At 34.5% G+C, this 69,967-nt stretch overlaps 10 protein-coding genes and 1 long non-coding RNA gene across 18 annotated transcripts; 7 read left to right on the forward strand and 4 right to left on the reverse strand.

The window, feature by feature from the left end:
* Nucleotides 1–1,921: 1,921 nt before the first annotated feature.
* LOC110628838 (VQ motif-containing protein 9) lies at nt 1,922–2,849 on the forward strand. The gene has a single exon (XM_021775654.2). It carries the CDS (start codon nt 2,192–2,194, stop codon nt 2,759–2,761), a length of 570 nt encoding a protein of 189 aa, XP_021631346.1. The 5' UTR covers nt 1,922–2,191; the 3' UTR covers nt 2,762–2,849.
* Nucleotides 2,850–3,807: 958 nt separating this feature from the next.
* Nucleotides 3,808–6,503, reverse strand: LOC110627471 (GTP-binding protein At2g22870). Of its 4 annotated transcripts, XR_002489902.2 has the most exons (6): nt 5,973–6,503; nt 5,817–5,886; nt 4,862–5,024; nt 4,466–4,739; nt 4,308–4,347; nt 3,808–4,122 (listed from the first exon to the last, which is right to left on the reverse strand). XR_002489902.2 is itself a non-coding variant. In XM_021773799.2 (4 exons), the coding sequence occupies exons 1-4, from the start codon at nt 6,430–6,432 to the stop codon at nt 4,530–4,532; spliced, it is 903 nt and encodes a 300-aa protein (XP_021629491.1). In that variant the 5' UTR covers nt 6,433–6,502; the 3' UTR covers nt 4,280–4,529. The 4 variants fall into 4 exon arrangements, 1 of the variants encoding a protein (XP_021629491.1); XR_002489901.2 differs by lacking the exon at nt 4,308–4,347 and having other exon boundaries at nt 5,973–6,502; XR_002489900.2 differs by having other exon boundaries at nt 4,308–4,739; nt 5,973–6,502.
* A 5,249-nt stretch (nt 6,504–11,752) lies between these two features.
* LOC110627628 lies at nt 11,753–12,343 on the forward strand. Its single transcript, XM_021773977.1, has one exon. It carries the CDS (start codon nt 11,753–11,755, stop codon nt 12,341–12,343), a length of 591 nt encoding a protein of 196 aa, XP_021629669.1.
* A 499-nt stretch (nt 12,344–12,842) lies between these two features.
* On the forward strand, nt 12,843–16,590 carry LOC110628547. The gene is made up of 3 exons (XM_021775268.2): nt 12,843–13,570; nt 14,644–14,831; nt 15,669–16,590. The coding sequence occupies exons 1-3, from the start codon at nt 12,919–12,921 to the stop codon at nt 16,272–16,274; spliced, it is 1,446 nt and encodes a 481-aa protein (XP_021630960.1). The 5' UTR covers nt 12,843–12,918; the 3' UTR covers nt 16,275–16,590.
* An 860-nt stretch (nt 16,591–17,450) lies between these two features.
* On the reverse strand, nt 17,451–21,225 carry LOC110627941 (ACT domain-containing protein ACR1). 4 transcript variants are annotated; one of them, XM_021774355.2, is made up of 8 exons: nt 20,961–21,218; nt 20,399–20,532; nt 20,232–20,277; nt 19,270–19,384; nt 18,951–19,018; nt 18,231–18,875; nt 18,048–18,152; nt 17,451–17,965 (listed from the first exon to the last, which is right to left on the reverse strand). In XM_021774355.2, the coding sequence occupies exons 2-8, from the start codon at nt 20,467–20,469 to the stop codon at nt 17,582–17,584; spliced, it is 1,434 nt and encodes a 477-aa protein (XP_021630047.1). In that variant the 5' UTR covers nt 20,470–20,532; nt 20,961–21,218; the 3' UTR covers nt 17,451–17,581. The 4 variants fall into 4 exon arrangements, with proteins under 4 accessions (XP_021630047.1, XP_043804857.1, XP_043804858.1 ...); XM_043948922.1 differs by having other exon boundaries at nt 18,048–18,875; nt 20,961–21,222; XM_043948923.1 differs by having other exon boundaries at nt 18,231–19,018; nt 20,961–21,222.
* A 5,819-nt stretch (nt 21,226–27,044) lies between these two features.
* On the forward strand, nt 27,045–29,263 carry LOC110628671 (protein PHLOEM PROTEIN 2-LIKE A10). Its single transcript, XM_021775461.2, has 2 exons — nt 27,045–27,238; nt 27,432–29,263. The coding sequence occupies exon 2, from the start codon at nt 27,517–27,519 to the stop codon at nt 28,813–28,815; it is 1,299 nt and encodes a 432-aa protein (XP_021631153.1). The 5' UTR covers nt 27,045–27,238; nt 27,432–27,516; the 3' UTR covers nt 28,816–29,263.
* On the reverse strand, nt 29,180–32,292 carry LOC110628672. The gene is made up of 2 exons (XR_002490095.2): nt 31,737–32,292; nt 29,180–29,552 (listed from the first exon to the last, which is right to left on the reverse strand). It is a non-coding gene; the product is annotated as an uncharacterized LOC110628672 (long non-coding RNA).
* A 1,578-nt stretch (nt 32,293–33,870) lies between these two features.
* LOC110627973 (phytosulfokines 3) lies at nt 33,871–34,710 on the reverse strand. Its single transcript, XM_021774397.2, has 2 exons — nt 34,425–34,710; nt 33,871–34,337 (listed from the first exon to the last, which is right to left on the reverse strand). Exons 1-2 carry the CDS (start codon nt 34,551–34,553, stop codon nt 34,215–34,217), a joined length of 252 nt encoding a protein of 83 aa, XP_021630089.1. The 5' UTR covers nt 34,554–34,710; the 3' UTR covers nt 33,871–34,214.
* Nucleotides 34,711–46,477: 11,767 nt separating this feature from the next.
* On the forward strand, nt 46,478–47,511 carry LOC110628821 (basic leucine zipper 4). The gene has a single exon (XM_021775633.2). It carries the CDS (start codon nt 46,541–46,543, stop codon nt 47,084–47,086), a length of 546 nt encoding a protein of 181 aa, XP_021631325.1. The 5' UTR covers nt 46,478–46,540; the 3' UTR covers nt 47,087–47,511.
* A 2,700-nt stretch (nt 47,512–50,211) lies between these two features.
* On the forward strand, nt 50,212–52,684 carry LOC110628796. Of its 2 annotated transcripts, XM_043949122.1 has the most exons (4): nt 50,212–50,641; nt 51,638–51,987; nt 52,027–52,035; nt 52,067–52,684. In XM_043949122.1, the coding sequence occupies exons 1-4, from the start codon at nt 50,380–50,382 to the stop codon at nt 52,154–52,156; spliced, it is 711 nt and encodes a 236-aa protein (XP_043805057.1). In that variant the 5' UTR covers nt 50,212–50,379; the 3' UTR covers nt 52,157–52,684. The 2 variants fall into 2 exon arrangements, with proteins under 2 accessions (XP_043805057.1, XP_021631293.2); XM_021775601.2 differs by having other exon boundaries at nt 51,638–52,679.
* A 13,267-nt stretch (nt 52,685–65,951) lies between these two features.
* Nucleotides 65,952–66,941, forward strand: LOC110627629 (eukaryotic translation initiation factor 3 subunit C-like). The gene is made up of 2 exons (XM_021773978.1): nt 65,952–66,375; nt 66,487–66,941. The coding sequence occupies exons 1-2, from the start codon at nt 65,952–65,954 to the stop codon at nt 66,939–66,941; spliced, it is 879 nt and encodes a 292-aa protein (XP_021629670.1).
* The last annotated feature ends 3,026 nt before the right edge of the window (nt 66,942–69,967 follow it).

Raw genomic sequence — 69,967 nt, forward strand, 5'->3', positions numbered from 1 at the left:
TAATATTATTAATACGTCAGTCCCTATATTTTTAAAAATTTATTAAAACGACTTTATCTTTTCTTTCTATCAATCAAATAGTCATCCGTCTTTTTTTTTATTAAAAGTAGATAAAAGTTGTGTGAGAATATTTTTAAAATTTAATTTTACTGTCAAATAAAATCATTTATTTAGTCATTGAATATTGCTATTATTAACGAGTCAGTTTTTATATTTTCAAAAATCTATTAAAACGCTTTTATCTTTTTTCATATTTATTAAAATATTATTATTTTTTTTATATTTATTAAAATATCCTTATCGTTTATTTTCCTTAATAAAATAGTCCCATCTCCTCGTGAAGAAAGAAGAAAAAGATGATGATAATGAAAAAGAAGAAGACGAAGACGATGATGGTGAAGAAGAAAAAGAAAAAGAAAAAGAAAAAGAAAAAAAAGAAGAATAATATTATTTTCTTCTAAAGAACCTTAAAGAAAAAGAATAAAAATAAATCGAAAAAAAAAATCAAAGAAAAAGAAAAGGAGGAAGAATCCGTAAAGAATAAGAAGAAGAAGAAAAAAAAGGAGGAGGAAAAAAGAAGAGTAATTTAGTATTTTACTATATTTTTTATGGTAAAAATAGACGGAATGATTATTTTGTTAATGTAGAAAAAAGATAAACACGTTACAATAAACTTTTGAAAATATAAAAATTAATTTATTAATAATATAATACTCAAAAATTAAATTATAAATCTCCCTACAATGAATATACCAAACTAAAACAACTCACCAAGTCTTAAATCTTTAGATTCATTTTCTTGGACGAGTTGAGTGGAATGTAAACTATTACATGCTGAAATCACTCTTTGTTGAGTTAAAATAATAATATTAAAATTTACTCTTCATGTTAATTTATTTTAATTTTATTAATAAATTATTAGTAAATTCAATTTTTGTTTATTATTATAAATTTATTGTGAATAATAATTATTTTATAATAGAAAATTTTATACATATATACATACAAATTTTACTGTTAAGAGTAATTTAAAAATTAAGAGTAAATAAATTTCAATGTTAAATTTAAATAAATTTCACAAGAAATATTATGTATATGTTTAATATTTATTACTTTTATATTAATAAATAAAATAAAATATTATTAGGATAAGGTTTATGCGAAGAGTTTGAATGGCTGCACCCCGTGCAACTTGCAGGCAGTACGCCCCATTTATTTATTTTTCCGATTTTCAAGGAGATAAAGAAAAAACTGCCGTCAAACTCGTTTCTCTCTCTTTTCGTCTACTTTTGAAGGTTTTATTTGAAAATAAATTTTTTGTTTAAAAAAAATTCACAATCGAAATATAATTACTGTTTACAATATCCTACTATAAAATAAAAAAAATAATATAAAATTGTATTTATTATTTTTAATTTTATAATTTATTTTTTTGAATTTCTGAAAATTTTAATTTACTCAAATGCGTGTACAAGTAAAAATTTTTTTTAATTTAATTGATATTATTGTTTTTCTTGAAATTAATTAATATTTATTGCTAGTACTATCATAATCATGAGAGATGTAATTGTGGGGTTAATTTGGTCAAAATTCAAAGCAAAGGCCACATGGGACGAGTAAGCAGGGAAGGCGGCCGGTCGACCTTTTCAATTGCCACCTTGCCTGGATCCGTTCTTCCATGGCTGGCTCTTTATTTATCACTTGCGTTATATAGTTACTCTTTAAATATATAAATAATTAATCGACAAAATAAATAAATAAATAAATTTTTTAAGTTTGGCTTAAAATTACTCTAAATATTTTGATTTTACGAAGAATAAAATAAATAACCAATAGAGAAAGATAATTATATTAATAATAAATTATTTATATAAATATATATTAAAAAATATAATTTTTCAAAAATTTCAGCACTGGACCAATAATTAAATTATTGTGTTGACGTAAGCAATCACCTCCCTCTCGAGTCTCACCGTCGGCCATTGACAAACGGTACATGCATAAATCAAACTAAAATTTGACTTTCTGTTGATTTTCCCACCCAACAAATTCATCAATGGCCGTTGCCTTCTTCTTGTCTTATTAAATCATTTCTGCTCCTGCAAATATTCTTCCTCGCGACTTCTCTATATCTATATATACACAAAGTATTCTTCTGATTATTTCACGTTCATTTCTCATTCATATAACAATGGAGGCCTACTCTTCTAGCTCTTCCTCTTCCTCTTCATCAACACTCTACTTTTCGCAATACCCACAAGAAGGAAAGGGCCTGAAAGTATCACAAATGATTCATTCTGTTCGTAAGCCCCAGCTGAAGCCATGGAAGAAACCAATTGCACCTTTGGCACCAACTCCGCCGAGAGTCTACAAAGTCGACCCTATAAACTTCAGGGATCTTGTTCAGAAGCTCACCGGTGCAGTACCTGAGTCCTCGCTGCCTCAGCAGCGGCTCCAACGTGTGGCGCCTCCTCCACTTAATCTTCAGAAAGAAAAACCTGCATTGTTTAGCAAAGAGTTCGCAGCAGCACCAACTCTGCAGCTTCTTCCTTCCCCTGTAGAAACCCCATTTTCTGATTTATATCAGGAGTTGATGTCTGAAACACCTGCTGATCCAAAACCTAGGAAGGTGTCGGAAAGTGTAATAGCATCGAATTCTCTCGAACTGAATCTGCTGTCCCCATCTACTCATGTTTGGTGTTCGTTTCCTCTTCTGAGTCCTGGAACGCTTTCCAGTTTGGAGCAAAGCACGGTCCTGTAATTTAGTGAAGCAGCTTAGTTTCTTGCTTCATTTCCCCTTTCTTTAAGCTTCAAAGAGATGAAGAAAATATAAAAATACTCTTTTTTTTATTATTTTTTATTTTCCTGCTGCTGCTTCTTCTTGAAAACTTGAAAACCATGACAGCCGCTGACCACGTAGTTAACTGCAATGTGAAGCAATGCACCTAAACTATTACCTTTTTAGCAATTCTTATATCAATATTTTCTTCTTCTTCTTCCTTCTTATTTGGATTTAGAAATTCTATAAAAGAAAATGAATGTATGATACACCAGCAATGCTTTTGAGCTCCTACGCTTAAATTCCAAGAAAATGGGGATAAAGATGCTCGTAAAGAAAATAAATTTCACATTCTCTGCAATGGATCACGGTTTCATATATGGATGTGAATTCTGTTTCTACTGTCAAAATAGTCTCACCAACTAGCTTTCTCTCTTTATCTTTACATTTGTGTGTCATGGCAACATATATTCTCGAAATGTTTGATAAACGGGACTATCTACTGAAAAAGTAAAATTTACCTTGTTATGAAGGAACATAATATTTTCAACTTCAATTTTAATTTATTTAAATTGAGAAGGCATAATTTATTTAAATTCGGAAAAAAAAGCTGAGAAATGGGGAATTGAAGATGATAGTTTGTGAAAAATATTTATTACATAATATATAATTATGTGAAATTTATATAAAAAATCAATAAAATTTAAAAATTTATATTTTGTAGTGGAGTGAATGAATCTAAATAAGAAATATACTTTATCCATTCATTAGAGTTACATTCATAGGTACGGGACCCATCAATTATCAATTAAATTATGATCTGGCTAATAATAATTGAGTCATATGTAAGTGTTTGATAAAATTTTCTAGAGCTATTATTAATTTTACTATATTTTTAAAATTATATTAAAATATATCTATGGTTTGATTCCGTTAATTAAAAAAACATCCATTAATTTTTGTTAATTTTAGGATTAAAATTGAGAAGACTAATTTTTATTCTCAAATTACCCTTCATATAGCTCAAATACAGAAACACCATAGTAATTATCTCTATTATTTTAATGGATGCATGAATTGTACAAACATTTCTTAGATCGAAAGAGCAGTTGCCTGATGTGCTGCGCAAGTTCTTCCAATGTTTGAACCCCATAACTATGACATCACCAGAAATACAAGCTTGACCAATAGTGGGACAAGGGATAAAAGACTCAACTGAAGGTTCAGTTCATTAGATGCGATGCTTCAGAAAATAGTCTTGGTCAAAGCTTCAAGAGTATGATGACGGTGCAGCAAGCAGCACAATTAACAAATACTTCTCTAGATGAGTGAAATTATTGAACCTGACCAAAGAAACGCATCATGGTTCATTGAACTTTCAGTTAAGTACCTTCTGCTACAAATCCAACAGTTTATTAAATGAGAAACTTTGAATTTTTAACCATTGCAAGAAGTTTATGCAAACAAAATAAATGTTCAAAGAAATTTAAGACATATATCTGAATATAAACTGCAAGACGTCATTCACCTATAATAAATGAAAAATGTTACATCCAGGCTCCAGCACACTGCAAGTTACAGACTCCATTTTTATATTTTAAAGCAACTTTCTGTAGAAGAAATCACATGTAACAGGAACAAAATAAGTTGGGGATAGGTGGAAACTGTAGATATTTCATATAATACCTGGATTATCATGCATCTATTTTAGGTGTAAGTTATATCGGACAGTAGATTTTGACTCCACGTTTTATTGATCCCAGTAGTTCCTTAGCTGTGACATATGAAGAAGAAGCTCATCTCTGCCCAAGCCAGTTACACTACTAGTCATTATCCATGGAGGATGTTCCTGGTAGTTTTGTCTGATCAGCTCTTGGAATTTCCTAATGTTCTCATCAGGCCTTGTTCCCTTTCCCCCTTTCATTTTGTCACATTTTGTGAAAACAAAAGTCAATGGTATCTGAAACATACAGTATAAAGGAAAGAGAATGAGAGAACATGGGATTTGTCTTTGTTCCACAAAACTGGTTACACAGATTAAACAGGTAAAAAGGAAGTTTTTCAAATTAGACTGAAACCTACATTATTGCGTCCAAGCCAATTAGCACAATCTAGGTCAATCTTTTGAGGGGGAACACTTGCATCAATAAGAAGTAGGACAGCAACTAGAGTTTCTCTGTTCAAAAAGTAGCCTTTAGTGAAGGCAGACCAATCTGTTCGAGCAGAATCTGGGGCCTTAGCAAACCTGCAAACAGCATATTTATTAACCCGTAAATAAACTACACACATACAGTCACATGTATTAATTTCAAATAGATAGAAGCTGGAGAAAACAAACACGATCACTTAATACTATCCATGAGAATATTAGTCGCTACAACCAACTAATTGACAGGACTTGGTTATCATTGACTGAAACATCCAACTCAAATCCTAAGAGAATGACGATGATTCTGAACTTCCCTATCACACGTGCCATTTGAGAGTGCCTAAGAGCATTAAATCCGCTTTTCAGCTTGACAGACTAACGACACAAGGATAACACTTCTGGAATTTGAGAAGGTCTAACCCCAATTTCTTTTAGCCACAAACATTTAACCAAATACTGGTGGTTCCATTCAGGCAACATAATGCAAGGAAGCAAATCCCAAATTTTAAATTAAATGTAAACAATTAAAATAATATAAAAGAGTTGTATACTTCTGTTTGAAATGGGAAAAAAAAAAAAGAAAAGTAAAAGTAGTATGCAGCCACTGCTGGAAAAATCTCAAAATCTCAATAAAAAAGACACCCCAATTGGGCACATTCATGAAGAAAGCTCAGAAAAATGTGTGACAAACTATTGACATTTCAAGCATATTAAGATTTCAAAATCACAGAGCTTCCAAACAAACTGCAACATCAATGTATGTTTGCAACTGTTAAATCATATAGACATTCAACCATAGCTCAAATAGCTAGAAAACATCAAGCAAAACTGAAGTATCACTTATATATTTAGTTGGTAATATGGTAAGAAGAACAATTTTTAGCTTACCCATAACCAGGCAAATCCACAATATACCAACTTCTATTCACCAGGAAATGATTAATGAACTGGGTCTTCCCTGCAAAAGATCAAAACCAATTACTAATTTACAAAAAAAAAAAAATAAAGACAAATGCACACTCAAAATTTCAATGGCCCCTATACCTGGTTTTTTTGAAGTTAGAGCAATTTCCTTCTTTCTAACAAGAGAATTAATAAGTGAAGACTTGCCCACATTGGAGCGACCCAGAATGGCAAACTCGGGCCGGTCATCTCTGGGACAGTCTCTAGCCCGACTGCTGCTCTTAACGAATTCCACTTCCTTAATCTGTGAATGACCCGCGTAGGGTCCTATAACGATGTTCGACCCCGGTAAAACCATGTCCTCCGTCACCTCGTCGGGGTCGACACCTGGTGGGACAAAGAGCACAGTGCGGGCGAATCGGGCGGCATCAGAGGTCGACGGTTTGGCAGTCTTTGAAGCAGAGACATGAGGTATCGAATTGGGCTTTGGAGATTTTAGGGTCGAGTAATTGAAAAAGAGGGTAGAGAAGAGAGGTTTTGTAGAAGGTAGATGAAAAGATGGAGGTGGTAAGAGAGTGAAGAGGCGGTTTCGGAGTAGCATTCTGCTCGGGAGTGTTAACTCTTGCAGAGCTCCATGTCATAGACTCGGACCACAGATTCAAAAAACGGCATCGTTTACTGCTTTCAACCCTGCAATGTGAGAACTTGAGAAAACTTGGGACCAAATGACGATTTTGGACTTGCCATCGGCCAAAGGCCAAAAACCGAACCGCAAGTATCATTTCACCAAATTAAAATTAATAATTTATTTTGTTAAAAATATTTATATTTTTTAAATATCATTTTCAATAAATAAGTAGAGTTTTAATGAAATAAATATAAAAATATTAATTTATTATATAATATATATAATTGATGTTAAATAAAACTCGATTAAAATAGATTGTGAAATGTGGTTATAAGAGGTAAGATCTAACAAATTAATATACTGTTTTTCTTATAAAAACAGAAGGTTTGGACAACCATAGTGTCCAAAAATAAAAGAAAAGAAAGATTTGGCTGTTTCAGGACGTGTCGACCTCAAGTTGGATAATATTCGCCCTATTAGGAGAGGGCAGGTCTTCTTGATGAACCGGATGTTAAAGTATTCATATCTTCGTCTTCTCAAGCTGGACCATGCTGCTCACCTATCAGATTCCTGCCATGTGACTCTGTTCTACGGTGACAACTCATAATTTTTTTTGGACGATTGTTATGTAGTATTAATATTAAAACGTCCTTATAATTTTAAAAAATTTATTAATTAGTCCTTCTAATAGTTTTCATTACTAAATATTTTTACTATTTAGCTCTTATAGTAAATAAACTCATTAGTTGATTTTTCAATTTTATAAAAATATCTATTAATTATTCGTTTCATATTAAGTGAATTTTCAACTTTTTTATAAGAAAAATTTATTGATATGAAAAAACTCATTAATTGATCTCTTAACTTTAAAAAATACATTAAAATATTTGTAAAGTGTTAAATAATATACTAATTAGTTATTCTATTAATTTAGAAATTAAATATTTTATTATTTAATTTTTATAATAAAAAATTATTATTGAGCTCTCAATTTTATAAAAATATCTATTAATTAATCTCTTTGTATCAAGAGAATTTTAATTTTTTTTTGCAACACTTAATAGTAAAAATTGATGAATGAATTAATTAGTATATTTTTTAAAATCTGTATTTTTTAAAATTAATTGACTAATTAAGGAGTTTTTAATATAGAGATTAAATAATATATATATATTTTTATTTTTATAACACTTAACGGCTAAAATTAATGGAATGACTATCTAGTGAATTTTTATAATTTTAGAGACATTATAATATATTTTTTAAAATTAAATAACTAATTAATAAATTTTTCTGTATTTTTTTATTATAATATTATATATTTTATAAAAATAATTTATTATTTATTTTTATGTGTATCTATTTATAAAATTATTTGTATTATTATTTTATCGTTAAATATCATATTTCAAAAAATATTTTACTACTTATTTTTATATAAAAATTTATAAATTTACTTTTTTATAAAAAGAGCTTTTATAAAATAGGGATTAAGAAGTAAATAATAAAAATTTTAAAAAATTACTTTTAATTTAAAAAAAACAAAAATAAAAGAAAAAATCTTACAACGTTGCCCAAACACAATCTAAAATAAAAGTAGATCCTGCAATTAAATTGAAAATAATAAAATTTTGTTGGATAGGTGTATATTCACCTTGGTGCAAGATATGAATTTGTGTGGATCAGTAAAAAAATATAAATTAAAAGCTCAAAAATTCAAAATCAAGCCGATTAGAGGTTAAAATCAACCGCTCAGCTAACTTTAAAAGCCGATTAGACGTAGCCACTGTATTTTTTAAAATAAAAGAATTATTTAATAAATTTTACTGTATTATAAAATTAAATAATAATTTTTTTTTTAATTTTATTGATTTGAATGAATAAATCTTAAATCATAGACTATAGCAATTACAATTACTGAATTAATAAGAACTAGACAACTAAAATAACCGAGTGAGTCATTGTGGATGACCAACAGTTGGCTGCTCTGACCATAACTGTTTGAATCAAATTTGAATAGTGAAGGCTTTTTGGTTGAGGCAATAAATTAGCAGTTGCCTTGTTTGCAACTTCAAATGTCAAATTCACATCCATGTCATCAATCAATACTGTTGAAATCTTGAAAGATGAACCTATGGATATTTAGTATTAGACCAAGTCATCATTCCATTTCCACATGTATAAAATATTCATAGCACACGAAAAAGTTCATACAAATTTGTTATAACAAATAAAAAATTATATAAAAATCCTCCAATGGATTCAGAAAAAACGTGAAGCAGACATTTCCTTATAACCTTTCACTTGTGAAAGAGAGAAAAAAAATTTTTATGACGTAAGTTTAAAATGTGAGTGAAAATTGTTATTTCATTATTATAAATAGATATTCTCATTCCTATCACAATCCATTCCATCAACCAAACAAACTCAAAACTGAAACAGAAAGGTAACTTGCCCAATTGCAAGTCTTAACAAACCAACCTGAACATCCACGGAACGTATCAACACAGCCAGCTAGTTGCTGCCCATCATCACTTGTTCCCTTCAAATTTCTCTTCATCTCTCCATTGAAGCTTTGTCGTTTCTCTTCATCTTTTGCCTTCCTTCATCAGCCAAGCCATGGGGAATTGCTTTCAATGGCACAATCACAAGGGAAGCTCTTCTCCTCTTCCTCCTACTGCTTCATCTGCTACGGCTCGCCACCGAAAGGTTTTGAGAGTTGTCAATACTGTTGATAGCAAAATCTTGGAGTACACAAGGCCTATGCTTGTTAAAGATGTGTTGATCAACTTCTCAGCTGGTTTTTCCATCGGTCTTTCAGAGAAACCACTAACAGTTCTTCCCCAGAATTATAAGTTAAAGATGGGTAATGTTTATTATCTCTTTCCGGTCTCTAGCACCGGCAGGACTTCGGCAGCCGCTGATGGTACCACTAAGAGAATTAAACTAATTATAACCAAGAAAGAGCTTCAAGAATTGCTGTCCAATAAGATATCAGTCGAGGAGATGTGCCTGTTGGGTATGAATAAGAAAGATAATCCATGGCGTGGAGTTAGCTCTCTGTCAAGGTGGCGGCCGGCGCTTCAAAGCATCCCTGAAGGAATCGAGTAGCATTTTGTTGTGCAGGAAACAGAACAGATGTTGCTGCTTCCTGGAAAACATAGTTGGTTCATATCTCTGTGTTTAACTTCATACATGTTAGCAAAGAAATTTAATTAGAATTGATTTCTAATAAATTATGAATTATGTTTTTGTTAGAAATTTAATTAGCATTGGCATTTAGTATTTTGATGATTTTTTGTTTTTAATTAATAGAATTTTAGTAAAATATAAATCAAGAAATACGTAGCATAATGAGTTTTTTTATCAATTCATGCATAAATAAAAATTTTTTTATCAAATCATGCTGAATCCTATAGTTTAAAACTAGGCCAGTAGGCCAAAACAAGCAGAACAGAGCAAAAAAAGCAACAAGCCCAGCAGCAGATGCTAGATAATTACAATATATCAATATATTTAATTCATGTTTTATAATTTTGTATAGTGTATAAATATAATTAATTTTTCATTATTTTTGTGCTTTTCAAATGGTTAATTTTATTTTACAAAATAATATTAATATTATTAAATAATATTATAATATATTATATTTCTTTCATACATGAATATTATATAAAAAAATTTAATATTTCACACTGATGAAAATAATCATATAATTTAATTAAATTCAGTTATCATATATATTTAAATTATATGCATGTATTATGAGTTTTTCACAAAAATTTAAGAAATGAATGTTTGATCATAATAAGTAATAGGACCAGTTAATTAGTAATAAGTTTAAAATTTGTGTACTGTTTATATAATTAAATTAAAAAATATAAATCAAATTTATTTATTAAAATTATTATTAACATGTTTGAAATGACAGGCATTCCCTAATTATTATATATAATTATTGCATGTTAAATAATTTTATTATAGTTATTAATTATAGTGGATTTTATATATTTTTAATTTATTTAAAAAATTATAAAACATTGCATTATAAAATATCTAATTATTGTATTTATATAGATACCATTATGATAATAATAAATATTTAATCCTTATACCTATAAACATTGCATTATAAAATATCTCTAAAACTATATTTCTTTAGCTAAATCAATCATGGTAGACACTCATGATTGGCTTATTGAAAGGGGCAGTAAAGCATTCTCCTATATTAAACGAAAAAAAAGTTTCATTTTCTTTAATCCACTAATCACGCTATCAAATGATTTTGCAGAATTTCTATAGAAAAATCTTCCCGAGATTTTAATCAAGATATGCGAAAGTGAGAGCCACTTCCCTTCTAAATTTTATATTACAAGAAAAAAGCAGAAAGTCTGGAGGCAAATTCGACCACCAGCTGTGCCTGTCAGCTGCACTTTCCAAGATTTCAGTGCTCTGGTCTCCCGCTTACCTTTGTTCCTTTTCTATGAATTTTCATTCTTGTCCATTGCATAAACTCTGCCACTAACTGAGAATAGATACAACAAGAAGTCATTGTAATAACTAGACAATCATCCAGATGATGGGCCGTCTGATTCTGGCAATTCTGCATTATTGATTGCTCTCTATATTTGAAGTTATATCCCCTTTGCCTTTAGCCAAACATTGCACATTACAAAAAGTAATAAACCCTTGTTATTTTTCTTTTTTCAAATTAGTATTGATATCATTTGAGAAATTCATTTGACTTTTTGACCATCAATTATTTAAAATAAAAAAATAAAAATTATAAATAGAATTATGAACAGAAAATATCTACATCTTTTCTTCAATAGGCCGGTCGATACCAAGAGCCATAACCAAGGAAAAGAGACCAATATATAAACTGTGGGACAATGCTGACTAAAGAAAAAGTACAAAAGGAACATGGGTTACCCTTCTTTTTGCCATAGACATGTCTTGAAATCTTTTATAAAATCTCCGGCGAAATGGGCCCCTAACGATAAAAAAGAATGTCACCTTGGTAGTGATGTTGGCCTGTTCTATTTCCCATCATTACACAGCAATAATATAAGCATTTCTTTCAGTGTTTGAACAGTGGTGGCGGAGTTTCCTTTCTTTTTGTTCTTTTTGTTTCTCTTGTGGGACTCCAGAAGCCCTAAAGAAGGAGAATCCCACCGACGATTATTTTCCCTCCAGAACTTTCCCTCTCTTTATTTTATACCCTCCAAACAATAATAAGAGAAGCAGAGATGGGTGATTTTCTTTTGGCTTTGTGTATGTAGAAAACATCCATATGGGAAACTGCATGTTTGGAGGCCTTGGAGGAGAAGGTGGCGGAGCAATCAAAGTGATAGCATCTAATGGTGGCATCTTGGAGTTTTCAGGGCCGATAACAGCAGGATGCATCACCAATGAGTTTCCAGGCCATGCAATTTATCCGAGCCATGATCTTTTCTGGAGACCTCTATCTATTCATGAAGATCTCCTGGCAGGACACTCCTACTATTTACTTCCACTCAACAACACAAAAATTGGTGGCCAAGTCGTGCGAGAAGGCCATGTTAGATCAAAGAGCATCCCCTCATCTTTTGTCACTCCTTACAGAATGTCTTTTGATTATCAAGGAATGTTAAAGAGATCTTCCACTGAATCTTTCTCCAGGTGTAACAATAATGGGTTTTGGAAAGTGAAGCTTGTGATTAGTCCTGAACAGCTCCTGGAGATTCTTTCACAAGAGACTCAAACTGAAGAATTGATTGAAAATATGAGAGCAGTAGCAAAATGTGGAAATGGGATCTTATCATCTGCTGGATTTTCAGATCAGTGGAGTCTCTCTAGCAGTAGGAATGCTTCATCTAAGCAAGATGGACTATCAGACATTTAGTGGAATTATACATGAGTTTCTTTCTTTGTTATAATTATGTTAATTTTCTGTTATGCTAATTATTAATATTAGATACAATATTGACACAAGATTTATAAATTTTATGTTATGCAGTCATGATCAGCATTATGCAAATTCATGGTATCTGTTTTCCTTTTCTTCTTTGATTAAGTTCCTCATTATTTGTATGATCTCAAAAAAGCTTGGTGACCATGAGGAAAATAAATCAAGCTGAGTTGTTTGGTTTTATATCTTGCTAGCTTTTTCGAGGAATTAGCTGGCTTGATAGTCTCACTAAACGACAGGGTTTCATGGGCGCAGGAACAAACAAAGGAGAGAGAAGCCAGAATGATTAATCTAGTCCCTGAAGAAAAGGACTATTCAATGCGTCTTAAAAAATGACTAATGGAGGATTAAATTGTTAATTTTACTAAATTAAGGGATTAAATAGTAATTCTTCCAATTAAATCGAACCGATCTTTTCCATTAAAACCTTTCATCGCTGACTCTGGTTCAGTGAGGATATGTACTCCAATAACGATAATCTGTAGTCTGTGCTCCCAACCATTACAACGATGTCATGGCTAGCCAGGTCCATTGCTAATTCTCTCAAGCTAGACGACGACGATGACGATGACGATGACCGCTCTCCTAATTCTAATGTGGACTCAAACTCAAACTCACCCTCAAATCCTCAATCTGATGACCATGCCCAATCACCATCACCACCATCTCCATCATCCACAGTCGCCGCCACCACTCCGCGTGGCGTCAAGGAAGACCTCTCCGAGCTGACGAAAACTCTAACCCGCCAATTCTGGGGCGTCGCCTCCTTCCTCGCTCCTCCACCTGATCCCTCCTCCCCTTCCTCTCCACATTCCCGTCAGATCTCGGATGAACCAACTGATAATCCCCAACCAAACCAGCTATCAGATTCGGAGGAATCCGATGAGGATTTGATTGCAGGGATTCGCAGCGATTTCGCTGAGATTGGCGGGAAGTTCAAGTCTGGAATCTCCAAGCTGTCGAGTAATGTAACTGTATCGGAGATCACTAAGATCGCATCAAACCTCCTGCAAATTGGGCCGGAAAGAGATTTAAACGATGAGTTTTTGATTGGCAGTGCTGTCGGTGTGACGGAGGATGTTGTTACCTTCGCAAGGGATATAGCTATGCATCCACAGACTTGGCTTGATTTTCCTGTTCCTGACGATGAAGATTTCGATGGTACTTTAAGAAAAAAAAAATCTTATCTGTTTGGTTATTTATTCACTTGCTGTCAACATGTAAATGCTTTGCCTTGGTGAATATGGAAATATTAGGCTGCTTTTTAAATTTATTGTCATTTAGGAATTGGAAAAGCAAAATGTAGCTTTGATTTAGTTTGAATCTCTAACGTTACCTGATAGTGTTCTAGCAGCTTGAAATGGTGAAGTTTGGTGATAGTGTGTACTGATGTTGAAAAACTGAATGTTTAGTAGAAGTCAGAATTTTATTTTTATCTTCTGCTTCTAAGAACATGGATACTGAATCAATTCTTTTTTAGTGGAGGTTTCATTATGTATTGGAACTCCATTCAGATATGTTTTCCTTTCAATTAGTCTAGCTAGATTGTCGTATAATTGGTGTCTAATTGTTGTGCTTGTGGGATAAAGCACTTAAACTTATATGGAGCCCATATAGATGTTGTGTGAGGTTGGAAGGTCAGCTATCAACTACAAGTTTTTTGTTGTAGAAATTACTTGGTTTTCCTTAAGAAAGGATAGAGATTGCCATTCTATCCCTTTGTATTGATCAAAATATGGTACTTCTTTTTCTTCATCGTCATATCAATTAGGTGACTTATTGGCTGTTGTTAAATCGAGCTTGGGGCGTTTTCAGTGAATTGAGTATTAACTGGAACTCAACTTTGTTGTTTTGTTTAAGTTAAAAATTGTTTGAAGGAATCTTGATTTACATGTCTTCTCCTTGATTTTATTTATTTAGAGGTTTTTCCCCTCCCTTTCCATATTTGCTTCCCTTTTCAAATTTACATGATACTTCCTTTTGTCTTAATTTATTTGAAGATTTTTGTTTGTATGGTGCATAATTTCACTGCAAATGGCAAGTTTTGTAGGTACATTCAAGGCATTGCAATAAAAACATTGAAAATGTTATAGGCTTAATTTCAATGCATATGTGTTGTTCCATAATTTTCATGCTATTCAATAAGAGGAAATTCTTCATAGCTCTTTAATACGTTCTGTGCATTTGTGTCCAAGTCAAGCATCTTTATCTTTTTCTCCCCTTTCCATTTTCAGATTTTGACATGTCTGATGCCCAAAAAGAACATGCTTTGGCAGTTGAACATCTTGTCCCCAGATTATCTGCTCTCCGAATTGAATTTTGTCCAGGGCATATGAGTGAGGGCTGCTTTTGGAAGATTTACTTTGTACTTCTGCACCCTAGGCTCAGTAAACATGACGCTGAGCTGCTTTCAACCCCCCAGGTACATTAATTTTTTGTAGTGAGATCATTTCAAATCTGTAAATTATACATGTTCTGTGACTGCGCATTTCACACATCACCACTCTCCAGGGTGTGATATTGGTGCATGGTGTCTTCTTTTTTATTAGTTCTGTTAATTTATCAAATACATAGCCAGTAATTGTATCCGAATATTTCATGGTGACGATGGAGTGGAGATATTGAAATTTGAGAGTAATTAGTTAGCAGAAGAGGTTAGCTTGTTTGTTGCTAAAGCCTTCTTTTGCCTCTTCAACTAGTCATTGAAGATCTACCTCTCATCTTGTTCACTTTTGTAGATCAGATATCCTCAACCTTGCTACCTGGGCATCTATTAGTTATCTATGTTCAAGAAGTTATCTTTTGGCAAAATTTTCTTGATGGGATGACAATATTGATCCTTGATGTATGGTTGCACTTTAAGATGATAGCCATGCAAAGTTAAGTTTTCAGTTACTGCATGTTAGAGATTTGATCAAATATCATTTGGAGAGCTTTTGGAATAGCTTTAAAACATAGCCTTTATTTGTTGTGTGTTTCAGATGGTGGTCCTCTAGGTCATAGTTTCAAAGTTTGACCATTAGCAACTTTTGTTTTTTCCTTTTTTTTTCGGGGGGGGGGAGGGGGGAGGGTGGTGGTGGTGAGAGGGGTATTGTTGTCAGAAAGTTTTGAATATTGGAGTGAGGAAGCGATTTTCAAGTGTCCCATTTTGCAGTTTCTGTCAGATTGTCTGCTGATCAAAACTTGTCTGGTTGAGATATTGCCCTGTTGAACAATTAAATTGCTAAGTTGAATCGCTAACTTTAACACGTGCTTGCAGATAATGAAAGTGAGGGCAATGTTGTCACAGGAGTTGCATGACAAAGCTAAGGCAACCAAAGCAGATTGGTCTGAAACTGGCACTTTTAGATCGAAAGGGACTGCTGACTTACCACATGAAGAATCTCTTCCTGTGCCATCTCATTCAGAGTTTGGATCAGTGCCTCTAAGGACATCCATCATTGAAGTTGTCCCTCCCAATACTGCAGCCAAGACATCTGGCAATGAAGCAATTCCTTCTGGTTTTACAGATGAACAAGAAACAGAGAAGCACCCAGTTCAGAGCGTTGAAATGCAAATTATTGACAAAGCTGTGGTCAAGGAAGAATCAGTTGACCATGCCAAACATCGACATCTATCTGGTTCCACCTCTAAAATTGAGGATGATGCTGATGATTGGTTGAGAGAAGAAAGTTCAGAGATGGTTGGCACAAGTGGAACTACAATGCATATCAGAAATGATGAGGACGTATCATTCAGTGATCTTGAAGAGGATGATGGAGATGAGCCTACTAGTTATAAGGAAGTAATATTGGGTTCTGATGCTTCAACAAAAGATTCACGAGATTGGGTTCAGTTCAAGAAAGGTTCTTCAGACTCGGTTTAGGATATTAATCCTGTCAATGTGAAACATGCTGGGTCTGAGCAATTAAGTGCTCGCAACTCTGTATCCAAGGAGTCCAATGATTGGCTTGATGTCGATGACATTAATGCCATGTGATAAATTCCATAAAACCCCAGGTGAACGTGTCTTCCATCTTTCTGCTACGTTATTGTGAATAGTTTGTATATGGTTTCTGCAGTCTGATTTAGGCTTTGGAAACTATCTGTACATAAGTCTGAACTTAAATTGGATGACCATTGGCGCATAAAATATGTATGTTAACTATAATAATTCAGTGATGAAATATTTATTTTCATTTGATCTGGGAAATATATTATTTTCAATTTGAACCATGTGAAACCACTAGGGCTTGGTTGTAGTGTACTCCTCTAAGTGGCATGCAGGGATGCTTGGGTTTGAGTTATTCCAACCACCAATTAGTTGTGCCCCTCTGCTATGAACCCTGTTGCACTTTCCTACTTTTTAGGCCTAGCTGGTTCCTTCTCGTAAATATGGAATGTAATGATAGAGCTAGAGGAATGTGATAGAAATTTTGGTGAAAGAAGCTGGAACAAGTAGCATGAGATATTCACCAGGCTTCCTTTCACTCTAGCTCAGCCCATACATTGTCTTCCACTCTTGTCAAGAGGCAGACTCATTTTGTGAACTCTTCTAGCCAATTCTGAAGGGAGTTTATCATGAAAAGTTTCCACCCTTGCAAATTTATTTCTCTCAGGCTTGATTTGCTTGATACATTTTATTACTACAAACATGAGAAGAGAAAAGATCCTATAGTTTAGGTTATTTTGAAATGAAAAATTGTGGTTTGAATTTTCCTAATCAATAATATGTGGTTAAATTTATTAATGAAAAAGTTTAAATTGATTTAATTAAATTCAAACGACATGAATTTACTTGAAAATGATTTAAAACATAGGTATTTTGTATTTTGTAAAGTTTCCATTAATTATTTTTATAATGAGGGCTTATATTTGTCATTTGCCTTTCTCTTCTCTAAATAATTTTAGTGGCAGGTTCCTGTATTATTAGAGAAATGACGAATGTAGGAGTAACGCAACCCATAACTGGGTACTGATAATGATGAATAGATTTGTTACCAAGAATTTCCCTATTGCTGCTTGATTTAAATTACCTATTGCATTCGAGGTGACAGGAATCAGTAAGAAACAAATAACCTGGATTATTACTGGAAAAACTAACCGACTGACTGCTCAATCTCCCTGCATACAAAATTATTTACAACATACAATTGAGTACAGCAGGAGAAGCAACTCCTGAGATTACAACTCTCATGACCGAATGGATCCGAAATTGTTTGACAGCCGTTCAAGCTGAGACCAGAACAGGCTTCCTAGTGAGAATCTTGGCTTATCTTCACCTACGCTGCCACTGCTACTTCTGCTAATATTTCTTGTGGAAGGAGTCCTCGGAGTCCAACCTGGTGACTTATTAACTACCAGGATAGATCCCCCTATCTCTTTCCTCACCAGTTCTATCGTCTGTGGATTAACTTCATCTCCTGAAGCATCAGTGACATAGAATGATCCTACTGCTCTGTCGCCTTGCGTACCAATCTCGGCCCTTGATATTGACAGGCCGCTTTCCCGGAAAACCCGTGTAACATCTGATAGCAATCCCACTCGATTGTGTGTGCAGAGGTCTAGCCTCAATCCCTGCACATGAAATTTCATTGATTAACAGTGGCTGTCAAGTCTGAAAGTGCCTGAAGGAGATTATTATTTATTTCGTACTTACATGGGATACTCTCCTCTCAACGGCAGCAATCAAGCATTGGGTGAGTTTGTGCCTTTCACACTCTGTATCTAAAGTGAAACCATCCTTATGCCTAATGAAGTACTCCTGCAAAGATTTCCAGTTTTCAGTTTTCGCTGTAATGGTACGGGCGTAATCTTTCTCTGTTGAGTTCATATACCATACCTGATCAGCCATGGTGCCTCTAGAGCTCACTGCGGCATGGAACACCACGTACTGCATATCAGTTAATGCACACAATGTATCAAATAAGAGCTTTGGCCTATCCCTACTTCTCATGTTCACCACCGAGTATCCTTTCTCCTTGCAAGACTCTATCGACACATGAATCTTAGTACAATGCCTCCGGTGCGCGACACCCGTCTCCGTGCATCCTCGACACGGCTCATAATCCATATTTGCATACATCAACTGGTGCAGCCGCCGCTCAGTATGCGTCTGCCCGGCCACTGGTGTGGTCAGCCGAACACTCCTCTTCTCCCCTACCCGATGCCGGGCATCAACTACATTCTCCAACTGCTCTTCTACATGAGCAAGTCTCTTCAGGTCTGTAATAGGTCCACCTCTCAGCTTGTCTTCCACATAGATTATACTAGCAGCTCTGGTATTGTGTGTCCATGCCACGGCAGCTGTGACATTGCATTCCAGCTGAGTAAGAACAGCTGAAATCTCGGAAAGCAGACCTGGTCTGTCAGTTCCAGTTATTTCCAAGGCAGTGTGACCCATGGACACGTGTGGCGGCCTAACTTCTCTTTTCAGACAATTTTGCAGCTCCTTGGATATTCCCTCTTTTCTACTTGCACACAATGCCTGCAATTCAGCAATTATTACGAGACAAAATTGTGCAGATCTGCATAGGTATGTGTATTTCCATATGCAAATTACCTGCTGAATATAAAGTATGAGGCTTTCGTCAGTAATTTTGATTCCAAGCTGATCAGTCACGTGGAACACTGCAGCAGGCAATAAAAAAACAAACCCATATGAGCATATACTAGTGGGATGATGACTCACAATTGGGTCATTAAAGTTAGGGATCATATGCTTAATCATAAACCCATCTCTAATTTATTAAGCTCAAACAAAAAAAAACCCATCTCTAATTGCTAATTTAATTACTAATTAAGCTACTTAACACATTGTATAATTAATATTAACAGAACTAAGTGTAAGTTTATGCAAGCATGATGGATAGGGCACTCACCGTCCATGAACCATACCCCATCAGAGGAAATGTATGATTTGGAGATAACAAGGTCAAGATCTGTCAAGACTTGGACCATCTCTAATAAAATCCCATGCTTGTTCGCGCTGTCAACCTGCATAGCAAAATTAAACCAGTAAGCCCCAGTATTCCATATATATATATATATATATATATATATATATATTACTACTTGGAAATTCTTATAATTAAAAGTTTTTTACTCTCTTCTAACACGTGACCCTTTCTCTTTCAGTAAGGGTGCCAAAATTTTCTTTATTTGGTCGTCATTTTTATTGACTTTATGAGAAGTTAAATCAGTTCTAAGTTATTTTTTCTAATCCAATTGAGAAGTGCCTGAGAGGGTGTTGTTGGTCTTTCAAGTCTTGTAATCAATGCTTCTATGCAACTGATTACGTCATCTCGGTTGGTGCCAGGGAAAAAGAAAAGATGGTAGTTTTTTTCTAGGGAAGAAACTAACTGGATCATGTAGATAAGGAATGGGAATCGAGTCTTCTGCTCTGATCTACTCTATAAAGAAGCTAAAAGCAAAAAGAAAGTTTAATTTTTACAATAAAAGACTTTTCTTCTGCTATCTTCCATTTTCCTTTCCATTTAGTGGCCATTCACTCGGTGGATCAGTAACCTAACGTGGGATTGCTTGGTTTTTCCAGTAAAATATAAAGAATTCGTAATGGAATTCATTATAGATGTTAATGCTAATTAAAACATAGCTATCCAGAATTCTTAATGTTCATCTAATTATTCTATATTATTAGATACTATTCAGATGCCTTCAGTTCCCTAATCACATAAATGGAATCTCCACCATCACCTTTACCCAAATACATTAACCCCATAATTTTTTTAATAAAAAAATAAAAACCCATAAAAAAAATTCCTTGAATAATCACGTCTTTCATCTGCTAAACAAAAGAAAGAAAGAAAAAAAATTAATGTACCTTAACAAGCGTACAGTCTTGACAAGCGTCGTTATCAATGCAAACCCTGCAACATCAAAAACCAGCAAAGCTGACGAATTAAACCATAGCCTTGCAGAATATATACATAAAAAAAAAAACCATACTGAAATGAAAATTGCTGGTGTTATAAAAATTTTCTACCATACCTCGGAGGATAGATTCTTTCGAGGAGAGATTCAAACTCGGGGTCGATATACGGCTGGTAAGCGATCTCCATACTTGTTCTTGTGAGGAGTTCTTTATTGAGAAAGATAATCGAGGGTTTTGAAACGTATGATTACTGTGAATATATAAGCAGACATTCTTTTAAACTAATGAAAGAATAATAATGAGAACAAATTGGCAGCGGCAGCAGCAGTAGCAGCCGCCGTGTTAATGAAATAAACGTAGAGAGATTAGATGCTAAGCCTGATTTCTTGAATAAAAAGAAAGACAAAAAAATAAAATATTTAATTAAAAAACCATGTTTTTGAATCCATAAAAACTGCTAGAGATTGATATAGAAAAAGAGTGATTTCAAAGAAAGTGGATAATATCAGACAGTTGTCAAATACAAGGATTCTTAATTTTTAAGTATGATGTTCCTGGGAACTTAAACAAGAAGCAAAACCTCGTAATTTCTTGATATGTCTCCATGTTTAACTCCCTGATCAATCCAAAAACAAGAAGAGAAAAGAAAAAGGAAAGGAAAATGAAAAGAAAATTTACCTTTTATGAGAGCTTTTTGCATGCACCCAGCAAGAAAGTGAAAACCAAAACACAGAGACAGAGACAGAGAAAGCATAGAAGACAGACGAATATGATCTTACAAAGCTAGAGTGAAATCGCTAATTTCAGAAACATTTTCTTGGCAGAAGAGTTGTAGAACCGAAACAGATGGAAGCTAGCGTCGATATATAACAGAAAATTAAAAAAAAATAATAAATAAATAAATAAATAGAAAGGAAGAAAAGCCCACACAGAAACCAGAACGTGTGTACACAAGGTGAAAGCTTTTAGGGGTTACCTCGGAATAGGAGTGGGAACTGAACTGGGTACTTGCCACGTGTACAGTGGATGACCACGTGGTCCTAAAGTAAAGGACACGTATTTTTTTTTGTGAAAATTAGAAATTGTGGCTGGGAATTATATGTGGAGAAATGTAATGAGTTACATGGTTGAAGGCAGCACAGCAACAGTTGGATTAAGATTTTAATTTTATTAGCTGTGAATTTGGAGTTGTTTACGCAGTCAAACAACCGAGAAAGAATGTATATCTTGACATTAATTGCTGATGTGGCATTATCAACAAATGCGATTGCCTCACCCCATAACAAATCTTGACACGTATGCTATGAAAATTAATTTTCCTGTTGTGCTTGCAAATCATGCCGCTTAATTTTTCACGTTTTACATGACAAATCATGACGCGGCAGTCACTTTTAAAGTAACGCTTAATATTTTAATTTAGTATTTAGATTTTGATAATATTTTTCTAAAACTTATAAATTGATGAAATTAATTTATAATTTTTAAAATTTAAATTATTCGTTTATTTATAATTTTTTTGAGTTTATAAATATCCTTTATAAGTTAAAAAAATAAATTAAAAAGTAAATTATTATATTATTCTTATTTAATTTTAAAATTTCACCATATATTTTATTTAATATTTTTAATATTTTTTATAAACATGTCAAAATTCTATTTATTGTAATTTTATGAAATGAATTTTATAAATATGCAGAACTCAATTTTAATTAAAATTTTATAGAGAAGTAGCTAATAAATTATTACTTGTTAATCATTATATGAAGTTTTGAATTTTTTTTGTTTTTTGTAATGTTATAAGCAAATAGGGATTAAATGCATTGCTGTCAAATTCTGATGAATCAAATAATTGAATTAAAAAAAAATGAGTTATTTTAAAAAAATAAAAGAAAAATAAGCTATATGGACTAAATAAACTGCTTCAAAAACATGTCATCTTGCAGTATCTGCCACGTAATCCTTTATTTTTCAAAAGTCTTTGATTGCATTGAGTTTTTTTTTTTTTTTTTTTTTTCTTGTCTTTTTAAAGCAGCCAGCCCGAGGGCTGTGCAATCGGTTGATTCGATTCCGAATCGAACCGAACCGAAAAAATCAAAAAATCGAATTATAAAAATATTAAAAATCAAAAAAATTAATTATAAAAATATAATCGAATCGAACCGATAAAACGGTTCTATTCAAACCAAAATCTGTAACTTTTTTAATTTTTTACTTTTAATTTCAGTAGAATAATTTAATAAATATTTCACATAAATTTATTAATAAATATTATTTGAATACATAATAATAATATTTAAAAAATTCATAAAAATTCATATAAAATTTGAAAATATATATAAAATCAGTATTTTTATGTATAAAATCAGTTTTTTGGTTGTTTGGTTATATAACACGTTTAAATCGAATCGAACCGAAAACCGAATAAATTAAAAAATATTAATCGAACCGAACTGAACTTTCTGATTAACCGAACCATTAAATCGAAATTGATCGATTCGGTTCGATTTTTTAGTTCAGACCGATTTATGCCCTCCCCTAGGCCAGCGGTTGGATTGAATCGTCGTTTTAGGAGTCATTGAGCAATGATTTTTTTCTCTGTCTTCTTAGTCCTCTGGAAAGGGAAAGGTCTTTATGTTTTGGTTGCTTCTTGTTTTCCCATTTTAGGGCTTCCCAGGATAGGGGATGATTTTAATTTTCTGTGTTTTGGACTTGATTCCTTTAAATTGGTTTTAATTTTTAATTTTTATAAATTTAAGAATAAAATATAATTTAAAAAGCTTATTAAAATTGCCGATTAGATTTTAATTTTATGTAAACCGTCGAAGTGATGAATACTGATGATCGTTTACTGGAGCTAGACCATCTAAAAAGAATCACATGTACATGTACTCACCCCATTAGATTCCGAGTTCAGCCTAACAATGGATTTGATGGTATTTTGCTTGCCATCTGAAAATTTTTTTTTTTAGCATATTAACTGAAAGATAAAAAATCAATATAATATATTATATTACAGTGTTAGTAAAATAATAAAACAGCTTTAAAATTAAAAAAAAAAATTTTTTTTTTTGAAATGAATACTTTTTTAGTGATTTAGATTCATATAGATCAAATAACAAAGCTTATGTATCAATGATCAATCCCAACAAATAAAGTGGATTCAATTCTTGAATTAGACTTTTTCGTTATTGAATTTTTTTTATTTTATTATATACTTTACGTTTTAGCTTTTAATTCTAGTTTAGTGTATCAGTATCAAAATCTCCATTTTATTTTATTTTTGGTTTGTTTACTTGGTCTTTACAAGAAAAATAGATGAATATCAATTTCTTGTGGATTCGATATTTTTGCCACTATCTACAGTTATAAAATTATGAAACTTATGTGTCAATGATCAATTTCAACAACTAAAGTGAATCTAATTCTTCAACTAGACTTTTCTCAATATTAAATTTTTTTTATTTTTTTATTTACTTTATATTTTAGCTTTTAATTCTAGTTTAGTGCATTAATCTCAAAACCTCTTTTATTTTATTTTTGATTTATTTACTTCGTCTTGACAAGAAAAATAGATAAATATCAATTTCCTGTTGATTCGATCTTTTTGTCACTATCTACAGTTGTAAAATTGTAAATAACAAAAAAGATTATTTTTGATCGGTCTCGACAATAATAGAATAAAAAATTGGCACCATTGCCGAAGATTTTTGAAATGGATATTTTAAAATATTTTTTAAAATCTTAGAATTTAAGGGCAAGGGTTTTAATATATATTATCTTAAAATTTATTTATTATTATTATTATTTTAAGGCCAATAATTATATCAAATACAAGTTACAAGCCAAATGTCCAATCAAATGAGAAGGAGAATTACATGTACAACTTAGAAAAATAGTTTATAACTCAAAACGAGTACAATGTATAGTCACTCACGATATAAAAGTAAGCATGCACATTAGTTTATTTCGAAATTCATAATAAAATGTAATTGACTCATATGAAAAGAGAATTCTATAATTAAAAACTAATATTATCTAATTCAAACGAGTCATTTTCATGACATCTAAAAGCGTCAAATACACTCTTAACATCAATCTCAATATTCACATTACTCTCTTTATAGTCTTTTAGCTTATTGAAAGTATTTCTCTGAGAGTCAAAGTCTCAGCCAATTCAAGAGAAACAATATCTTCTATAAAACTAATTAACCCACTATAAAACTATTCTGAACTATCTCTAAAAATAATAAAAAAAGTTTTCCCCTCACGCACGTGAACTCCATCATCCACATTACACTTTTTTTTTCTTTGTAAGATAGGTCGAGTCTAAACTTATCGACTAGGAGCAATATTCAGACTAGTGCTAATATGAGCTTGTTGCCTATTAGTTAGCAACTTTAAACCGAAACGTATAGTATCTTGTGGAGAAACATACTTACCATTTCACAACTTATCATTCCTTTTTATTTTATATATTTCACATTAACATAAAAATTTTCCCCACAAAGGAAGTGTCCATGCATGAAATTCAAATAAAGAATAAAGTATTTAGCAACAGTTAAAAAGGAAGGCATAGCAGAGAAGTCCGCACCTAAAATTTATCAACATTTTCTAGCAAAAGAGTACTAGATAAATACATGGAGAGTAGTCTTATCCTCAAAATAATTGAAGCAGCCCCGTCTACCTCAATACATTTCCTTCTCAAATTCTCTCTTATAGGTAAATTTCCCCCATAACTTTTATGTTATTTTTAAAAGATGGTGTTCCGCATTTTAAATATGCAGAACTATTATCGCACAATATTTATAATTTTTTTAATTAATTATTTATCGTACTTATCTTATTGCACTTTCATATTCTACCGTATTTTTAAAATATGGTAAAATCACATTTCACCCTTTAAAAAAAAAAAAAATTTCATACCAGAGTTTAAGATTTTTTTTTTTAAAAAAAGGTAAAAATTCCTCAGCTTTTTTTTTTTTTTTATTGCAATGAACTGTATATCAATTATTTAAAGTGATTTTATGTATATTATTCTAAAAACTTATTTTTATAGAATTTCAATATTTAATTATAATCTCAATTAATTTAAAGTCGAACAGCTGGCATAACAGAAAAAATCTCTTTGAAAATTTTTTTATCAATGAAATTGAAATTTGAAATCTTACTTAACAGACATTTAATTTTTCCACTAGATCCAACCCATAATGATAGTAGCAATGCATTTTCTTTTCCCACTTATACAATTTCATCATTATTCACAGAATACTTCAATTTTCTAACTGTGTCATCTACCTTAATCAGAGACAAATAATCTTCCTCTAATTAGATAAGTTTTATGTAATATTATTCTTCCCCTCTTGATTAAAAAAGAAAAAAAAATTATAACAAAAAAAAAATCATCACAATTTTAGATAATAAAAAATGATGTTCTAAGTTTAAAGAATAGAGTTTACAGTATAAGTATAAACTTAAATAGAGAGAAAGATATTTCTCCTCTTTTATCCCTTTTCTTTTTTACCGCTAATGACGTCTAACAACATTTTGCCTATAATGCCATTTGTCTCTGTCACCTAGATCCGTATGTACGGATGTATCAGACTCCTCTCTACGCCAGACGGCTATTTAATTCTTTTTGGTGTGCATGCGGACAGAGCTGCGAATTGATTAGACTAGCTACTTTCCTTCATGTCACATTACTAAACTAAATTATTTACCATTGGTTTTGAACCTGTGATTGATCCAGTCTATGTTATATATCTGATCCGAAACTTAAAATGTTAGACCGATCAATTAAAGGAAGGCCATATAAATTTGAAACCAATATTATACTCTTGAATTCAATTTCGACTAAAATAAATGGTATCAGGCGAATATCACGAAGAAAAATTTAGAATGACGTTTGGTGTAAGGACAGAGATAGATGGCAGATCTCAACTAATAGAAAGTAGACAATAGGTCATCTATATGAATCCTTTTAAAACGAATTTAAATAAAAGATGAAATTTAATGTTTTTAATTTTTAATAAATTTACTCTTTAAAGGATGATGGGAGTTTTATGGCTCCTAGAGCAGGCTTTTTTTATAGCCAGATGGATGCAAAGTGTGCTGAAGTTATAGCATTCTAGAAAGCATTGAGCTGGATTAAAGAGTGTGAATGAGATCGAGTTCTTTTCGAATTGGATGCTCAGGTACTTGTAATGTCAGTTAATTGTGTTTTGTTAGATGATTTATCGTCTTTTGGCCTTTTGGTTCAAGATTGTAAACTGCTTCTATCTAGTTATGAGAAAGCAAAATGTATTTTTATTCATAGATCTGCGAATGATGTCGCTCATGTTCTAGCAACATCGGCTCATTCTGAATCAGGTCAAGAAGTTTGGATTGATATCCCTCCTTCTCATATTGTTTCTTTGTTCTCTTTGAATCAATAAAGTTTTCTTGTTATTTCAAAAAAAAATAAAATTTAATTATATATATTATTTAATTAGAAATTATAATTTTAAATATTTATTTTATTTAATATTTTTAACTAAAATAAAGATTTATTAAAAAAATAAAAATAAAGATTAAATAACTTAATTTTACACGATACAATGGAGAGTTTTTGAAATAGTAATAAATTAATAAAATTTTTAAAAATTTTGATAATTATTTTCCTAAATTTTATATGTCTGTTCCCAGAAAGCAACGAAATAATCCCTTATAAGAATTATCCATTCTTGAAACTTGCAATGAGCCCCACAAGGACTGATTCTTGAGTTCTGCCATAAAATATATATATTTTCTAGTGGCTGCAGAATTTTGAAGTTGATCGTTTCTCTTCTCCCATCCATGACCAGAAGAACGAAATTGCACCTTACTCGCCCATACACTGCATGACACCTCCATTTTCTTCCCTGCACGAGACGCTACTGTCCTCTGCAACCGCCCTTACGTCATCTCTCTCTCTCTCTCAGGTTTCTTTCTATCTCTCCATCTTCCTCGATTCGTGATACTTGAGAATTTTTTATTAATACCCAATTCATCACTTTTGATTTCATATCGTTTCTGTTTTCCTTTTATAGATAAGAAGATAAGAAGAGAATAAAAGGAATAATAAAGTTTTATTTTTTTGAATCATTGACTGTAACAGTTTCTTTGCTTGTACAGCTTCAACACTTTCATTACCCGACTTCAAGATTATCTTCTTATAACTGCAATTGGGTTATTTTGATTTGATCTTCTTTTGGATCGCATGGACCTGCAATTGGTGAAAAAGGGTCTTCTTGATTATACCGTGAAAAGGAAGAGATTGATTGCGCTGTTGGTATCTCTTGGTTTCTCTACTTGCGTTGCTTATGGAGTTTATAACTTGCCCTCAATTGCTTGCAAGAGAAAACGCATTTCAAAGCTTTTGGGGGTTATATTTTCTATAGCAGAAGTTGTCTCTGATTCTGCTGAAACTGTTGGAGTCATCTCCAAGGATTTGAAAGATTTTCTGCAGTCAGAATCGGACCAAATTCCCAATAGTCTCAAGCAAATTTCTAAAGTTGCAAGGTCATCTGAGTTTTCAGGATCTGTAATTGGCCTTACACAAGCTTTAACTTTGGGGATTTTGCGAGGTTATCAATCCAGTGCAAGGATTAATCATGATACCACCAATCCAAGTTTCTTGGATAAGGTTTTTGATAAGCTTTCTACTCCTGCTGGGTCTGGTTTTGTTTCTATTGTTGTTGGAAGCTTTGCTAGGAACTTGGTCACGGCCTGTTATCAAGATGGAACATGTAGTAGCAGTAGAGAGCTCAATTCAAATTCAGAATTGAATGGTCCTATCACCAGTGATCAAGTTGGTTTGGAAATGAACTCTGTGACAGAATTGGTGGACGTGGTCTGTAGCCACAAGTGTAAATCTCTTATAGGTGATTGTATTCAGCTATTTGTGAGCACTGCAGTTGCTGTATATCTTGACAAGACCATGCACATCAACACCTATGACGAAATCTTTGCAGGATTGACAAATCCCAAGCATGAAAACAAAGTGAGAGATGTATTAGTATCAGTATGCAACGGTGCTGTTGAGACTCTTGTCAAGACATCTCATCAAGTCTTGACAACTGCTGATTCTGAAGCAAATTCAAGTCAGGAATCTCCAAACTTAGCCATTGATGAAGAAGAAGAAGAAGAAGAAGAAGGTTCATCAGAGAATGAGGAATCTACAAGCCAACAGAAAGCAAATAAGTCAATTGATAAAGATGAGGATGGTGGATGGATTAGAAAAGTATCATCTACATTAGCAGTACCAAGTAATAGAAGGCTTGTTCTTGATGTAACTGGGAGGATTACATTTGAGACAGTTAGATCTTTCTTGGAGTTTTTGGTGGGGAGAGTTTATGATGCAATAAGAAGATGCGTTTATGCAGTTCATGGAGCTGTTGTTGATAGTGGACTTGGAGTTGTGAGATATGTTACTGCAAAATCCTCTGTTATTGCAACCATATGTCTTTCTTTGTGCTTGCACTTATTGGACAGTGCTTGGATTTTGGTGCCTGCTTAATTCATTGAATGTTTCTCATTGACAATCATTTGTCTGTGCTAACTCTTCATGTTTGAAAGATGATTTTTATGTAATCTAATTTCTTTGTACGGCATCACAATACCAACTTTTTCTTCTTCTTTTTTTTTATTTTTATTTTTATTTTTTCTGTTGGATGTGATGCCATGAAAAATCCTCCTTTTTTCTCCTATCATGATAAGGTTAGCAGACAACATTAGAAAATAAAAAGGATCGGCGTATCCTTGTCAGGATTAGAACAAAATAAGAATTCATTAGTTGATCAGGTTCTTGGTTTGAGTAAAGTTGTAACACTTCTGCCTCTGCAATAATATCAAGGTTCAATAGCATCCTTATTGTTGGAATGTGACGCTCAATAATCATTCAGCAGATGAGGTTCATCATGCTTTCTGCTTTGAATATATTAAAAAAAAAAAAACAATTAATTTAATGCAGAGAGTTCCTCCTATCGTACCTGCAGCAGCTGGGATCCATACCACCTAGGCATATCAAACTACTAGCTTTTGCATTGTCCTAATTCTACATTAAATCAGCTAAGAAACTGGAAATGCCACTTCCCACTTCTCAGTTCTCACTGCCATGCACTCTGAGATTTTCTCAGCATCTGCTAAGTAGAGCTCGTGTCGGTCTCTTTTGCAGCTGTCTCTTCCTGAAGCTTCTTTTTCCAGTACTCATCAAGTGGAGGCCCAAATATTGCTTTTCCAGAAACAATTCCAATCCTGCAAAATCCATGTACAATCATTTGCATAGCCTAGAGCAGATACCATGTCTGGTCAAGTGCTCAGAAACTTCTGATGAAAAAATAAAAAAAAGCTCGGAAGCATTTGAAATTTCTAGCACTGCACGAATATTTAAAATGGAAGCCTACTATGACAAATTATAATAATCCAATGACGAGGTTATTAGAGATCTATAAGAAATCTAATCACTTATCATTCCAAACTCAAAGTTCAAGGAAATCTTTTAGGCAAGTAAAACTTAGATGAAATATCTGAACAGCTTTATTAAATTCCACTAAGAAACTAAAAAAATTATTTCTATAAATATCTTGCATATTGGAACTCAATACATACACCTGTTTCTTTCAGTCCCAGTCCCAGCATGACATTTCACATCAATTGAGTGCTAAAAGGGAAGCACAATTTATCTAAACACGTACTACAAATTACTTAAAATGAAATGTGTTTCTATATTAATATCTTCTTCCACACCTCATGCCAAATATTAACAAAACCTGTACAGCAAAAGTTGCTCAGATGAGCATAACAGCTAAAATATGCCGAACCCAAATCTGATAAAAAAATCCAAAGATATACAATCACAGAGATTACTGTAAGCATGATCTCCTTTTTCTCAATTTCATCACATTGCCTGTTAAAATGCATTTTTCTAGACAAATTCATATTTGGCAGAAGGAAATTGAAAGGAGCTTAATAAATGCTGCATTATTTTGAAACCAATATCAATCTTACACAAATATAGATCACGAACTATGTATTCATGGTTACTTTTAGTTGACAAGGCCAGCATTGAAGCATTAGAGCAAGTCAGCACATGTGTCACACTACTGTATAATGTGTATCAAGCTGAGCTGAAAACTTTATGGCAATAGCATAAGCTCTACTTCAACAAACACTGGGCAGTAAGGAAACAACACATATAGAGATGCATATGGCTGAAATGAAGACATCGTGAATGAAAAGTCAGAAAAGGATAGGAAAGGAAATTGTGTGTTTTTGACATAACGCTTTTAGCAATAACAGAGAAAAGCCGAGGGAAGAATTTACGGTATGTGCAATATGTAACTTTACATGTACTGAACGAGTTAATACCAGCAGCTGACAAAAACATCAAGGCTCTATTTGCATAAATAGATTTGTAAATTTTAGATTTATCTTACAAATTATGACATGCAAAAGTTAGACCAAGAACAAAAATATAAGATCATTTCCAGGTGTAGAGTGAAGATATAAAATTAGTACTTGAAAAAACAATATCAACTGATGCTCATGTACGTTAAAGACAAATTTGAGAAAGTAGTTTTTATTCATTGCATCTAGTTAACCAAACAAAACTAATCCATTATAAACACTAAAACTAAATAATTAACTTCAAATCCTTCACTGCAAATGCCTCTATATCTAAATGAAAATCCATATAAAAGAGAAAGAAAGGATTTCAAGTGGAAAAAAATTTACTAAAAAAAAAAAAAGAACCCTTAACATTGCCTACAAGCTACGAATTATTCAATATAGCTCAAAGACATGTTAAATCCTAGTAAGCCAGAAGGGATCTAGTTAAGTTAATACTTTGGTACTCATTAACTGTGTGATCCATTAACAGCCAGTCTCGCTATATGCTACCAGTAGACATCATACTGAAACTCTTTACTTCCCTATTCATGTCCACCATCTGCAACTTATAAACATCAATGAAGTTTACAGTATTGGGTTCTTTTGATGGTAGGTAATTTACATGTATTTCTTACAAAACCACAAGCATCATGAAATGAAATATGATAGAAAAAATGGAAATTACAAATAATGCAACAAGAATGTATAACTTTCAAAATTTAACAGATGCATAAAAAAAGTTATATGAGCTGCAAATTTTGATGTAAGGAAACTAAATTGATCACCGTTTGCTTACTATGAGGTGATGGGTCCTCAAAAATCTGCAAAATTACTCTAAATTTTACTTAATAGTCTATAATAGGTATTTCTTGTATCTATGGGCATGAAGCTGGACAAAATCTAAAAGCAAATTAATCTTAAAATGGAAATCCCAGTTCAAGATGAAGAGGAAGACATTAATATGAAAATGGTATTACAAGTTGTAGGAAGATTCAGACGATATCATAAGAACAGAGAAAATCCAAGAGGAGATGAAGATAGGAAACTTACACTGCCGCTCCAATTACCATGGGGAAAGACAGAAACCTGCCTCGAAAAAACATATCCAATTTCTTCTACCGCATGTATGTTCTTCAATTTCAGGGTTTTCCAGTTTTCTTCTTCCTATGAAAAATTAGTTCCCCTGTTTCTTGGTCTTTCTTTAATGGCTCGGCCAGTTCTCGCATGACTTGGGCTTTTCTTGCAGTCGTCCACAATTTTAAATAACAGGCTTTTTGGTATATGGCAATTTGAAGCCAGGGCCTCTTTTGGAATGGGCTTCTCGTTGAACATAGGCTTCTTCTACTCATGTCCATCCAGTTTCAATGTCTGCTTTCTATGAAACTTTTAACTATTTTCTGTAAAAAGCCTGGAAAAGCGTGCACACTCGTAGCCAAGCTCTCATCTAATTCTTTTCACATTTGGTCGATCTATTAAAAATATAAAATAATTTTAGTAAATATTTATTTTATTTATAAAAAAATATAATAAATATTTTAATAAAAAATATTTTCCGTTAAACTTCCTCTAGAAGCAAGAAAATTACACAAAAGAAAAATGTTGCTTCTTAATGGGGTGCAATTCCGGATTAATCTGCCTAATTTGCTCCTGTTTTTCACTCTATTATCTATTAAGCTTCAGAGGAAATTTTGACTTTTTTCTTTAAACGCATTGAGCTTTTGAAATTAAAAGGTGGTTAGCGGCTAATAGTTAACTAAAATGTGAAAAATAATATATATTTTTAAATTTTTTTTATTAAATTAGTAATAAAATATTTATTTTTTAATATAACTCTGCTGATATTGTATGTATACTTGCATTTGCAATCAAATTTATATCCGTGAACCGCCAACGATTCCGGCCAAGGCAAGAACTAGTGGTTGTTTCTGTTATTTCTCAACTAAACTCGTAAGTGTGGTTTTTGCATTCAATGATCTAAATAAACATTATTGGTGATAAAGAATTTTAAGTGAAATAAAACCCACTAAATAGGTTGTTTATCAGATAATTTATTATTAAAAAATATCAGTAGCGGTTAGTATTCGATTTAAATAAAAAAAATTGATAAAATTTAGTTAATTTAAAATTTTGATTTGATTTTTTATTTTTTTATTTATTTTAATTTTTATTTTTAAAAAATTTTATTATTTTAATTTAATTAGATTTAATAAAAAAATTAAACTAATGGTCTATTATTTTTTATAGATTAGACTATAATCAATATTTAAATACTTTTCTCGGGTCAACTAAATGTGAATGATCCCCGCTGTTTTTTTTTTAATTAAAAAAAAAAAGAAATGGAGAGGAGAAAGATAAGCAGTTGCATGCATGCCTCCCTATCCATCACATGCAAAATCTGCGCTTGCATTTGCTTTCGGTTTCCACCTCCTCAGAATTAATGTTTCCAACTTAAAAATATTTATATATATATATTTTTTTTGAAATGGATCGAAAATTGAGACAATAAATTTGAAATCTTTCAACAATGTACATACTATGAGACGATCAAACTCTGATAAAATTAAAACTGTGAGTATAATATTTATAAATATTTGAATGTTCTAATTAATTTTTTGAAGTTTTCATATAAATATTTAATGTAATAATCGTAAAATTCACATATTAATTTATATTAATAATTAAGGAACTCGTTTTTATCATCGATGACAAATGAGAAACATGAATAAAATTAAATCCTTGGCTTTCAATCTTATATATAATATTGAATTAATTAATCGATTTTCTGCTCAAAGTAATGGAAAAAAATGCAAATAAAAGCAAGATGCGTCTAGATTAGTGTTCCAAGGCTGAGGATATTTTTGAAGACAACCTTTGTAGTTAACAGTTGTCTTGTGACCAGCCGTGGGAAAAGAAGATAAAGCATAGATTTCCAGCTCTTGCTTAACAAGGCATCATCAAAGAAATGAACGAGAAACAACGAAATTACAGTGACTCCATTGAAAAGAATGTTAGTCAAATCCGCGTTCGCTGAGCTCACTTAATAATTCTTAACTTTCACACTTTATTTCAGATTTTGATTTCTCTTTTTCCTTTCTATGATTATGATATTCTGAGATCAGCTTTCGCAGCAGCCTGGTGTCCTCTCCAACCGAATGAAGCCTTCATTAATCCTTTATAAACCAAGTTAAAAAGAAACTATTTCTGCAATCTTTATTACACAAACAAACAAACAAAACTTTGCAAGAAAAGGGTTACAGATTGAGGAGAGGGAGAAAGAGAGAGCTGCCTAGTTAGAACAATGTCATCCAGCTAACAGAAGCTCCATTTTGCTGTTGAGAATTACAGAAGATTTTATAATTTTAATCATATATTTATAGAAACAGAACAGATGGAAGAATAGTGACGAGGCAAAAAGAAACTGTTCATGTAAACTAAATCACACAGAGTCCATTTATATTTATATATAGCAATTTTTTTTCTCAAATTATATGTAGCAATTTAATAAATAATAGAACGATTAAGAAACTTTCATGGGTTATGCTTCTGCGTGTAGATGTAATCAATATGAGCAGCAAGCGTCCTTCTCATCAAGCACTCTTCTTCTCCAGCTCCTTTACAGCTCTCTTCTACCACCTCTGCCTCATCAACATCCTATAAGTATTCCAAAAAAAAAAATTGAGACCCAAATATCAAAATCATATTTAGAATTAGATCGGACAGAAAACAAGTTCAATCGACCTGTTGTTGGTCCTTAGCCAAGGACTCGCTAGTAAAGGGTGGGTCGCGGCGTGCGGCGTAGGTTAGAGCGGTGGAGAATAGGAGAAGGGTGAACAGAATAAAAAGGGTGGCAACGTTAAGCTTGACCATTTTCTTTTGTGGTTTGCTGTAAGAGAGAAGGCAAGAAGGATATCGATAAGATAATTGAGAATTTGAGAGACAGAACGAGAGAGTACGTGGATTTATAGAGGCGGACTAAAGTAATGGTGCATGTGAACTCGTGAAGCTGGTGTGGATTTCAACTGTAGCAGCTTATTAATAAGCGTATATAAAAAATTAACCAAATATATATATATATAAAGATTATTCTAGAAAAAAAAAAGGTAGAATTATTGAAGCAGACTACAGGAATTAATACCCAGAAAAGGGGGTTTTGAAAATCATGGGTTAATTCATCTATATGCACCAAGATTTTCAAATAGAGGTCCATTGCTATTGAATTTAAACATGAAAATCACTTTTTTAAGTATTAATATTTTAATCGATATTAAATAATTAAAAGGTTTTTTGTTACTAAATTATGTTTTAATTAAAATATTTTTAATATTATGTCAAATAAATATTCCAGAAAGAAATCCATCTCTTTCTCAATTTCTAATACCGTACGTATGAGGTTACCATGAGATGTACTTTTCTTGCTTGCCAAACAGTATATTTAAGTATAAGAATAATATTTTTGAAAAAAAGAAAAAACAAAATGGTCACATTGAGATGGTGGTCTGAATCGTGAGCCACGAGTTCACCATTGAGATGTTTCATTAATTTTTTATTTTATGGTTTATAATTAATTTCAAAATATATGATTTAATTTTATATCAAAATAATATTTTATAATATTATATTAAATAATTTTTAAATTTTATGTTGATATAAAATTTATATTATAAATTATTATTTTAATATAAAATTAATCACAGACCTTTAAAATAAAATACAAATCCTGAAATAAAAAGAAATGAGATGATTTTTTTTTTGGTTTTTTTTTCTATATTTTAATACATCATCTTATCTAATTCAAATTTCAACCTTCAAAAAAAATTAAATTAAGGAGAGGTTATACTTCATCACTGAAGCTGGAAGAAAAATTAAATAATGTATTCAATTATTTAGCCAATTTTTTTTAATTGAAGTTTACTATTTTATTTTTATATTATAAAAAATTCATTAATTTGTATTTTAATTTTTAAAAAATATATTAAAATATAAAATTTATTAATTAATCTTTTTATTTATTTTAAATGTTAATTATTTTATTATTTTAATTTCTATTACTGTATGTCTTTTTTTTCAAAAATAAATAATTGGATTGCAATGAAAAGTTTTATAAAAAGTTACATATCCAAGACCAATGCTAGAGGATTAGGGTCCACAAGTAAACATCCAAATAAACAATAAATCTTAAAAATTCTACTCCAAAATCTGAATTTCTTAACCCGGTTTACACAAATAGAGCAACTGCCCCCCTTAAGATGAACTAGCCTTTTTTGACGATCTCTAGGTGCAGATTACCGCTCCCTTTTGATTTTGGGTAAGTTGAGTAAGACCGACCATAGGCTCTATTTTAAGAAGGAAAGATTTTTTTGCTTTTGAAGCCAAAGCTCTACACACGGTCAAAAGCCTAAGAAGAAACACAAGTCATAAGACAAAATCAAAAGTTCAGAGTCAAGGAGGGTAGAGAAAGCACATGCAACCTGATCAGAGGAGATGGAGAACTTTCTTCTTGGATTGTGTCAAGCCATCATCTCTAGAGTTGAGAGCCTCTTCTAAATTGACGATCCATCAAGATATCGTCATGAAATTAGATCTGAGAGTTCAACCTGCAAGAATAGAAACATAGGAGAAAAACACAAAATAAAAAACCAACAATCATGGCGGGCCAACAAGATCTCTCACTCAACAAAAGCATTGTTTGTTAGAATCACAAAATCAGTAAAACTATGTCTCATGACCAAAATGTGGTAGTGAAACATGAAAATGGATAAACAATAATATTTTCTCTGTTTTTTTTTTTATCTATCATTTTAGATTATTTTTTTTAATTTCTGAATAAGTGGCAATAAATAAAAGCTTTTCTTTCTGGACTCAGTGGTGATGAAGGTAATAATGGAGAAAAGGATGTTGCGAAAATAAACAAAAGCTTTGTGGGGCTTATGAAATTGTTGTCAGTTTTATAGGGAAAGCAAAGAAATTTATGAACATACTCTGTTCCTTACTTGAAACGACTCCTTTGTGTAGGACCAGAATCTTGTTTATGCAACCCATGATGTCAACTCTACATATGATATAGAACAACTAATATAAATTTCTTTTTAAAAAAATGTTTGCCATAGAAATGAGAGGTCTTAATTAATAGTTCAATTTTTTTTTTAAAAAAAAGGGATATTTCGTATTTTATAGAATAATATTTCTGTAATTTATAACATTTTTATCAAATAAATTGAGATTAGTTAATTACTAAGAGAAGAAAAAAAAAAGGAGAGAGAAAATGAGAAAGTAAGGGATTGTCATCGGCTTCCTTTGCCTTTTTGGTAGGGAAAGCTAGGTTTTGTTTCTTTTGGTGATAATTTCTTTTGTTCTTCTCTGCTTTCTTTGTTTGCCTAAAGTTTTCTTGGTCTGATGCTGGATATTGGGATTGTGGAATATGTAATTAGTATCGTTCGTTCGCGGTTTGATTTAAAATCGAATCAAATTAAATAAATCAAAAATTAAAATTTTAATATTTATAAAAACCGAATTGAATTGATTTTGATCAAAAATTAAACTGAATCGAATCGATATGATTTAATTTTTTATTTTTATCACTTCATTTTTATTTTTAATATTTTAAAATTTAATTAAAATATTTTAACCTTAATATGATCTAATATCTATACATTATTGAAAATAATATACTATTATCACTAATCGGTTCGATTTAATTTTTTTATTAAAATTAAACCGAACTAAAATAACTAAAATTTTTAAAATTAAAAATTAAATCAAATTAAAATAATAAAAAACTGAACTTAATTTTTAAATTAATTTGATATTATCAATTTTTTCAACTTCAATCCAATACTTTGCACTCCAAATTGTGGTCGTAAGATTTTTAGAAATTTCAATAAGCCCATGTGTCTCACCAACAGCTTAACTGATAGGCCATGCATGAAAGATGGACTGAGCCATTTGGCATTTTGGGCTGGCTAAGGTTAACGTAATGTGTAGCGCTGCTGCCTCGCAACAACCGACTGGGTCGATATGTTCGGGTCAAGTACCAGAAATTTTCTAAGGTTGGGCTGAGATTTAAATTTGCTATTTGTTGTGCTTGGGTTCGTAGGAGCTTTTTTCTATTTCTTTGGGCCTCTGGGATTTGTATTATAACCAAGGCCTTTTGGTTTCGGTTATAACCTAACTTTCATCAATGAAATTGAATTTTTTTAAATTAAAAAAAAGTTATTAAAAATTTTAAAACCCATTAAAATTTAATCATATTTTATAAAGATTAAAATTTCATATTTAATTTCCCACTTTCTCTAGCTCTTTAACAAAAAAATATAATAAAATACTAAAAAAATTTTCCTAAAAAAATTTTCCGTATTTAAGGCTTATTTATTTATAAAAAATAATTTATATTTAAATTATTTTTTGTAAAAAATATTTTTTAAAAAATATTTTATTTTTTATTTTTCAATTTTAAATTAAAAAATAAAAATTAATAAATTTATATAAGTACTGTTAATAATATTTTTAAAGCGTATAAAATAATTTTAAAAAATGAAGTTATATTCTTTAAAATTACTTAATTTATTATTATTATTTTTTGAAATAAGAAAAGATGATATTCATGTAAAGAAGGAGTTTACAAACGAAGGAGGTACATCAAACCAAACACCCTCTTGTGAAGTACTAGAAGCAATTCTAGCAATCTCGTGAGCAAGTTCATTACCATTACGGTTTACATGAATAAATCTCACCACAAAACCAGTCTTATTAACTAGAGACTTACAATCTTTAATTATAAAATCAGTACTTGACATATCTAGAGTTAAATTTGATGTCAACACTTTTACTGCAACAGCACAGTCTGTTTCAATCACAATGTTTCTCCAAGAGGTGGACTTCAACTAGCTAAGGACCTCCCTTATAGCTACCAGCTCAGCATCTCGAGAGCTTAAAGACTGAGATATCACAGCCATTTTGCATGTCAAGAACTCACCATTATCATCTCTAATAACTCCCCCAATACCTATTTGTCCTGCACTCTTTGTTGAGGCATCAACATTGGCCTTTACCCACCCTATAGGAGGAGCAGACCATGCTCTTTGTCGAGGTTGAGGCTGAATCACCATTGCAGGGGCCTTAAAAGTTGCAGTCCATTGCCGAAACAAACGCTGGGCATTACTCCAAATTTGAACAGCTGTAGAAGTTTGTTGTTGTCATACACATTTATTACGTGCTTCCCACAAACACCAACACAGTACTAAGGCCAACACAACATCGCTATCATTAAACAAATTTAAAACATTCCATAACCATTCAATAAACGTAGCAGAGGGAGGAGAAAACCAGCCAAGATACAAAGCCCTCCATACTTGCCTAACGAACGGGCAAGAAATCAATGCATGAAATATTGTTTCGGATTCAACCAAACAAAAGGGGCAGACATCCTGAATAGGTACATGTCTCGATACCAAAACAGACCTGACCGGCAAGATATTACTACAGGCACGCCAAATGAAATTCTTAACTTTGGGGATTAGCTGAAGTGACCAGATCTTCTTCCATAAATGTTGCTGATGATTCATTGACACAAGAGACTCATCCCATACGAGTGATTTGGGGATAAAAACAATTATGTTGATTGAAAATATTTTTCAGAAATATAATTTTAAATTTTTTATTATTTGAAATATTTTAAAAAATTAATTAATAAAAAATTCTTAATTTTTTATTTAATTATTAAAATATTTTTTATTAATTAATTTTTTAAAATATTTCAAATAATAAAAAATTTAAAATTATATTTCTGAAAAATATTTTCAATCAACATAATTGTTTTTTACATCTCAAGATATCGTAATGATAAAGACGTCACGCTATTTTGAGCTTTCAGAATTCATGATAGCAACCCAACAACCAAATCGATCCAAAAATAAGCATGCTTAACACAAGGGCGGCTAAGTCTAATAGAGTTGTACAATTATGAGTAGACGGGCGGTGTGCCGGTTTTGGTTTGGAATTGTAGATTTATTTTTTAAATTGAATTGAAAATGCTTCTATCTAAAATAATTCAATAAGATTTTAATTTTTTAACCGTTCTGATCTGACGATTACGGTTTTAATTTTTATAGTTTTAATTTTGATTTTAATTAAATTTAAATTATAAACTATTAATTTGATTTTGATTTTAAAAAAATAAAAAATAAAAATTTTAAATAAAATATAAATATATATATATATATATATTAAATATTATTAAATATATATTTTATTAAATAAGTAAATTGTAAAATATATTTATATATAAAAAATATAATAATATATATAATATAAAAATAAAATGATATTATATTTAAATACAAATAATATTTTTTATAAATTAAAATTAAAATTAATTATTTGATAATTTAATTTATTTATACATTAATTTAAAGTGATATAATTTTTTTAAAATATTTTATTTAATAAATAAAAATTAAATCAAAACTGAATCCACGAATTGATTTGAACCAATCGATTACGGTTTGATTTTGATTCAAATGGAATTGTGACCATGTTTAATTAGGAGTGGTAGATTAATTTTTAAAACAAATCTTATTTTATGCAATGATATTGTGTGATAATAGTTTTTAATAAATCAAAAGAAAATTGTAGAATGATAATATTTGTTTGTTGTCTACGACAATAGAAATTACAACCTATTTATACATGAGAGACAGAATCAAAATAGGAAGGAAAATCAAGCTTATGATTATATAATCCCTAAGATTAAATAACTAAACTATCTATCAATATTTACTTTCTATATTAACATATTTACTTCCTATAACCTATAACACTCCCCCTCAAATTGGAGCATAAATGTTAATTATGTTCAACTTGTTACATATATAATCAACTCGAGTTCCATTTAGAGCTTTAGTGAAGATATCTCCTAATTGTTCTCCAGTTCGAATATGTCCTGTTGATATTATCTTTTGTTAGACATTTTCACGAACAAAATGATAATCAATCTCGATGTGTTTAGTCCTCTCGTGAAATACTGGATTGGAGACAATGTGGATAGCTACTTGATTATCACACCACAACTTAGTAGGCACTGAATTTGTGAACCCAACTTCTTCTAATAGTTGACGTACCCACAAGACTTCACAAATGGCTTGTGCCATGGCTCGATATTCAGATTCAGCACTAAAACAAGAGACCACATTTTTTTTCTTACTTTTCCATGAGACCAAGTTACCTCCCACAAAAACACAATACCCAGTAGTTGACCTCCTATCAACCTTCGAGCCTGCCCAATCAGCATCAGAAAAGCATTCAATATTTGAGTGCCTATGGTTACCATAGAATAGGCCTCACCCTGGAGCCCCTTTAAGGTAACAAAGAATCTGTCCCAAAGCATTCCACTGGGCAACAGTAGGAGAGGACATAAACTGACTTACACACTCATTGAATATGCAATATCAGGACGAGTCACTGTTAAATAATTTAGCTTCCCAAATAATCTTCTATACCTTTCAGGATCTGCAAATGGCTCACTGTCTTCTGTAGTAAGTTGAAGGCTAGGGGTCATTGGGGCACTACAAGGCTTAGCACCCAATTTTCTTGTTTCTGCTAACAAATCAAGAACATATTTTCTTTGAAACAAGAAGATACCTTTCTTACACCGCATAACTTCGATTTCCAAGAAATATTTCAATTAACCCAAATCTTTTGTATGAACTGTGTTTTAAGAAATTTTTTTAGGGATGTGATGCCAGTAATGTCACTTCCTGTGATAACGATATCATCCACATATACTACAAGTAAAATTACTCCACTATCAGAATTTCTATAAAACACTGAGTGATCACACTTACTCATCTTCATTCCAAACTGTTGGACCACCTCACTAAACCTGCTAAACCATGCCTGAGGACTCTGTTTCAAGCCATAAAGGGATTTTCGAAGTCTACAAACCTTGTCTGACTCCCCCTGAGCAATAAAACTAGGTGATTGCTCAATATAAACCTCCTCCTGAAATCACTATGAAGAAAAGAATTTTTAATATCCAGTTGATGCAAAGGCCAATCATGTGTAGCTGTCAAGGAAATAAACAATCGAAAAGATGCGAGCTTGGCAACTGAGGAACATGTATCAGAATAGTCAACTCCATAAGTTTGTGCATAACCTTTGGCCACTAAACGGGCTTTGAGGCAAGCAACAGATCCATCAGGATTTACTTTCATTGCAAATACCCATTTGCACCCAGTAGCCCGCTTTCCTGGGGGCAAGGACATCAACTCCCAAGTACCATTAGTGTCAAGGACTATCATTTTCTTTTCCATTACAGTACGCCAACCAGGATGGAACAAAGCCTCAATAACAGTTTTGGGTACTGAAATAGAATCTAAAGCAATGGCAAAACAATGAGAAGAAGAGGATAATTGATCATAAGAGACACAAGCTGAAATAGGATAAGTGCAAGTACGTTTACCTTTGCGAAAAGCAATGGGCAAATTCAAATCAGACAGTGAAGGATCAGTGGGAGCAGGATCTGTTGAAGAAGAAGCGGGTAATGGAGCGGAGTCAGAGTCCTTTAAACGTCTGGAATACACATGAAAGATGGGAGGGCGACCTGGTACATGAGCAAAAGGTGTAGGAGTAGTCTGAGGAGACAGAGAGCGAACAGTATATAACAAGAGGTCATCTTTCTCCCCTTGGGTGTTATAAATAGATGATGGCGGAAAAAACAGAGTGGACTCAAAGAATGTTACATCCGCAGACACAAGGTACCGATTCAGATTAGGAGAAAAATAACGATACCCTTTCTGACGTCGAGAGTAGCCAAGGAAGACACATTTGAGTGATTTGGGATCCAATTTAGTAACATGTGGACGAACATCACGAACAAAACAAGTACACCCAAAGATATATGGCTCAATAGGAAACAAAGATTTAGTGGGAAACAAAATATTATAAGGGATATCACCATGAAGGATGGAGGAAGGCATGCGATTGATCAAAAAATAAGCCATGGATACAGCATCAGCCCAAAAATATTTAGGTACTTTCATTTGGAATAAGAGGGTTCTGGCTACTTCAAGAAGATGTCGATTTTTTCTTTCGGCAACTCCATTTTGTGAAGGAGTGTCAACACAAGAGGACTAATGAAGAATCCCTTTTTGTAACAAATAATATTGAAATTCCCCAGAGAGATACTCTTTAGCATTATCACTTTGCAATATACGAATGGAAATTTTGAATTGAGTTTGGATTTCAGCATAAAACGCACAAAAGATAGAAAATAATTCTGAACGACTCTTCATTAAAAATAACCAAGTAGTACGAGAGAAGTCATCAACAAAAGTAACAAAGTATTTAAAGTCAGACTTAGACACAGTAAGACAAGGACCCTAAACATCTGAATGTACTAACTCAAAGGGGGACGAAGCCCGTTTATTGACTCGAGACACTAAAGGTAAATAATGATGTTTGGCAAATTGACAAGACTCACAATCTAAAACAAACAAAGAATGAAACTGTGGATATAACTTTTTCAAAGCCGAGAGAGAAGGATGCCCCAAACGACAATGAATATCAAAAGGTGTTAAACGTGTGGAACATGCAAGAGATCTAGGTAGTTGCTGATCCAAGGCGTAGAGACCCTCTAACTCACGCCCTCTACTAATAATCTGCTTCGTCGAAAGATCCTGAAGAATACAATGATCAGGAAAGAATGAGACACAACAATTCAATACACGAGTGATTTTACTAACAGAAAGCAAATTAAATGCGAGCTTAGGGAGATATAACACAGAGGATACAAAAAGAGTAGGGGTTAAGTTGACATGACCAAAACCCATGACAAAAGATTTAGTATTGTCAGCAAGAGTAACATAAGAAGGCGATGCATGAGACTCAAGATTGGATAAAAGGGTAGAATTACCTGACATATGATCGGTAGCACTAGAATCAATAACCCATTTGGAGGATGAAGACACAAGACATGCAGTACAGTTACCTGACTCGGCAATTGCAATGATAGAGGAGGAATTAGAGGATTTCAGAGATGACTGGTATTGAATGAATTGTGCATACTCATCTGCAAATATCAAAATCCCTTGATTTAAAGGGGCCTCAACTGCCATATGCGCCATTTGTGTGCGCTGATTCTTATTCTGTAGAACAGTATCCGTGAACGGTACCGATGAACAGTACTCGTGAATAGTATCGATGAACAGTACTCGTAAATAGTACCGATGAACAATACCCGTGAACAGTACCGATGAACAGTACCCGTATATGAATAGTATCAAAAAAACACCTCCACCCAACACCTCAGATTTGATAAGGGGACGGTGTGGCGACTCCAATGACGATGAGATCCAAATGTTACCCTTTATCGGTAACCCAAATAAATAGAGACCTAAGTCCCAAAAAAAAAAATAAAACTTGACAAGAGAAAAAATTAAATATCTACGAGAATGGCTCTGATACCATGTAGAATGATAATATTTGTTTGTTATATATCACAATAGAGATTACAACCTATTTATACATGAGAGACGATATCAAAACAGGAAAGAAAATCAAGTCTATGATTATATAATCCCTAAGATTAAATAACTAACCTATCTATCAATATTTACTTCCTATATTAACATATTTACTTCCTATAATTTATAACAAAAATTATTATAAAATTATAATTTTTAAGAAATTTATTAATTTATTTTTATTTTAAAATTATTTAATTAAAAAATCAAATTTTTTATATATGAACCAAGGCTAAAACAAATAAGATTTTCTTTCTATGTTTTTATTTTATTTTTTTATAATTAAAAACAATAAATAAATAAGATTATCACTTATTATATTTTAAAATGTAAGTTATGTTCTACTGAATTTATTTAGATTTATTTAAACTTTTTATGATAATTAAAAAATAAAATTTAATATTTTTAATTCTCTAATATATAGTTGATAGATAAATTTAATATTTTTATCATCTTAAAGTTTAATAATATAATTTATATTCCATATATTTCTAAATAAAATTATACAGTATATTTATTTAATATAATATTATATAAAATAAGTATAAAATATATTTAATTTTAATATAAAATTTAAATTAAAAAATTATATATTTTATTAATAATATAAAATTTTAAAGTTTATATTATAATTTATCGTTAATATTTTTAAATTTAATTCAGTTCGCTTACCTATAATTTTAAAGTTTATAATATTTTAAAATTAATTAGATGCGAAAAGACTTACCCCTACTTTATTAGCGGGAAAATCGACTTGACTCAACAAATCAAAGGCATATTTGTGTCCATCCATGGGATCAGCCAGGACACAATTAGGCTCATTCAGGACACAATTAGGCTCACTCGCCCAGCTGTCCACACCCGTGCCCAACTATTATGTAAATAGGATGCAAATCAATCTATTTATTTCTTAGCTTTTTAAGATTTATCTGTCATAAATATTTGATGGAATTTTTAAATAAATTAAATTTAATTATTGATTCGATTTTTTTAAACGATAATATTTAATAGAAGTTTATCAATTATTATGAGTTTTCAGATTTACAATGATCACGTTAATTTTGAAATCTTATTTGAGTTTTATCGTATAGAAATTCTGTTATTTGGTTTTGTTCGAAAGATTTTAATGATTTATGTTCGAAAGATGAAAAAAAAAGAAGAGTATTTTTGTCAAATTATCTTGAATTTAGACAGACACTTGAGAAATATGTTTATCAAATTATTTTATACAAGAATTTAATTTTAAATGATTGTAAAATTTTGTTAGATTCTAAAATTGATATTTCTGTTAGATGGATTTACCGTAATGCAACTCTAACCGCTCATATTTTAATTAAAAAATCTATTAGATATAATCGTATCTCTGTTTGGGACGAAATCTCTCCTTATTTAATAAATTTTATTAATAAAATCAGTAGTTTTATTTTTATAAAAAAATTAAAATTAAAATTAAATTAAATTTTTAATTTTATTTAATAAATAAATTAAACTCATAAATTTAATTTATTTTTAAATTTATGAATAGAATTTATAAATAAACTCCTTCAAATAATAAATAGGATGTTATAACATAACTGAATTTAAAGATTTGATAAATTTTTATGGGTTAAATATAAATTTTTTAAAATTTAATTTTATATAATTTAATTATATATATTTATATCGATAATATTTAAAATTTTTTTATTTTATAAATCAATGTGTTTTTATTTAATGAAAAATATTTAATTTAAAATTTATTAATTTTAATTTAAAATTTACTAAAATTATAAATAAATTAAATTACTCTTAAATTATTTTAAATATTAAATTTATATTATTTGTTAAATAATTAAATTAAATTTTATTAATATTTAATTTGAATTTAAAATAAATAAAATTTAAAATTATAACACAAATCAAACTTTATTTTTTCAAAAACTCCCCTTGATTTGATTCTTCTAGGTTTATTGACTCTACACGCCTCTTGGCACTATTATCTTTTCACAATTGGACACGTAGCTTAAGTGGTCAAATCTTGGTCTGTTCAGTGGACCCACCTGCCTGTGTCATCTCCACCTGGAAAATATACACGATGTGTCTTGCAAAAGGGCCAAAAAACTGAACTGCCCCACCCCACAGTACACCACCTCACCATATTATTGCCCGCTGACTCAAAAGCCAATCCCAGTAAACACGATATGACTAAATAGACCAAAATGCTCATTTTTCATGCCAAAAGTGGGTCCCATCCTTCCCAGCGGTTTTGCCTATAAATATGAGTTCCCTGCACCGCATTTCTTCCCTTTCCTCCTCCGCCTCTCTTTCTCTCCTATCCATTAAGCAACTACATCCACCATGCTGTCTACTGTTCCGGCAGCCTTCTTCTCCTCCCCAGATTCTATGCTGGGAAACCCTTTTCCATTCTCCTCAAACGGCTCCACACCAGGGGACTGTTCTGAACTCTTTCTTGCCACTGTTGATGAATCGAAGGAATTGAATCCAAACCCTGTCAACAATAACTTCAACTCCGATGACCCAAATCCGAGCATTATTTCTGTTGTTGATGAGAGGAAACGGAGGCGTATGATATCGAACAGGGAGTCGGCCAGAAGGTCACGCATCCGAAAACAGAAGCATTTAGAAAATCTAAGAAACCAGGTGAATCAACTGAGAGTCGAGAATCGAGCACTGATGAATCGGTTGCACTCTGTTTTATACCATTATCAGAGTGTACAAAGGGAGAACGACCAGCTCCGATCTGAATATAGTGTACTTCGACAAAACCTGTCGAATATACGCCAAATTTTGATGTTAAGACAACTTCAGCAATTCACGTCTGCATGGCCATGTAATAACATAAACACGACCGAACAAACCATATCACCATTGGTGACAACATAATATATTATAAAATAAATCATTAATTCGCTTAATAAGTTTGAACTGCAGGGAATTTAGAATTAAGAGTCTCCATCGCTCATCTGTGCAAGTGAAAAATTAGGTCTTAAAAGATCTGGATTAATGGTGGGATTTTAGTGATCTTTGGAAAAAGAGTGGTTTTGATGGAACCGGATTGGGTTTACTGTGGGGTGTACAAGCCAGTAAGTGTTGGTTATCATTAGAGCTTTTTTTCTTTTTCTTGTTTTTGTTTTTTAGTTAAAGCTCTATATTTTTAATATGTAAATTTGAATCTCTCTGTCTCTCTCTTTCTCTACATTTTCCACAAAAGAAAAAAAGTCCATTTCTTTTGACGTACTAGTCCCACCTGCCTTGTCCAAATAATGTAAGATCCAATGGTTGATGGAAAAAGAAAATAAATTCCTTCACCGACTTAGTCTTGTTTTTCCTCCTTTACCGACTTTGAGTTTTGTGATAAATTATTTATAATAAATTTTTTATTTATAATACATTATAATAAATTTTTTATTTACAAAATTATGATAAATTATTATATGTTAAATTTTAGAATTTTCAATTCTTTTATTTTAGGTTCCAAAAATTGAGGGTCATGTTTCTAAACTTAGATGGTTTTAAGTTACAAGATTGTTTTGGATTTTAAAGTACAGTTTGAAAATTAATTATTTTAAAATTTATTTACAAAATTATGATAAATTATTATATGTTGAAAAGCTAACTCGAGAATAACCTTCAACGACATAGAGACTTAGCTATCCAGTCAGCACAAAGATTTATTGACCTAAGGACAAAAGAAACCAAAATTAAAGGATCGTGAGAAGAACAACAGCCTAAGATCATGAATGAGAGCTTTCAATTCCCAAGGAGGAGGATTGTGAGAAGAACAAAGCTGAACAACCACTTTTGAATTAGATTCAATCATACAAGGCAGGAAGTTTCTTCTAATAACAAACTGAATAGCAATATGAACTACAAAATATAACAGAATAAAAAAATAAGGTCATTTCCAAATCACCTTGCTTGACTCGATTTAGCATAACAAGCACCCAATCATGGAATGATCCAACATTCTGTAAATTTGAACTGAATCCTAATCTGGAATCAAATCAAGTAGCACGAGCATGGTGACAAAGAAGAACAAATGCTCTATCGTTTTCTCTGCCTGGTTACACAATGGACAAAATGGAGATGGAGAACATTTTCTTCTAAACAAGTTCACACGGGTAGCCAAAGCATTATTACAAGCTTTTCAAAGAAAATTGAGAATTTTTGGAGCAATAGCAAGCTTCTAGAGATCTGTCCAAAAAGAAAAGTTTCGAACAGATTGGGAAGAAGAAGCTGCCCTTTCAACGATATCCCTCTTTTTAAGCTGGTAACAGACAGATTTAACAGAGACCTGCGCACACCTAGAATGGTGCCACACTACTTCTAGATCTCTAGCACTCACAGCTAATGGAATACTAAGAATTGCTGTACCTTCATCATGGGAAAGGAATCTGCTAATAAAATTGAATCCCATTAATTAGTTGCAGGATCAATTAGATCAGCTACATAGATTATTGGATTCCTTTCAGGTCGCTGGCTCTGAATGCGAAAATCTAGTAAAGAAGGGACCCAAGTATCATTCCACACATTAAGAAAACAGGGACCTGATATATTCCAGTGATACCCCAAACGGATTGCCTCTTTACTGACTAACAGACTTCTCCATCCCCAAGATGCTTGTCTACCCACAGGAGCATCCATAAAATTAGAAAAGAAAAAAATAAATACCTTCCATTATACGAGCCCTCAAAGAATGGGGATGCTTAGTAACTCTCCAGGCTTGTTTTGCTAATAAAGCATCGTTGATTAGGTGCAAGTCATTAAAAACCATGCCTCCCTCTTTCTTACTCCAAGATAATTTTTTTCCAGCTCATCCAGTGGATATTTGCTTTATCAAAAGAACTTCTCCATCAAAATTGGGCTACTACTTGATGGATTTCCTGAGTGAAAGTTGTACGAAGCTTGAAAGAAGTCATGATAAAAGAAGGGATTGTCTGCACAACTACCTTGATAAGAACTTCCTTGCCAGCTTATGAGAGGAGTTTAATTTTCCATCCTTCAAGCATTTTTATAACTCTCTCCTTAATACAGTTTAAAGCTTGAATTTTTTACCTACCCCACTCCACAAGAATGCCAAGATACTTAGATAGAGATCTAGAATTTGATAATCCCAGCAATGAGAAATTTTTTTCCTACATAGAAATAGGTACATTATGGCTGAAAGATATATCAGATCTACCAAAATTGATTCTCTGCCCAGATGCTGCACTATAGGGGTCAAGAATAAGTTTCAGTTGGATAGCTTCCTATTCTAAGAGATAGGATGAAACAACAGGCCAAACAGATCCAAATAATTTTTTTATCTACTTTTCACTTAGACCCAAAAGAATAGAAGTAGAAGCATTCTGTTTGTTCCTTTTGGTTGAGCGAAAACCCATGAACTTGATCCCAAAAAACTACTTGATGAGAAATCAATCTCCTGTATATTCAGATGAGGAGCTCAATCTTTCAGAACAAGAAGATAATTATTGATGGACCAAGGAACCCCTTCCAAAATACGTCGCTTATCTCTTTTATGGGAGAAGGTAAAAATGAAAGAGTTCTTCTAATCCCTTAGGTTTTCAATTTTAAAATCAAAAGCCAAATTCTAGATTTTTTAAAGGATATTTCTCACATGGGTAATAGAGAAAATCTTAGGAGAGTTAATCTTCCTTACAAGAATAATAGATGAGAGGGTTTCAGTGGATTGATTGTCAGTTTGTAATTTAAGAGTTGATAAAGTATAATTTAGTCCATTTTATATTAATATTTATATGATTTTTGCTTAATTTATGATTTTTAATATTATTTTATAGAAAATAGTGAAAAAAAATAATTTAGAGAAAATTTTTCTAAAATTACCTTATTAGAGTAAAAGAGCAAGTCTGCCGTGTTGAATTTAAGACGAACTACAGGAGGAAGATATTTTGAACTTTAAATCAACAGCACATGTGGCCAGCACCAAAGCACTTCACATGGGCCCCGCCGAAGCTCCTCATTAACTCACGGAACCACGCGCACGTCCCATTCCCGCACATGGCCCATTCCCGCTTCAACGCTCACCGTTCAACGCAACTTGGGCCAAGCACCGTGGACCAAGCCGAGCTAACGGACAGCCCGCTCATTGTGCTTCATCATTCCCGCACGTGGACTGACCTCCTCTACACCCATGCACACTTGATCCACTCCTGCACATGGGACTTCAACAAGGGCCACGCACATGGGACTTCACCGTGGACGTTTTCCCACACATGGACCCACCGAGCGCTCAACACCCACGGACAGCCCACTCACGCCTCAACTCTCGCACGTGGGCCATCAGCACGCGTGGACAGCAATTGGCAATTAGGACCACTCCTCTGCACCTATTTAAAGGCTCTTCAGTGCACAATTCAATCCCAATTCTAATTCGGCAGTGCTCGGCGCAAGGTAGAAGGCAGAATTCAATATCCTTCGGTTCTTCTTCTTTTCTTTTCCCTTTTAATTTTTATTTTTCTGTTTTTAATTCAACCAATGAGTCGCTGAATTTCTTTGATCTAGTTGAATATTGATTGAAACTTCAGTTGTTTAATGGGTTGTGAGGCTTAATCAAATATTATTTAATTTTTGGGAATTCAATATTCATGCAATTTCATATTTAATTCTCATATTATTTTGTTATTGAGATTTACGTTGATTTTTTATTGCAAAATAATTATTTATTAGTTTGAATAATTTAAGTCCGTAATTGCTTGGATTATTCTTACATGAGAACACTTGGGATAAAACCCAAGGAAATTGTATGATCTAGCGTTATCTCCATACGTTTGGGTAGCTAGGATCGAATCTCTCTATTTCTTAATGCAATTGACAATTGTTTTGATGCCTAAGGCTTAAGGACGTTCCTTGGCAATTTGTTAATTAGTAATTAATTAGAGAACGTTCCCTAATTGGTTTAATCATAAGGAGAGATAATGGTAGTGAGAAGCGTCTTCCATCTCCATAACTAATCTATTGAATCAACCCAAAAGAACAAAGTGTATGTGATCAATCCCAACAACTAAAGTGGATCCAATACTTCAACTAAAACTTTCTCATTATTGATTACTCTTTATTTTATTATTTGCTTTCCATTATTATTCTCATTATTAGTTTACTACAATCAATCTCAAACCCCCCTGTTATTTTGTTGACAGTTTTGATCCCAATTTTCAGTTTATCTCATTTGATCCCACTTTCAGTCTTTTATCTCATTTTTAATTTATTATCGTTTCGGTTTATTTTTTTGGTCATAAAAGAGAAATAGGTGAGTTCTCAATTCTCTGTGGATTCGATCCTTTCACCACTATCTATAGTTGTAAATTGTTGATAACCAGAAAGGTTATTTTTGACCGGTTTCGACAACCGCGAGTCAAAAATTGGCGCCGTTGCTGGGGAATTGATTTTACTTGTTTATTTTTCTTTCATTACCAGATCTGCCACCCTCAACAATGCTACTGAGCAATTACCTTCTGCACCTACTGTCAAGACTGCTGTTCCAAGAAACAGAACCAGCTGCTGTCCGAAAGGCAGCCATAAACACTGCTGCTCAAACAACACCTGCTGAATTTGTTGCTATCCAAAAAACAGCATATGCAGAAATCACAGAACAAGCGTTACCTGCTGTCCAGGAGATAGCACACACAGAAATTACCTCAACAGAACCAGAATCTGCAGAACCAGCCCTTGCAAACACAGCTGCAGAAATTGCCCAAACAGCTGCTGAGATGGCTGAATTTCATGTGCAATCTACTGCCCCTGTTCAAAGACCAGCTGGACCTGCTGTACATGCTGATATTGAATCAGAAAATCCAGCCAAGAGGGCACCAATACCAAGAGAAAGAACACTGAGAGAGTTGGCAGCCCCTGTTGATGATCAAGAAATTGCCCCTTTACCGACTAATAGACTTCTCCATCCCTAAGATGCTTGTCTACCCACAGGAGCATCCATAAAATTAGAAAAGAAAAAAATAAATACCTTCCATTATACGAGCCCACAAAGAATGGGAATGCTTAGTAACTATCCAGGCTTGTTTTGCTAATAAAGCATCGTTGATGTGCAAGTCTTTAAAAACCATGCCTCCCTCTTTCTTACTCCAAGATAATTTTTTTCCAGCTCATCCAGTGGATATTTGCTTTATCAAAAGAACTTCTCCATCAAAATTGGGCTACTACTTGATGGATTTCCTGAATGAAAGTTGTACGAAGCTTGAAAGAAGTCATGATAAAAGAAGGGATTGTCTACACAACTACCTTGATAAGAACTTCCTTGCCAGCTTATGAGAGGAGTTTAATTTTCCATCCTTCAAGCATTTTTATAACTCTCTCCTTAATATAGTTTAAAGCTTGAATTTTTTACCTATCCCACTCCACAAGAATGCCAAGATACTTAGATAGAGATCTAGAATTTGATAATCCTAGCAATGAGAAAATTTTTTCCTACATAGAAATATGTACATTATGGCTGAAAGATATATCAGATTTATCAAAATTGATTCTCTGCCCAGATGCTGCACTATAGGTGTCAATAATAAGTTTCAGTTGGATAACTTCCTATTCTAAGAGATAGGATGAATCAACCTAGTCCAAACTAATCCAAATAACTTTTTACCCACTCTTTACTTAACCAAAATAGTTAACTCAAATTATTTAGTATTATATATAATTTTGATTTGCTGTAAACTGCCGATGTGGGACGCGGTACAAACAAGCAGCTGAATCTAACACTCTTTACTGCTAAATTTGCGATGTCCTTATCGCAACTGAATCGAATACAATTGCTAAACTAGGATTTGACCCTTGGGTATTGCAGTTCGCTAGTACCTCGGACGGCTCCACCTCATCTCACACGGCTAGCCCTTTTCTCGTAGGTCCACTAGTTCCGCACAATTTGTCTGACTTAGGGTAATTTTAATACCAATTAAAGCAGTCTAGTTGAAACAGCCGGGCCCGAACTGGCCCAAATAACTTTTAGATCCACTTTCCACTTGGCCCAAAATGGTTAATCCAAGTTATTTAGTAGTTCTGTGCTAGCTATTATATACAAATCAATTTTCTTTCAATTTTCCGATGTGGGACGGATTTGCGCCGCAAATCCGCAAGCAGGCAGCTGGAAGCAGCTGACCGTCACACTCGGTCCCGCTAAATTTTGCGACGTCCTCGTCGCAACTGAATCCATTACAATTGCTAACCAGAACCGGACCCTTAGGTATTGTGGTTCGCTAGTACCTCGGGTGACTCCACCTCGTCTCTCACGGGTAGCCCTTTCCTCGCAGGTCCACTAGCTCCGAACAATTTTTCTGACCCAGGGTGGCTCTGATACCAATTGAAACAGCCGAGCCCGAACTGGCCCAAATAACTTTTAGATCCACTTTCCACTTGGCCCAAAATGGTTAACCCAAGTTATTTAGTAGTTCTGTGCTAGCTATTATATACAAATCAATTTTCTTTCAATTTTCCGATGTGGGACGGATTTGCGCCGCAAATCCGCAAGCAGGCAGCTGGAAGCAGCTGACCGTCACACTAGTCCAAATTGACCTAAATAACTTTTGAACCCACTTTTCATTTGACCTAAAATAATTAATGTAGGTTATTTAGTATTATATACCATTTCTATTTGCCATAAACCGCCGATGTGGGACGCGGTACAAGTAAGCTGCTGAATCTGACATAGGACATCCGAGGATAATGTCTATTGAAAGTAAAACCTTGAATGAGATTATAAGATACAACAGTATCCAACATTTTAGAGGGCACATCTGACACCAAAAGAAATAAGTAAAGGGAGATTGGATCTCCTTGTCTAAGTCCACAATAAGGCCGAAAGGAAAGAGAATGTTCCCTATTGATAACAATCAAATATTGCACTGTTGAAATATAAGAAAAGATCCATTTGATCCATGTTTCAGAGAAACCCAATCTTTTCATCACCAAAATGAGAAAATCCCATTTCACTGAATCATAAGCTTTATGGATATCAGCTTTAACCACTATCGCTCCTTTCCTGCCCTTTCTTCTCTTTTTTAGGGAGTTAAACATTTCATGTGCTATCAGGATGTTATCATGAATAATTCAATGAGGGACAAAGGCAGCTTGAAGCGGGGAGATAAGATCATTCAACCACGACCTAGCCAAAACTTTTGATATAATTTTGCAACTAAAATTACACAGGGATATAGGTCTATATTCTATAAAGGATTGAGGATATGCAAGCTTATGAATAAGGAAAATCAAAGATGAATTTAAATGGTCAAGCAAAACACCAGAGTGATAAAAATCCTGAACCAGTTTCATAAAATCAACCTTTATAAAGTTCTAATGCTTTTGATAAAAAATACCTTGGTAACCATCATGACTTCGAGCTTTGAAGGCTCCTAAGGCAAAAGCAACTGGTCTAACCTCCTCTTCTAAAAGGAGTTCCAAGCTTAGCATTAATGTCATCAGAAACCAACATCGGGATAACATTAAAGATATTTTCATTAACCAACAACTGATTCTCCTGAAAGAGATTTCTGAAAAAACCCAAAGCTTCTTTCTTTATATCCCTCTCATTCTCAATCCATAAGCCATTAGCTCCTCTTATCTTGGTTATATGGTTCCTCTGTCTCCTTTGATTAACTATAGCATAAAAAAACTTTGAATTTTTATCCCTATGAGATAGCCAGTTAACACAAGATTTTTAGTACCAATAAACTTCTTCCTCAGCTCAAACGGATTTCAGTTGACTTTTAATAACTTGGATTTCCCTTTCTTGGATGGAAAAAAGAAGAGTTATAATACATTCTGTCCAGTCTCGTAGAAAGCTCTCCTATTTATCTTCAAGTATTCCTAACATTCACTTTACTCCAGCTAAACATTGCGTCTCTGTCGTTTTCCCATAAGATCCCCTAGGGAAGAAACCCACACTTCTTGAATAACATGTGAGCAATCTTGAGAGTAAGCACACTGCAAAACAAAAATAAAGTCTTTTTTCAAATAAGACCTCTTAAAATAATGTAAAATAAGCGGTCTATGATATGATGCTAATAGTTGACCATGAATCAAATGTCTTTGGTGAAATAATTGTCTCTAGGAAATATTGCAAACAACCTTATCTAAGCATTCCATAATTCTTGCTCTCCCCTCTTGTTTGTTAGACTAAGTAAATTTTTTGCCAGAAAAAACCATTTTATCCAGATCAAAATCAAACAAGAAATCATTATAAGGACCCATGAATGCCCCTACTTCTTCATTTATCAAACGACGAGTTGCATATGTTAAAATCTCCCATAATTAACCAAGGAATTTCCTGATTCAATACTAAAAGCTTGATATTATCAATAAATTCCACCCTTTCCTGAACATTTGGGTTCCCATAGACAAAGGTTAAGTGCCACACAACTTTTTGGTACACCATAACATCAATTTAGTGTTTCGAGGTCTGCAAAATCTATATCTGGAAGTTATTAAGGATAAAGCCTAGCTCTAACTACTTATCTCTAACTTATTGTATAGCTGTAATTTGTATTCCATATTTTACGCATTCTTAGCTGTAACCTATCTATATAAGTGTTGTACTCTATGCTAATAACATACATACTATTTTTCCTATATGGTATCAGAGCCATTAACAATACTCTAACGAGGTTTTTCTAGATCCAGTTGTTTCTCTTTTCCTATGGCTTCTTCATCTCTTTCTTCTGTTATTCAACTCAATGCTCCCACACACCCCGGAACATAATGGAACAGCAGAAAGAAGACATCGTTTTATTGTTGAAACAGGTCTTTCATTATTACATTTTTCTTCTCTGCCAATTGAATTTTGGTCCTATGCTTTTCTTACGGCTGTCTATTTGATAAATCGTTTGCCTTCTTCTGCTATTTCATTTGCTACACCGTATTTTAAATTGTTTGGCCGATCTCCAAATTTCACTCGTCTAAAATCTTTTGGGTGTCTCTGTTTCCCTTGGTTGCGTCCTTATATTTCTTCTAAACTGCAGTCTCGATCTCAGCCATGCATTTTTCTTGGATATTCTACTACTCAATCTGCCTATCGGTGTTACGATCCCATCACTAAGAAGCTATATCTTTCTCGTCATGTTCGATTCGTTGAGCATGTTTTTCCGTCCAAAGATTGCACTAATGTTACTCAATTTTCTACATTATTTTCTGCTGCCCCCTACACAGGTACTTCGGCTGGGTTTCAAGAGGTTTCTTCTTTTATTTCGCCACAGCCAGTGGGTTCTATTCTCCAAGAATCAGTAGCCTTATCTGATACTGTTATGGCAGCCCTGGTAGTACCTCTCAATTCTGGACAACGACATACTTCGGTGACTTCGCCTGAGGATGGTTCAGTAATTTCTTTACAAAGCAATTTGCCAATCACTGATTTATTATCTTCTTCAGCAATCCAACCTGTTCCTGGTTCTGATTCTAGCAGTTCTGTTGTGCCCACTGGTGTCTCTGATCAGCGTCCTCAGCGTCAGCGGAAATTAAATTCTCGGTACTATAATGATGCTTTTATTAATATGACCACTAAATATCCTTTGCAAGAGTCTTTGGAGCCTCGAAGTGTTCAGCAAGCTCTACAGATTGGTCATTGGCGTCAAGCTATGGATTCTGAATTCCATGCCTTATTGAACAATAACACTTGGGAGTTAGTACCAAAGGCTCAACATACACCCATTGGTTGTAAGTGGGTATTTCGTATAAAGAGAAAACCAGACGGTACTATCGACAGATACAAGGCCCGCTTAGTTGCTAAAGGTTTTCTTCAACAGGCTGGTCATGATTATTTTGAGACTTTTAGTCCAGTGACCAAACCAGTCACAATTCGTGTGGTTCTAAGTCTTGCTGTCTCAAGAGGATGGCCTTTACGGCAACTTGATGTTAATAATGCCTTCCTTCAAGGCACTCTTCATGAAGAAGTATACATGCAGCAGCCTCCAGGTTATATTGATTCTAATTTTCCAAATTATATTTGTCGATTACGTAAGTCGATCTATGGTCTTAAACAGGCTCCTCGAGCCTGGTATATTGAACTTACCACATTCCTGCTTTCTCAAGGCTTTCGAAAATCGCATGCAGATGCTTCTCTTTTTATTTATCACTCCAAAGATGTTCTTGCTTATTTTCTTATATATGTTGATGACATTGTGTTAACTGGCAATACCACGAGGTTTTTGGATGAATGTGTGTCCAAGTTGGCTGCTCGGTTATCTATTAAAGACTTGGGCTCTTTACATCATTTTTTAGGTGTTGAGGTTATTCCGACCTCTACAGGGCTGTTTCTTTCTCAACATCGGCATATTCATGATTTACTCATTAAGTTTGATATGGCTGGTGCTAAGGAGGCTAGTACACCTTTATCTAGTGAGAAACTTGAACTATGTGATGGATCACCATCGGCAGACTCTACAGTTTATCGGCAACTAGTTGGTGCCTTGCAATATTTAGCTATCACTCGTCCTGATGTTTCCTTTGTAGTTAATAGACTTTCGCAGTTCATGCATGCCCCAACACAGAGGCATTTCCAAGCATTGAAGCGTGTCCTGCGATATTTGAAAGGTACAATTTATTATGGATTATATCTTCGTTCGGACCCTACACATACATTAACTGCGTTTTCCGATTCTGACTGGGGTGGTACTCTTGAGCAAGGTCGGTCCACTACTGCATATGTCTTGTATCTTGGGTCTAATGTTATCTCATGGAAATCTACCAAACAGAAGACTGTTTCTCGATCTTCAACTGAGGCCGAATACAAGGCCTTGGCCAATGCTACCGCCGAAATGATTTGGGTTCAGAATTTGTTACAAGATTTGCATTTGCCTATTAATAAATCTCCAGTTCTTCATTGTGATAATATTGGAGCAACATACTTTTGTGCCAATCCAATATATCACACCAAGATGAAACACCTTGCATTGGACTACCACTTCGTCAGGGAACGTATACAAGCTGGAAGCTTCGAGTACAACACATTAGCTCAAAGGACCAGTATGCTGATATGTTAACAAAGTCTCTTGGACGATTACAGTTGTAACAGCCCGGAAATCCGACCGTTACCGGCGCTAGGATCCAGATCGGCTTAAGGCCGCCGGGACCCGTAGCAAGCCTACATACCTCCTGTAAACCTGTGGAATCCCATACATAACAACATATACATGATCTGTAAAAATTTTTCTTTTCTCTTATCCAAGCAAAACCTGTGCATGCACAAAATCATACATAAACCCCACACTGGAGTCCTCATCAAATACTCCAATGGGGTATCATCATCATACATATCAGCTTGGATAATCATGGTCATTAACATCATTACTCATTAAACACTCTGTACATAATGGGGATTCACACACCTCTAGGTCAAGCACTACTAAAATCCTCAATACATCATCAAATCATTCATTACATTACATGGTCATAAATACTCATTACATCATGTTCATGTCCACTACTATCTATCACAACATCCATGACTTAACTTCACTCTAGCCGACTTCCTGATCTATCCTGTACCTGCAACTCTGGGGATAAAGGGAGTGGGGTGAGCTACTAGAGCCCAGTGAGCAGAATAATAAAACATCAAATTAAATCATGCTTTCATGTATGCGCCATAACACAAACATTTCACAACAAGGATGAACTTGTCACCATTTAGCCCCTATCTTTCTTACTTATACATGCCGGGGGCGTAGAGCCGTAGCAGGCACACCCGGACTTCCATAATCTGTCATAGTGCCAGGGGCGTAGAGCCGTAGCAGGCACACCTGGACTCACATAGGCTATCATGACATACAAGGGCTAATGGATCATTCAACATTCATCCACATCAACAACAAAGTATGCAATGCAACATATTCGTGAATTCTAATGCAAACAACCTAACATATCTCATGGCATTCATGATGCGTGAATCATGCTAAAACATTTCATTAATTTGCTTTAAAACTTAAAGTTTATTCCACTCACCTCTGGCTAGCTCTGAAGAGACTCTGAAGCAGCTGGCTCACTGCTGGGGGTCTCGGTTCCTCGGGTCCGAACCTACACAGGTGGACTCAAATGAGGGACCAAACATACATGAATATGACTCTAAAATACTCCCCAAAAACCCCCTAAAACATCCTGAAAACATCACATGAAAACATGCAAGAAATGGCTGAACAGGGCACTTTCGGCGGCAGGTTTGGCGGCCGAAAGTCCCTCTGCAGCCGAAAGTCATGCAGGTTCGGCGGCACTTTCGGCGGCCGAACCTCCCAGACAGAGACGAAACTTGAGTTTCGGGGGCAGGCTTCGGCAGCCGAAACTGCCTCCACAAGGGGGTTCGGCGGCCGAAAGTCACTTCGGCAGCCGAACCTGAGTTTCTGCCGAAGGGCAGAAACTTGGCTCCCTTGTGTCCACAGCCTCCAAAACGCCTCAAAACATGCATAAACTTGTTTCTACACATGCATACACATCATACATCACACCTAGGGGTCTCAAACTATAATATACCCCAACTACAACACTTCAAACAACACATTTCCAACATACATTGTTCAAATCACAACATAAACCCATAAACCTAACAACAAGCCTAAACATGCATTCTACCCTATCAACTTGCATAAAACTTTCATAAAACATAAAAGAAGCATAGATCGAAGCTTACCTCTTGAAGATCGAGAGGAAGAACGACCCTAGCTCGGAAAATGGAGGGATTTAGCTCCAAGACTTCCAAGCTCCAAACTTGCTTGAAAACACTCAAAAACTTTTGTGGAACCTTAAAACTCAAAGAAAATGGTGGGGATTGAAGGAAAAACACAAGATTTGGGAGAGGGAGGTCGGAAGCTTGCTGTGGCTGAAAATGGGAGAAAACTCTCCCATTTCGGCTAAGTGCCCCTTTTATAGGTGGCTGGCCAGGCCACGTTCGGGGGCCGAAAGTGCCTCCGCATGCATGCAAGGTTCGGCGGCCGAACTTGGAGTTCGGCGGCCGAACCTGCATTTCCCTCACTCAAAATTTTCGGGCGCCTAAAGTCCCTCCGAAAGCATGCATGTTCGGCGGCCGAACTTCGGAGTTCGGCAGCCGAACCTGGGTTTTCCTCCAAAGATTTTTCATGCAAAAACTCATTTAATTTCTTACTTAAAAACATGAAATACATGAAAACATTTCATAAAATCATAGTTTTACCCTTCTAGAGATTTCCGACATCCGAGGTCCCACCGGACGGTAGGGATTCCGATACCGGAGTCTAGCCGGGTATTACAACAGTTTTCAGTATTTTCGATCCAAGATTGGCGTTTCCGATGGAACCTTCATCTTGCGGGGGCGTATTAAGGATAAAGCCTAGCTCTAACTACTTATCTCTAACTTATTGTATAGCTGTAATTTGTATTCCATATTGTACGCATTCTTAGCTATAACCTATCTATATAAGTGTTGTACTCTATGCTAATAACATACATACTATTTTTCCTATAGAAGTCACCTTTCCACCAAAATGCTAACCCTCCTGACCTACCTTCTGGGTCTACATAACATGAGTTCTCAAACCCCAATCTTCTATTCCAACGGTCCAAAAAGGAGAGCTTCTTCTTGGTCTTAAACAAAAAAAAAAAACTAGGCTTATTTCTTCTGATTTGCTCCTTAAGAGCATTCATGGTCAAGGGGTTGCCAAAGCCCCTGACAATTCCAACATATAATTGTCATGGTGACTTGGGTGGCTTAAGGCTAGCCACCGAAGCCTCAGTGCCTCCGCTATCTGAAAAGGGACCCATTGATAAGCTTTCCATATTGAGAACTTGATTCTTTAACCCCTCTTCTGATAAAGCTAAAAACCTTTGATAAACAGCTCTATGGGCGAAAGATTTAACATTGGGCTGTTTGATTTTTGGTTTATTAGAATGTTTAGGAGGAGGTGATTTAAGGCTCTGAATGTCTGGGCTTCCCGAAACTGGGTCTGAGGGAGGATTACAAATGGATAATTCAGAGAGAGTTAAGGTTGGATTGCTAGGTGGGATAAAGATCGGTTTACCAGAAATTTGTGCCCAAAAGAAGCCCAAAAGAGTAGTTAAATGATCCCAATTCGGGAGAACAAACTTATTTACCTCTATCTTTGATTTCTTCCCATCCAAGCCTTTTTCTTCTGAAGCCTTTCTTTTCCCCTCCCGAAGGTTCATTGAACCCTCAGCAATAACACTAATAGAGGAAGAGTTGTATTAGACAAATGATCTCTTTGGAGGATCTTGTATGTAACAGCCCGGACGTGATCCCCGGCACTGTTACCGCTCACAGCCCGTGACCTTCCTCTGGGCCTAGCCACTGTGAGCAGCTCTTAACATCCCTTCACCCTCACGGGTTCCAGGCAGGATTTGTCCCCTTGGGTTCTCGTCAAACGCATCCTTCCCCAAGTGGATTTGGCCCAAATTTCCCTTAGGAAATTAGGTCGCCTCCCTCACTGCTCGAACCCTTGACCTCCCACTTTAAGGGAATAGTCTGGTGAGAGTGAGTACCAGTTGTTCCAGTACAATTGGTACTCACTCTCACCAGACTATTCCCTTAAAGTGGGAGGTCAAGGGTTCGAGTAGTGGGGGAGGCGACCTAATTTCCTAAGGGAAATTTGGGCCAAATCCACTTGGGGAAGGATGCGTTTGACGAGAACCCAAGGGGACAAATCCTGCCTGGAACCCGTGAGGGTGAAGGGATGTTAAGAGCTGCTCACGACGCCAGTGGAAAGCCCGAGGTGGCAAGAGGCCAGGCGAGGGATAGCCCTGGGCCGTGAGCGGTAACAGTGCCGTGCGTTTTATGTAACAGCCCGGCCCCGTACGACCGGCCCTGTTACCGCTCACAGCCCGTGACCTTCCTCTGGGCCCAGCCACTGTGAGCAGCTCTTAACATCCCTTCACCCTCACGGGTTCCAGGCAGGATTTGTCCCTCGGGGGAGCCATTACGGCCCGCCCTAGCCCGAGTGGATTTGGCCCAATTCCTTCCTCTGGGAATTAGGTCGCCTCCCCCACTGCTCGAACCCTTGACCTCCCACTTTAAGGGAATAGTCTGGTGAGAGTGAGTACCAATTGTTCCAATGGCACAATTGGTACTCACTCTCACCAGACTATTCCCTTAAAGTGGGAGGTCAAGGGTTCGAGCAGTGGGGGAGGCGACCTAATTCCCAGAGGAAGGAATTGGGCCAAATCCACTCGGGCTAGGGCGGGCCGTAATGGCTCCCCCGAGGGACAAATCCTGCCTGGAACCCGTGAGGGTGAAGGGATGTTAAGAGCTGCTCACAGTGGCTGGGCCCAGAGGAAGGTCATGGGCTGTGAGCGGTAACAGGGCCGGTCGTACGGGGCCGGGCTGTTACATTGTACTTTTTGCGCTTTGCCACTTTAGCAATAGGATAGGGTTTATGAGCAAAAGTCGTCAATTGGGATAGCAGAGGTTCAGAAGTGATGGACCAACGGCCTACTTTCAGGATCCTTCTATTTACCTCCCTCAGAAGGGTGAGGATTTTGCTTAGGCTTAGCAGAGAATAAATCCGCTCTCATCCATGGACCATATTTCTGGCGTTTCCTTCTATTTTCCTCCCCAACTACTTGAGACACATTCGGACAAACTTGAATTTGATGACCAATTAATCTACACATATAGAAAATATCTGAAAGTCTTTCATACAGAAAACGAATTCTTTCCAAAATCCCATTTGCCTTCTTATTAGTGAAACCCTCCAGAAGAGGTTTTGTAACATCAACCTCCACACACATGCGCATGCAACACCCAACTGAGACATAATGGTTAGAAGCTAAGTCCACATCTTTCAGGATTTTAAAGAGCTTTCCTATTGTAGAAGCATTCTGCTTGGTCATTTGGTTGAGTGAAAACCCATGAACTTGAACCCCAAAAACTACTTGATGAGAAATCAATCTCCTGTATATTCAGATGAGGAGCTCAATCTTTCAGAACAAGAAGATAATTATTGATGGACCAAGGAACCCCTTCCAAAATACGTCGCTTATCTCTTTTATGGGAGAAGGTAAAAATGAAAGAGTTCTTCTAATCCCTTAGGTTTTCAATTTTAAAATCGAAAGCCGAATTCTAGATTTTTTAAAGGATATTTCTCACATGAATAATAGAGAAAATCTTAGGAGAGATAATCTTCCCTACAAGAATAATAGATGAGAGGGTTTCAGCTGCTTGATTGTCAGTTTGTAATTCAAGAGTTATATCTTCCCATGAAAAATGGGTGGTTTTAGAACAAAGATCATTAATGGCAGAGAGATTATCCATAAAAGCAAGAGATAAAGCAACACAAAGAGAGACAACAAAGGAGAGCAAGAGAGTTCTTCTAATCAGATGAGGAGCTAGCCTCTTGATTTTATTTTCGTTATACATTTTAAATCCATTTCATCCGTCTTATCATATTTTTAAAATTAAATTACGATATAGTTCTTATATATTGTATTTATTGACAATTCGTCATTTAATTTTACAATTATTCATAATTTCAGTTATTAATTTTATTTATTTTTCTTTTTTCTTTTACAAAAGGGAGAGAATTATAGAGTGAAAGAGACAAAAAGAGAAGAAGAAATGAATATGAGGATGAAATTGTAACAAATTTTAAATTGATAAAGTTTAAATAGTAATTTAATTTTACAATGAGCTGAAAAGATGAATGAAATAACTTAAAATATGTGATATAAGTAAAATTAAGAGATTAAAAATAATTTAATTTCTAAAATATAAAAATTAAATTTGTAAGGGCTAAATAATAAATTTACCATTAATTAATCACACTTGGCAGAAACTTCAGCGAGAAAGGAAAGATCTGTAAAGAAGAATATTCTGTGTTCAGTTTGCTTCCTTCCCTGCCGTGGCTGTCCTTTCCCTTCCTTTAATACAAAAAAGAAAAAAAGTTCACTACTTTCTGACTTTGTCACTATAGATACGGCTGAAATATAAGGGCAAGTTAAGATTTATTATAATAAAATAAAATAAAATAAAAAGCGATGACCGCTGGACCTCACACTTCAGTATAAAACCTCTTGATCCAAAAGTCCCAGAGCCTCTTCAACGAGCCGACCTGAACCACCCACGGACCCCGTCTTTTCACACCAAGTCTAGCCCGGGACGTAACAAGAGAAAGGACAGCAGGTCCAGTCACCTCGCAGCCCTGTCTACAAGCACGCCGGGAGGAATTAAATGGCCGCCTGGCGTGGAGAGATCATCTGACGATTTCGTACGTATGGACCTATATGACAGAGATCAGTGACACTGTAGCGGAAAGACCGTTAGACATCACTAGCATACAAAATGAAAGGAATAAAGGAGAGATGACACCTTCCCCTCACCAGAACTTACTCAACCTTTATAACCCCTATTCTCTGTATCTCAGATTATCAATAAGGAACCAATCCCTTTTATTCACTAATGCTGGTGCATAATTTTCATTTTTTTAAAAAAATGTTTCCAAGCTAAGTGCATATAAATATATATATATATATATATAACAAAATCATTGCACAAGATAAAAGCATAGTCATCGATTTCTCTTTCCTTAAAACTAGGAACTCGCTCAAAAGCATGAATCTGGAGTCTATCATCTTCCGCGTGCAATAATATATTATTTCCTACAGTCTAGTTGAGGATTAAAACTATAATAATTTATGGATACTTTTTGAGATTTGATTAAATCTACAAATTAATTCCTTACTCATTAAATTTTATGTAGTAATTTAATTCCTAACTTTCATTTTCATTTTCATTTTCATCTAATAAAATAGTTTTGCTGTAAAAAAAATGATATCTTTCCATGAATTAATTATTAACCAATAAATATATAATTTTTATTTGTGAAAATAGCAGCTAGAAACTTCATTTTTAAATTTACCATATCTCATTTGCTAACCTGTCAAGCCATAACTCTCCTCTTTTCAAATCCTACAATATTGCATTACCCTTTTACCGTTTCACTAATCTTAATTCTATCAAAGCTCTCCTCATCTCCAGATCATTTCACATTTTCACTAACGCTGAATCCACATAGTGTACCATCTGGTTTCACCACCATCCTCGCTATTTATCGTTTCATTCTCGTAATACAAGTGAAAATTGATGAAAGTAAGCTTGTTCGCGCCATTTTTCTGTTAAGCACGTACTCACGTGCTCTGTATGTTTTAATTTGTTAAGAGTCTGTTGCCCACGTATTCTGTAACCCGAGTCTTGCGCGATGTGGCTTCAAGCTCGAAGTAAATTTCGTTTTCAGTTTGTAATGGTTGATTTGATTCAGTATAAATAAGAATGAAAAGTTGAAACAAGATACAGAGGCTAATTTTTTCAAAAAGAGAGTTTACACTCTGCATAGAGCAATATTCACATTCTCGTGAGTTTGGGTTGAGAGAGTTGCAGGAGGTCGACAGTCCAGCTACAGTGTTCGCACTTGGAAGAGGAGTGCTCACACTCGTTAAAGGAGATCAGCTTCTAAGATACGGAGTTATAGGAGTTCGGAGCTCGGCAAGATCTGCTGCAGAGTTACAGGAGTTCGGAGCTCGGCAAGATGCAGCCGAACTCGGCAAGATCTGCTGCAGAGTTACAGGAGGTCAGAGCTCAGCTAGATCTGCTGCAGAGTTACAGGAGGTCGGAGCTCAGCTAGATCTGCTGCGGAGTTACAGGAGGTCAGAGCTCGGCTCCCCGTGTTCACTTGCTTTCAAGAGATCGGCTTAAGAGGTTAAAGGAGATCAGCCTCTCAGTTTACACTTGGTATTAGAGTCCGGGACCTTGTTTATGCCCAAATACATGCCTCGGCACGAATCATCATCGTCGAGTGCTGTCCATAGTGGGAATGGCGGCAATGGTGGTCAGACGACAAAAACGGTAGTGAGAGCTCCCGTAAGAGAAAGGGGTGTCTCTCTACAATATCCACTCCTAACAAAGACAAATTATGCGGCTTGGGCAATCAAGATGCAAGTCTATATGCAAGCTCAAGGTGTTTGGAATGTCGTTGAGTCTGAAGATCCAGTTGATCCTTGTTCAGACCGGATTGCATTGGCAGCAATCTTTCAAGGGATCACCGAAGACACCCTGTTACAGTTGGGAGTAAAGAAATCAGCTAAAGAGGTATGGGATGCTCTCAAGGTTATGAACCTCGGTGCAGAGAGGGTCAAAGAAGTACGAGCACAAGCTCTTAGATGGGAGCTCAAAAGCATGAGAATGGAAAATGGTGAGTCTGTCGATGATTTCACTGGAAAAATCTCAACTATTGTCAACAAGCTCTAAGCACTTGGAGAAATGGTTAATGAAACGTATGTAGTAAAGAAAATGTTGCGTTCAGTGTCCCCTAAGTATCTTCAGATTGCCTCAACCATAGAAGAATTCGGGAATCTGTCTGTAAAGACGATTGAAGAAGTAACCGGTTCTTTCAAAGCTCACGAGGAGAGGTTGCGGAGCTACGACTCTAGAATAGACGAACATGTGCTACTTACTAAAGGAGAGTGGAAAGCACGAGCTGAGTCCTCAAAAACCAATGAGAAGCATCCGCAGGACACGACTAGAGGTCGAGGACACAGAAGTGGACATGGTAGAGGACGCGACAGAGGCAGAGGAGGAGGTCGCGGTAGGGGTCGTGGCCCTCCTGGAACAGGCCGAGGTCAGGATGATGAAGAACAACTCCATCAGAAGTTCAACATTAAAAAGGTCAGGTGTTACAATTGCAACGAATATGGCCATTTTCAATCTGATTGTAAAGCTGAAAGGAAGAAACAGAATGAGGCACATTTAGTGGAATAATTCAAAGAGGAGTCGACGTTGTTGATGCTAGAAACCAGTGAGATGATTCACATCGGTGAAGAGAAGGAAGAGGAGCTAATGCTGAATGAAGAATAGATGCATGACTTTGAAGGAGTAGAAACGAAAGGAACCATGTGGTACTATGATATGGGGGCAAGCAATCATATGACATGCAACAAGCAGGCCTTAACCGATCTCGATGAAACAGTCAAAGAGAATGTCAAGTTTAGTGATGGTTCTGTCGTCAAGGTAGAAGGCCGAGGTACTTTAGTATTTCAGTGCAAGAATGGAGATCATTTTAAACTAACAAATGTGTACTACATTCCTCAATTAAGATCCAATATTATAAGTCTTGTTCAACTCGATGAATCAGTACATTCCTCAATTAAGATCCAATATTATAAGTCTTGTTCAACTCGATGAATCAGGAGCAAAATTGGTGGTGAATGGAGGAATTCTCAGTTATGACGTAAAGGACAGGTTGATAGCCAAGGTGCACAGAACTGAAAATCGTCTGTATACGATGAGGATGATACAAGCTAAACCGAAGTGCCACTTGACAAGGTTGTCAGAAAAGTCGTGCCTATAGCATGCACGCTATGGGCACCTTAACTATCAAGCTTTATGCAAGCTTGCACAAGAAAGCATGGTAAAAGGTTTACCAGAGATAGAAACAGTGAAGTACGTTTGTGAACCCTGTGTGATCAGCAAGCAGCATCGCACAAGTTTCCCGAAAACAGGAGAGTATCAAGCAACTAATGTAACGACCCCAAAATGGACCGTCACCGGCGCTAGGATTCAGGTCGGCTTAGGGCTCTGATACCAATCTGTAACGACCCCAAAATGGACCGTCACCGGCGCTAGGATTCAGGTCGGCTTAAGGCCGCCAGAACCCGTAGCAAGCCTGCTATACTCTCTGTGTACCTGTAAACCGCATACATGATCATACATTTTCTGTGAAAATAAAACTCTTTTCTGAACCAAGGCTTAACCTGTGCATGCACTATCTCTGTACTCTGTACTCATGTACTCTGTACTCTATATCCCTGACTAGAGCTTGCTCTAGATGGGTTAACTCATACCTGTTAAGCCTGGTTTTCACATACAGGAAAACATATATACATATACAGATCATGTACAAAACATACATCACTAGGTCAAGCAACAACTATTACATCCCTTTCATATTACATGTCCATTCTAAGCTATTACAGATCTCTTTACTTTTCCTGTACTCTGCTGGACTGTCCCTGTACACTGTACACTGAACCTGCAAAACTGGGGTTAAGGGAGTGGGATGAGCTCTATAGCCCAGTGAGTAGAACAGTAAAATATCTCAGTAAAATATGATCTCATGGAATGCACCATATCACAGACAAGCCACATCAAGAGTAAACCTGTCACCACATAGTCCCAGTAACTCTGTGCCAGGGCGTAGAATCGAGCACCTGGTCTTCCTGTCATATATGTAGATGTGTATATAACACCTGTGTACTTACCATTGCCAGGGCGTAGTCAAAGGCTCCTGGACTTTACTATATACCTGCCAGGGCGTAGTCAAAGGCTCCTGGACTTCTCTATACCTGCCAGGGCGTAGTCAAAGGCTCCTGGACTTCCTGTCTGAGACTATTGGATCATTCAACATTCACTCACATCACCAAATAACGATGCAATGCAATAGATTCGTGAATACTAATGCAATCAACCTATGGCATAAACATGATGCATGAGATATGCTAAAAGCAGTTTGTGGTTCAATTACAAGTCATAAGTTTAGTTCCACTCACCTCTGGCTCTGGACTGACTGACTCTGCAGGCTCTGAACCTCTGGAGCGGTACTCACTGCTGCTCTCTCTGGTTCCTCTGGTCTGTACCTATACAGATGGACTCAAATGAGGGACCAACAAGCGTAGAAATAACTCTCTTAACCTTCCCCAAGAATCCCCTTAACCTCACTCAACTATCCATGCAAAGCATGCAAAAGAAAGCTGGACAGGACACTTTCGGCGGCAGGTTCGGCGGCAGAAAGTCCTCTCAAGAGACGAAACTCAAGCATCTTCGGCGGCACCTTCGGCGGCCGAATCCCCTAAACAGAGCCGAACATGCAAAAACACTCGGGGGCAAGCTGTGGCAACCAAGCCACCATGTAGAAGGTTCGGCGGCCGAATGAACCTTCGGCTGCCGAACCTGAGTTCATCCAGAACTCAGCTTCAACGGCAAACCATCTTCTCCTTCCCTTCAACCACTCAAACCATATATACTCCAACTCCTCAACACACATATACTCACGTATATGCTCACAGGGGTCCAAGACTATCTAATAACCCCAAACAACAAATCAAACATAACACAGAAACATGTATACATGCATAAATCATTAAAACCACTACTTCTCACGTAAACATGCATCTCTCTCCCTTACCTTCCATAAAACCTTCAGAAAACACATAAACAGGTTCAAGAGCATTACTTACCTCCTGTAACAAGAAGCTGAACACTCTGACCTAAGGCAAACGGACCAACTCTCCTCACACTCTCAAACTCTCACAAACTTAGTTTTTTGTTTCAAACCATTCAAACCCTTGTGACCGATCAAAACACTCTGCATGAGCTGCTTAAACTCAGCAAATAAACCAAGGGAGACGTGGCCAACTTCTGGACATGATCTGGTGATAACACCTGTCCAAAATGCTGACTAAGGGATACAAAACTGCTGGCTAAGCAACTCAGCTTCGGCTGCCGGATTGCATGCAAAACCATGCAACATTCGGGGGCCGAACCTGAATTCGAAAACCGAATATTGGGCACTTTCGGCGGCCGAACTTATCTTCGGCGGCCGAACTTATCTTCGGCGGCCGAACTTGGCTACAGTCTCCATGAACCATTTTCTCTTCAAAACTCAAAACTATCGAACTGTCACACTCTAAAACACATCATAACACGTAGAAACCATAACTCCTACCCTTATATAGAATCCCAACACCCCGGATTCCACCAGACAATAGAAATTCCGGTGCCGGATTCCA

This window comes from Manihot esculenta, chromosome 12, assembly GCF_001659605.2.
Source record: "Manihot esculenta cultivar AM560-2 chromosome 12, M.esculenta_v8, whole genome shotgun sequence".
Classification (NCBI taxonomy): Eukaryota; Viridiplantae; Streptophyta; class Magnoliopsida; order Malpighiales; family Euphorbiaceae; genus Manihot; species Manihot esculenta.

Bases quoted from the DNA above. Each gene is read 5' to 3' on its own strand.
- LOC110627471 (XM_021773799.2), bottom strand. From the start codon at position 6,432: ATGCTACTCCGAAACCGCCTCTTCACTCTCTTACCACCTCCATCTTTT. The intron at 5,887-5,972 runs GTATAGGGGCCA...GATCTTTTGCAG, and splicing joins TCTAACTTCAAAAAAACCAG to GGAAGACCCAGTTCATTAAT. The intron at 4,740-4,861 runs GTAGGTTTCAGT...TGTATGTTTCAG, and splicing joins ATTGGCTTGGACGCAATAAT to ATACCATTGACTTTTGTTTT.
- LOC110627973 (XM_021774397.2), bottom strand. From the start codon at position 34,553: ATGGTCAAGCTTAACGTTGCCACCCTTTTTATTCTGTTCACCCTTCTC. The intron at 34,338-34,424 runs GTCGATTGAACT...GAATACTTATAG, and splicing joins TGGCTAAGGACCAACAACAG to GATGTTGATGAGGCAGAGGT.
- LOC110628796 (XM_021775601.2), top strand. From the start codon at position 50,380: ATGGGACTTCAACAAGGGCCACGCACATGGGACTTCACCGTGGACGTT. The intron at 50,642-51,637 runs GTTCTTCTTCTT...TTTCATTACCAG, and splicing joins GCAGAATTCAATATCCTTCG to ATCTGCCACCCTCAACAATG.
- LOC110627629 (XM_021773978.1), top strand. From the start codon at position 65,952: ATGCCTCGGCACGAATCATCATCGTCGAGTGCTGTCCATAGTGGGAAT. The intron at 66,376-66,486 runs GTGAGTCTGTCG...TGTTGCGTTCAG, and splicing joins AAGCATGAGAATGGAAAATG to TGTCCCCTAAGTATCTTCAG.
- LOC110628547 (XM_021775268.2), top strand. From the start codon at position 12,919: ATGTCATGGCTAGCCAGGTCCATTGCTAATTCTCTCAAGCTAGACGAC. The intron at 13,571-14,643 runs GTACTTTAAGAA...TTCCATTTTCAG, and splicing joins TGACGATGAAGATTTCGATG to ATTTTGACATGTCTGATGCC. The intron at 14,832-15,668 runs GTACATTAATTT...ACGTGCTTGCAG, and splicing joins AGCTGCTTTCAACCCCCCAG to ATAATGAAAGTGAGGGCAAT.
- LOC110627628 (XM_021773977.1), top strand. From the start codon at position 11,753: ATGGGAAACTGCATGTTTGGAGGCCTTGGAGGAGAAGGTGGCGGAGCA.
- LOC110628671 (XM_021775461.2), top strand. From the start codon at position 27,517: ATGGACCTGCAATTGGTGAAAAAGGGTCTTCTTGATTATACCGTGAAA.
- LOC110628821 (XM_021775633.2), top strand. From the start codon at position 46,541: ATGCTGTCTACTGTTCCGGCAGCCTTCTTCTCCTCCCCAGATTCTATG.
- LOC110627941 (XM_043948921.1), bottom strand. From the start codon at position 20,469: ATGGAGATCGCTTACCAGCCGTATATCGACCCCGAGTTTGAATCTCTC. The intron at 20,278-20,398 runs GTATGGTAGAAA...TTGATGTTGCAG, and splicing joins GAAAGAATCTATCCTCCGAG to GGTTTGCATTGATAACGACG. The intron at 19,385-20,231 runs GTACATTAATTT...TTTGCTATGCAG, and splicing joins AAGACTGTACGCTTGTTAAG to GTTGACAGCGCGAACAAGCA.
- LOC110628838 (XM_021775654.2), top strand. From the start codon at position 2,192: ATGGAGGCCTACTCTTCTAGCTCTTCCTCTTCCTCTTCATCAACACTC.